Genomic DNA, 72089 nt, shown 5'->3' on the forward strand with positions numbered 1-72089 from the left:
TAAGGTTCTTATTTAGTTTTATGTTATTTGAAGAACTAAATAGACATACAAGAAGATATTGTAGTCAACATCTTATTCAATCTAATTCATGATTCTCCTATCTTAACATTATTTCCCCTAACAACTGATGATGGCTGCAATGTGAACATCTGAGCACCATTCTTTGGAGTTTTGCGTATTGTGCCTGTTTAAATTATAAATTCCATATGAGTTATAATAATTAGAATAAATAATAAATTAGAATTAAAAAGTTATAAAAATCTTAGAGGTCATCTATTTAACCCCCTACTTGATAAAGGAATACCATTTCTCACAACTTGTCAATGTAAAAAGCTACCTGAGAACAATGGAAGGAAGAGGAAAAAGAAACCCATTTCCTACTAATTGATGGGCAGCTCCCCACCTCCACCCCAATTTCCAATTCTTTGCCACCACAAAAAGAACTGCTATAAATATTTTTGTGATATAGGTCTTTTCCTTTTTCTTTGATCTCTTTGGGATACAGATGTAGTAGTGGTATTTCTGGGTCAGAAGCTACACACAATTTTAGAGCCCTTTGGGCACCATTCCAAATTGGTCTCCGGTATGGTTGAATCAGTTAACAAATCCATCAACAGTGCATTAATGTCCCAGTTTTTCTATATCCCTTCCAAGATTTGTCATTTTCTTTTTCTTTAATATTAGCTAATCTGATTGGTATAAGGCCTAATACCAGATCATCAATGCCAAGACTCATATTTATTGAATGCAGCTGTTTCACCTGGACATATATACATATGAGTTCATGGTTGATTATTTTCTATTTTCTCAGTAATCTGGACAATCAAATAATGACCACTCAGGGTTGGGAATGATTCAGTAAAATTGATAAATATGAGCATTTTATGTTATGAAAAATACTTGAGGAAGAAGTAAATGATAGAGAAATTGAGTCAAAACCAGGTTAAGTGACTTGTCCAAGGTCAGGAATTGAGACAGGATGTGATTTATAGACTTATTTCCCTGTGTTTAATTCACAGAGATTTTACTGTCTCTGTAATTTCAGACTGCTATATATAGTCAGAGGTATTTAGATGTTTGCAAAATTAACCTCTCATAATATTGCAGCTGGAAATGGCTTATTGAAATCCATTAATTGATTGAAGTCAACATGCCATTAGGGGGACATTGGTTTGCCTGCCAATAGCAATGAATCATAGAAGGTGGTTTGTGTGAAATAATCATGTAAAAAAAAAGAAAGAAGGTTAAGTTAGCAATTGTGGCTTGAGAAACTGCAGTGTCAGGTCATATGTATGGGCTATGGGATCATCCACTTCTGGTCAGGCAATGAGTTTCAATGATGTTAGCTAACCCCTGTACATCTGGACACTTAACTATACCAACCCATGTCATTAGTGAACTTTTGACCTAGTAAATCACTACATTGCTCAAGTTCATTAGAACCCACTGTATTTTTGAAACAAGTATTGGGGGGGGGGGCAGCTAGATGACACAGTGGATAGAGTACCAGTCCTGGAGCCAGGAGGACTTGAGTTCAAATCTGGCCTTAGACAGTTAATAAATTACCTGACTGTGTGATCTTGGGCAAGTTACTTAACCCTTATTGCCTTGAAAAAAAAGTTAAGAAGCCTCTTCAAAGTTTTAAATGCTGAATAGATATATTTAATGAAAAGGGGGGAAGTACTATTGGTCAACTATAAAAGGAAGAGGTAGCTAAGCCAAGAAGTTCTCATGATTCCTTATGTTTCAGTCTTATGCCATAGCTATAGTTTGGGGGGACTTAAAAACTGGTTTCATAAAATAGTCTATCCTTTAAATGTGTTAAACAGTAGACCTTCATTAGATTTGTTTTTGTTCAAAATGACTCAAAGGTTAGATAGATATAGTGGGAAAGGATCCACGAAAATAACTAGGACAATAGCTCCTGTCCAAAACTCAGACAGAGAATGGATACATCCATTTTTCTCCTTGGAACTGAAATAGAATAAACTTGAAGCATGAAGAGGGAAAGTCCTGTAGAGAGACTGTTCCTGAATTTGGTCTTGCCAGGTGTCTGTGGTTTCTCCTTCTCAAAAGATATTTTATCACCACCATACTAAGGCAGTTCAACCAAAAATGCAAAATTATTTGAATATTATGAGAATTGATATGGAAGATATAAAGAAGTTTCACTTAGGTGTATCTAATTCATTTTTTTTCATCTCTAATATAACAAAGAGAAAGATTCCATGAATTAGCAAAAAAATCCCTGCCATACAATTAGAAATGGATAGAGTAGAAGTACTAAGATAGAGGGAATGGGTATTTAGTGTCGGCAGCCTATCACAAGAGAAGCTAGTCCCTTCAAAAATAAGATTGGGGGGGGGCAGCTAGGTGGCGCAGTGGATAGAGCACTGGCCCTGGAGTCAGGAGTACCTGAGTTCAAACCCGGCCTCAGACACTTAAAAAAAAAAAAAGGATAAGGTTTGGGAGGTTCGTGTTTCTCTTCAATCATACTCAATTAATCATAAAAGATTTATTAATAAGCCTATATGCCAAGATCTTAGAGACACAAAGACAAAAAATAACAATTCCTACTTTCTTGGAACTTAATTAAATTAAGGAAGAAAACAAGTACATACAGGTTAATTTGCAGAATAAACATGAAGAGAATACAAATAAATGCATGGCAATTAAATTATACAAGGTAGTTTGGGGGGGAATAAGGTACCTCCATAATCTGAGAAGGAAGAATTAATTTATTTAGAGACCAGGACTTAACATCAGGAGATCTAGATCTGAATCTTGACTCTGATGCTTATTACGGGTGCCATATTTACCAAGTCACTCAAATGATCTGAAACTCTATTTTATTATCTATAAATTAATAATAAATAATGACCTTCACAGTATTATTGTGGGAAAAGTGCTTTTTAAATTTTAATTTCTACAATAATGGAAATTAATATTTTTATATGTAGGATAAAGTCTGAAATTTCTTTGCCAGATTTCTTTTGATGAGTCTAATCATTATTAGTGGTTATTTGACCTATATATACTCCATACCTATTCACTAATAATAAGATTTGTACTTGCAGAATGGAAAGAGCCTATCTTGGGACCTCAAAGAACTCATCAATACTCATGACTCTCATGCTGAATGACAAGCACATTTTTGTCTATATCCATGAACATAGAGAATTAACTATATATCACCTAATGCCTACATCACACAATGAATATATACATATACAAATACATACATAAATATATGCAAATATTTATTTAATCTATAACATAAATATTTTAAAAGTACATGGGCATCCCTTATACCATCCCCATATAATTACTAATTAATAAATTACTATATTACCTCATCTTTTAAGGGAGTTGGTAGAACAGGGATTTTTTTCTTCTCTGTCTGAAGTTAACACATTATACCAAATCACATTTTTGTACCTCCTTTATACAATTATCATTTCAATTTTTACAATAGACCTTTAGTTTATGTTGTATCCTTCCTAATAGAAGCTAATAATAACTCAACCATCAGTCTCTTTGGGGAAGGGACCATATTTGTGGTATTAGAGCTAAAGAGCAGCAGAGTTACATAGGGATAGTTGAAAAAAACCTTCATAACTATGCAAAAGGGGAGACCAATATATGCAAACAGGGAACAATCAAATCACCAAAGCAGAGGACCAAAAATAGAGGGATAGAGTTTTAGAGGACAATCACACTTAGGTGACAATAAAAAGAAGATGACCCAGCACAGAAAAATGTTATCATGAGGATGATAGAACAAAGAAAAGACAGTGTTATGGAACTGAAGGAAGAAAAGGTTAAATAAAGCATAGTCAGCATTGTCAAATGACCTGCTGCTTCTGTTACTGCTTGACAGAAGAAAATTCAAGGGATAGATCAAGAAAGGAGGGAGTGAAGTTAGAAGAAAGGGAATTTAGAAATCAAGAAAACAAGGTTTTTGAGGAAATGAAGCAATTTCTGGGAGAACCAAGGGGCTAGACAAGAGAGAAGAGAGAAGGAAAATAAAAATAAATATAACATCAAAGAAGAAGGAATGGAAAGCAAGAAAAAGAGATGCAAAAGCATGTCAATAATATCAAGTATATAAACAGAAAATGAATGAAGCATAAAAACCAGAAAAGGGAAGTCAAAAATGGAGAAAGACTAACAACTCAAAATTTCCTGAATGCTCTATTCTCTTTAATCAGTAAGAGTGAACATCTATCAGTTTCCATTCACACCTGAAACCCAAATGGAGCCTTTATTCCATTTACTATGTCAGTCCATGTTCACAGTATGTGTGACCTGGGCATTCCTATCAAAGACTGTGTCCATTTTTTCCCCATTTCATGCATCATTTCAGTGTTGTGTAGTCACTATGTAGGAACTGTTGATGCCAATTTAGACAAACCAGAAAAACATGTATCATGAAGAAAGTACTGAGTGCATCTGTCTTGCTAATTTACAAATCAGAGGACAGGGCTGGTTTAGGAGGTAATGAGAACAGCTAAATTTACCAACAGAGGATCCTGTGTCTGCATACAGTATCCTCTTTTTTCACTGAGAAACAACTGTGCATAATCCCTTCAGAAAATCTGACTGCTGGCTGGCAGGCTGATATAAGATGAAACACCTGCATATTGGTTATGCACAGTGCTACTATTATAAGATGCCCATGATAGACATTCCATACCACATGCCAGTCATCTGACTTAGTATTGCTGGCAGTTTGTTGGGTCACTTGGCTAGAGAAAATAACTACAGCCCTGTTGTGATCATCTTTGCTTTCCCTGCCCCCCCCACATTTGCTTGCTATGTTCTTTCATATTTTGGCTTCATGGATGCCTGTTCATACTTGGATGGAAGTCTGAGGGTTGAATCTTCCTTCCCAAGAAAAACATCTTTTAGGAAGATGTTTTCATGCATATTAAGCAAATAGGCCATGATTTCTTTAGACAGATAAGCCCAAAGGTTTTCTAAATGATGGAAGTTATATTGGTACTATCTGAAAGTCATTATTTGAAGAATAAAATATTATAGAAAAATTCAATTTCAATTCAAACTCTAGAACAGGAATTCTTAATTGAACATCCATGAGTTTGGTGTTATACATATAAAAACAGAGAGATTTAGATAGATAGATAGATGATAGAGAGATAGATGATAGGTATTGATATATATGCATATAATTTGACATTTGATTTGATATAATTTGATAATTATATTTCTATGGAATCAACTTATTTTTTTATCCTATGTATTTTATTTTATGTATCCTTAACCTTATTTTGAACTCTGGTCAATGAAAGACAAATCCAGAATTCAGAAGAGAGGAGATGAAATGAGTCATTCACCTTGTGCCAGAGAAGCAATGACCATAAAATTGAGAGAGAGATTAACATGAGAATATTTTTTACTGGACTCTGCATTGTGATGATTTTTTTTTCAATTATTTAATGGAAAAAAATTTTGCTCCAAGGAGGGGCATTAGAAGGGATAGATTTAATGATGATGGTAGTGATGATGGTAAGTATTTTTAAAATGAGAAGGGATCCTCCAGAGGGGTTCATTCCCTAAAAGGGGAATAATTCCTACTGTAATTCGTTATTTGAAGACAAGATCAAGCAGACAAAAAATTAAAAAAAGATTGTAAGTTTGACTATTAAACTACAAAACTAGATCCTTTTTTGGCAAGGCAATGGATCAAGTGACTTGCTTAAGGTCACACTATTTAGTATTAAATGTCTGAAGTTGAATTTGAACTCAGGTCCTACTTATTCCAGAGTTGGTACTCTATTCACAGCCCAACTTAGAGCTAAATGTTCTTAATAATTTTAATAATGATTTACTAAATCACTGAAGGGCAAAAAGAAACAAACTAGATCCTGTTTTTGTATTCTTTCTCTGGAACTGCTGTTGTATCTTTATCTTTATTTTATAGAAAGTAAGATCTTGGTAATGAGCTCAATGCCCTCAGACCATTGATCCTTATTTAATCACATATCTAAATGGAGCTCTGATTTACTAGATAGTACAAGCATGTTCACCCATTAAATATAAACCTAGTGAGTTTAGTACCATCAGCAATCAAACTCCACACATTAGAGATATCAGAAGTTTTCAGCAAATAAGGTCACAAGTAGTCATCAAAAGCTTTAGTTTGCACACTGCTGCAAGCAATGAAGGGATTAGCAACAAAACCTAAAGCTCTTAAGTTGTAGTTGTTGTTGAATTATTTTCAGTTGTGTCTGACTCTTTGTGAATCCTTTTGGGGTTTTCTTAGAAAAGACACTGGAATGGTTTGCCATTTCCTTCTCCAGCCCATTGTACAGATGAGAAAACTGAGGTAAACAGGGTTAAATGACTTTCCTAAAATCACACAGCTAATAATTTGTGAGACCAGATTTGAATTTAGGCTCTCCTGACTCCAGGTCTAGCTAGCCTTGTATCCATTGCACCATCTTGTTGCCCATAAGTATTTAAGTAGTGGCCTGAATGTTGCTATCTATTCCAGCTTGCATATTGATGTAGCCAAAGAGTTAAGAATATGGATTTGGGGGATGACATTTGAGTTGCTGTCTTGTGGCCCACTGTAGCAATATCCACTAGCCCAAGTTTTTGCTTGACCCCTCTTATGTATCCTTCCAATTTCCTAAATTTGTGGCATACCAATTAACTCAATGACAATATCCTTATAATAGGAACCTAGCTCTGAAAGACTGGTCCATCAAGATAAGACAACTGGCTTTGAAACTTCTTATTTGTCAACTTTTTATTGTTCAAGGCAATGGACAATAATTTGTAAATCAATCTTGACAAAGGACACTGATAACATTTCCATTCTTATCTCACCAGCTTCTTTACAACTTTAAATTCCTTCAATACACAGTAGCTAAAAGTTTTGAGGGCTATTTTTTTTTCAGGAAAACTAGTGTAGCAGTTGTAGAGTGAGCTAGAACTGGTGAGAAATAGTCTGATACATTAAGTAACCATAGCCAAAATTAAAGTCTTTGATGTACAAGGCATTCTGTAGTCTGGATAACAATTTTGTAAACCTGGCATCTGGAATACTAATCAGAATATTTGCTACACATGAAAACAGTAAGTCAGTCATGGAAATGCTTGTCCTATTAACTGTGAAAACTGAGGACTCACAGGGAAAATTTAATCTGTTTTAAATATACCCTAGCATGCAGAAGAGTAGAGTACATTTGGAAGGCCATAGCTGGCATATTCCCATATTATTTCCTAGAATGTTTTTGTCCATACATAATATGAATATAGAATTGAGATGAGACTTTTGAAAAGAATTCCAGTGCCCCACTTTTATAGTTAGGAGAGTCTGGTTACAAAAGGGGCTTCTGAATATTATGTTTGAATTATCATGCTATATAAGGCATACTTTAGTAAATAGCAGATTTTCTCCAAAATGTTATCCAAAAATTACTGTAATTACAGTTCCTTGTTATAGAAGTGTATAAAATTTTCCACCCTTGAAGCGACAGCAAATGTATTTCCAAAAAAAAGTCAACCACAAACACATGTGAAAATACTGAGGAAAATTTCTTACATGCCTCAGAAGAAGGAATGGGTACATTTGTTTACCTCTTAATCCTTGTTTGTACAAAAGTGAACAGATCTTGATCACTTTGATGCAAGGCATAGAAGAACAGAAGAAGAGAGGTAATTTGAATGTAATCCCAGCTATCCATCTCAACTCCTGATTTTGCACCTATCCTTAATTTTTCTTTGCTATTGAGGCCTAAAAACAATACTAAAGCAAACCTATTTCCATCATTTGCCTGTTGTAAATATGCTATCAATGGAAGTTATTCAACACAATCAAACCAAACTGAAATGGATATTGTTGTACATTTTTTCCAATTGCCTAGAGCTGAAAGTTGAGGAAACTATTTCATATGTGTGTCTGTGTGTGTATAGTGTTATTAAAAATTAAATTTTTGGAATCAGTGCTATCTCTTGTTTAACAGAATAGATGTATTCTAACCACACAAGTTTGATGGCTTTGAGTTCTATTTTGTTCAATTAACAATGAATTGGGGGTAGCTAGGTGGAGCAGTAGATAGATCACTGGCCCTGGAATCAGGAGTACCTGAGCTCAAATTCAGCCTCAGACACTTAATAATTACCTAGCTGTGTGGCCTTGGGCAAGTCACTGAACCTTATTGCCTTGCAAAAAAAAAAACCCTAAAATGAAAACAAAAAAAAAATTAATTTGAAAAGATACTGTAAGAAAACTGCTGTCCTAGGCATTGGGAATACAAAGTTAAAGGCAAGCTTTTCCTAGAAATATTCAAAAATGAATAAAATGTTTGTATCCTCATTTTGCAATTCTGGAAACTCAGAAACTCAGAGAGGTTGTTTTGACAAGACTGGGACTCAGACTTAGCTCTTTTGACTCATTCTATATCAAATATTTAATTATGTTAGTTTACTGGTCATTTCATAGATCAAAGAGTGATATTCCATAGTGCCAAAGATTACAATTCATCCAAGTCTATATATCACATGGAATTCCTATAAATGTCCTACCATATCTTTGCTCAAAAAGAAGCCACTGAATCTTGCCTATTAGAGACTTCTGTTCCTTTGTCTTTACATGATGAGGGTCCTAAAGAAATATTCTGGCTTTCCACCATCATCTTTTCCCTTTCCTACCCATCTTTTCCATATTCTTCTCCTGGCAGTAATTTTCTTCTTGACAACATTTACCCCTAGAGTTCTTACTAATTCCTCATCATACCCACATACACCTTGCCATAGTTGTTTTGATGTGTTAATTACTTTCATTTCCTCAGAGACATCATTCCATATTCCATGTTCTGCTGTCATGGAGAACAAATCTTGTGGCAAAGTGATCCTCTACAGCATCACTATCCAACATCAACCAGCTGTGACAGATGGCCAGCCAAGTCTAAGAGTCTAAGAAATAATGGCATATCCTTCCTACAAAATGTTAGGTTTCCACAGCCTTACTTTGGGGAAAGAACTTGTGTGGAAATGTAACATGACATCTTTTTCTACAGGTGTTGCAGCCTCCATCTCCTCAGCAACAATAGCTATTGAAAATATAAAAAGGAACATTTTCACCACCAGATTCCTTGCCATTGTTAAATGGTTTGGAGGGAATTGTTTCATCAGTAGGAATGACACTAAATAAGATGCATTGCCATCTGCTTTACTGCTGTACCCTAAGGAACCCTGGGCCTTTCCATATGACTTGCAGCTGAAACCTGCTATTCTGTCTCTCCCTATTTGAATGTGAGCCCTGGAGAGCAGGAACTGTTTTGGTTTTCTAATATAGGCCTAAAACATAGCACAGTGGTCATAATTGGGAAGCTAAGTGGTTGGTTGGACAGAGCAAGCGTGGAATCAGGAAGGCTCATCTTCCTGAGTTCAAATTTGTCCTTATCCACTTACTAGCTTGTGTTACTGGGTATGACACCTTTTCCTCAACTGCAAAATGAGTTGGAGAAGGAAACAGCAAACCATTCCAGGATCTTTGCCAAGAAATACTCAAATGGAGTCACCAAAAGTTGAACACAACAAAGTGGTTAATAAATACTTCTCATTCATCCATCCAGTTCTTCAGCTAAACTATCAGAAAGTTAGCATTAAGATGTTGCATAATTAGTTCTATGGAAATTTGTATTCATTAAAAAAGCTTTGCAAGTACTCTCTCTTCTACATTATACATAGTACCAGCGACATCATGATGATCAATTATGATTTCTTCTCAGCAAAGAGGAAATAACAGACAATGTTAGAAGACTTGTAATGGAAAATGCCATACACATGAAGAGAAAAACAACTATGTAGTCTGAATGCAGATTGAAGCATGCTATTTTCATTTAAAAAATATTTTTCTGCTTTTTATGGCTTTCCCCTTTTGTTATTATTATTCTTTAATAAAATGATTATATATATATATATATATTAACATGATTGTACATATATATAACCCTATATCAAATTCTGCTGTCTTGGGGAAAGTTAGAAAGGGAGAAAAAATTGGAACTAACATTTTTTTTTAAATTTTAAAATAATGTAGAAAGGGCAGCAAGGTGGCGCAGTGGATAGAGCACCTGCCCTGGAGTCAGGAGTACCTGAGTTCAAATCCTGCCTCAGATACTTAATAATTACCCAGCTGTATGGCCTTGGGTAAGTCACTTCACCCCATTGCCTTGTAAACACATGAAAAAAATAATGTAGAAAGTTATCTTTTCACGTAATTGGAAAAAATAAAATACTATTAAGTGAAAAAAAAGAAGAAAGCAAACTCTTTACTCCTCCTAATATCAATCTAAATCTTCATCCATCTATTTTTCTCTCTAGATAAATATATGGCATGAAAGCATAAATTTTAAGCATTTTGCAAATAAATGAATCATAATCTGTTTGAAATCTGATTTATTTTTTTTGGTCTTTTCTTGCTGCCTGTGCTACACCCTCAACCTCTGACCCCAAACTCAAGATGTGATTTGTGAACTTCTGGAATTCTGACAGGTAAGCATTCAATTTGTCTTGGGTGGCACAAAACCCAAACCCTAATCAGTTATCTCTATCTCAGGCTAAAACACACATCCCCTCCTCCTCAATTCTGGCTGTTACTTTTGATACTCCTCAAATCAGCACTATCATTCTTGGAAATGTTAAGTCAATCACTTTCCCTATGGCCCAACTCATCATTCTGACTTTCTTGTCCAAAACATTGAACATTATCTTCCTTTATGTGATCCCTTCATCTATTGGAATATAAGTCCCTTAAAGTCAGGGACTATCTACTAGATTATATTTGTACTCATAGTCCTCAGGGCAACAACTGGCACATTGCATTGACTTAATGAGTTTTTTCCTTTCCTTCTTTCTTTCCTTGCTTCCTTCCTATTACATATCTCTTCTAAGAGGCTTTACAATATTCCAGAATTTGATGCAATCACCTTGATATCTTATTCAGAAGCAGGAGAATATAAAACCTTGATAGAAAAATTTGTTTTAAATTTGACAATATGATGGATTTCCTCCAACAAAATGATAAACACTTTTGAAGAGCAATTATCTCCATTTTGTCTTCCTTAGTGTTTATGAACAGAAAATAGGGTCTATTTCTCCTTTTACATCTTGAATTATTCTGATGTATGAAAGGGAGATATCTGATTAAAAAAGAACTTATAAGGAAACATTTTGTCTATCCAGTCAAATGGGTTTTTTTTTAATAATCAGAAAACAATAAGCATGGTGGAGTCATACTTTCTGTAATTTTCACTTAATAATTAAATGATAAAGATGATTTCCAATATGTCTGCCACTTTTCAAAACCTGATTATTCCTGGTCAATAGACTCATCAAGGAAGCATTTGATCCCTTTATAAATGACTCAAATAAAGAATTTGAGTAAGAGAGAGAGAGTAGATATTCACGTTTGTAGTTAGAAGGAAAGAAAGAAATAAAATTTATTGTTTAGTGAGGTTTTTTTTGCAAGGCAATGGGGTTAAGTGGCTTGCCCAAGGCCACACAGTTAGGTAATTATTGTCTGAGCTGGATTTGAACTCAGGTACTCTTGACTCCAGGGCCAGTGCTCTATCCACTGCGCCACCTAACTGCCCCCAAGAAATAAAAATTTATTAAATACCTACTATGAGCTCGGTATTGTGCTAAATATTTTATCTCATTTGATCCTTACAATAACCATAAGAGGTGCCATTATCATTCTTATTTAGAGTTAAAGAAATCAAGATAAAATAAATGACTTATATTAACCAACCTAACCATTAAGTATCTAAGGTCAGATTTGAACTCCATTGTTCCTGACTATATATATAAGCTCTCTAACTATCTAGTTGCCTAGGTGTTTGTTATTTTACTCAGATTCTTTACTGAAAAGTTGTAAGAAAGATACGCAAGGATATAAGATCAAAAGGATCAGAGTTTTTCTGGCTTGTTTGTTTGTTTTCCTGGAACTTCAGCTTCTATTTCTCATTATGAAATCTAGTATATTTATTCAATGTCCTTCATACCATGCTACAATTGGATATTTTCCTACATTGTCATATTATTAAATATTAATTATTAAATATTAATGCATTTGGTCCAATTTTCCTTCTGGAAGTATTATGTTAGGATTCAAGTATTTTATATTCTTTGGTGGTAAAGTAAAGATAATTTGTTATAATAATATTTGTAAATTTTTCCAGGTTTCTTTCTTTTGTTTTTTTTCCTTTCATTTTGTCCTTGAATTGTCATTTGCTTAGTAGAATAAATTTGCTTAGTTCAATCTCTTGCTAAGCTTTTGTTAAACTCCTTATTCTCCACTCATTTTTTTTTTTTTGTGCTGGATAAGATGATCCTATTCATAATCATCCATCATCTCTTGTAAGACTTTAGCAAGACTTTATAGTCTAAACCAGCATTGCTTTTGTTCAACATTTCTCTTGATTTGACAAGTAAATTAAACATTTGCTGATTAAAGTGCTCTTTAATTTTTTTTGGTCTCCTTTACATGACAATAGATTTATAGTAGTAATATTTTATGTAACATATTGCTATCATTGCCAATGTCATTTATTTTTTGAAATTTTGTTTTTTCTAATTACAGGCAAAATTAAATTTAACATTCTTCTTTATGAATTTTGAATTTCAGATTCTCTCTTTCCCTTCCTCCCTTCCTTCTTCATTGAGAAGTCACATAATTTGATATAGGTTATACATGTTCAGCCATGCAAAAAGTATTTTTATTATTCATATTATAAAACAAAATATGAATCAAAAACAAAAAATATAATAAAGCTTTTTTAAAAGTATGATTCAGGGGGCAGCTAGGTGGCACAGTGGATAGAGAAGTGGCCCTGGAGTCAGGAGCACCTGAGTTCAAATCCGGCCTCATACACTTAATAATTACCTAGCTGTGTGGCCTTGGGCAAGCCACTTAACCCCATTGCCTTGCAAAAATCTAAAAAATAAATTTAATTCAATCTTCATTCAGACTTCATAAGTTTTTTTATCAGGAGATATCATTTTTCATCATCAGTTCACAGGAATTTTCTCTAAGTCAATCACAGATCATTGTATAATACTGTTGGCACATTGTTTTTCTGGTCCTGCTCATTTCACTTTGTATCAGTTCATTTAAGTCTTTCAAAATTTAATGAAATCAGAAAGTTGTTTATTATAATAATATTCCATAATATTTATATATCACAGTTTGTTTAGCAATTTCACAATTGATGAGCATACCTTCAATTTTCAAATTTTTGTTACCCCAAAAAGAGTTCCTATAAATACTTTTGTACACCAAGGTCATTCCTTCCCCTTCTGTTTTTTTCACTACTTTAGAAGAAAGACCTAGTGGTGGGATTTCTGAATCAAAGGCTACCCACGTTTTGGTTGCCTTTTTAAGCATAATTTCAATTTGCTTTTCAGAATGGCTGAACTAATCTCAATTTTCCCACATCCTCTCCAGTCAGTATCTGTCATTTTCCTTTTCTGTCTTATTGGTCAATTTTATAGGGGAGAAGAGGTTTTTCAGAGTTGTTTTAATTTATATTTCTCTAATGAATGATTTAAGCCAGTCATTTCTGATGTCTAGTTCCAATTTCTCACTTGCTAATTCATTATTTGAATACCTGAAGACTGAACTTTTATAATGCAATGCCATATATTTTTCTTATTAGCCTTTATTATTGCATTTGACTTATTTTTGCCTTTGCCCTGACAAACCAAGAGTGATGTCCCTAAAATGTAACTCTGACCACATCACGATCCTCCTAATCAGTTAATCTCAGTGGTTCCCAGTCAACTCTAGGATTAAATACAAAATTTCCTATTTAGTATCTAAAGCTCTTCATAAGTTAGTCCCAGTGATGTTGAGTGTTTCAAAATGTTTACATATTCATTGAACTAGGATTAAATTTAATTGCTAGGAATGGTTAGAATCAAGCCTGAACAGAGAAAAGGAGAAAATAAGAGGGATATTACAACTTTAGTTGAGAAATTTTCAGGTTTTTATTCCATCATTACAAGTAATACTAAGAAGGGACTCTAATAATCAAGATGGGAGCACTGTTCTTTAAATAATTTTGTTAAATAAAAAAAATAAAAACAGTATTTTAAATAAAATTATGTTTGTCCTTCATTCTTAAAGAGTGACATGACAGAAGGAAGGAAGGAAAGAAGGAAGGAAGGAAGGAAGGAAGGAAGGAAGGAAGGAAGGAAGGAAGGAAGGAAGGGAGGGAGGGAGGGAGGGAGAGAGGGAGAGAGGGAAGATGTGAAGGAGAGAGAGTGAGAGCAGCAAGGAGGGAAGGAGGAAGAAACCAAGGGGGGGGAGGATGAAAGGGAAGAAGGAAGAAAAGGAATGGCAAGAAGGAAAGCAGGAAATCTGTTACCCAACTTATTAGCAGAGTGGCAGCTCCTATTTCTCATATAGGTTGTTGTTTGACCTTTGTTCTCAAAGATAACTGTGACATCAGGAATGTGATGCCATGACATGCAAGTAACATTTTGGTCCTGCTCATTTCACTTTGTATCAGTTCATTTAAATCTTTCAAAATTTTAGTGAAATCATCCTACTAGACATTTATTATAATAGTATTCCATAATATTTATATGCCACAATTTGTTCAGCAATTTCTCAATTGATGAACATACTCTCAATAAGGCAGATAAAATACAGAAGGCATGATATTCACTTTAGATTCAAATTCATTGACTTCTCAAAAGTTATTAATTAGTCACAGAGGTTTCATGATCCAAAGGGAAAGAGTAAAGGTCAGTGATCAAACATTAAAAGCACTACTTATACAATAAAATTTCATAGAATCATGTTTTATGTCTGGAAATCTTTAGAGACCATTGAGTCCAACCACTTCATTTTATTAAGATGGTGACTGAAGCCAGAGTCACTAGGTTATTTTCCAGGGTCACGCAGTTTATAAGTTAACTGAGGCAGTTCAAATAATCCAGATCTTCAATAGTCCATGTCTAATTCCATTGCCATTCTGCCATGCTGCCTCATAACATGGAGAATTTAGGTTTTCTACCTTACCTTAACCCACTAAACTTTTTGACAGTCAGCCCTAAATAAAAGGAAGAAAAATATTTTGTCTACAAGGGACTGATGATACCACATAGCTCCTGATGGGGTTCCAAAATCCTGTGCCTAATGCAGTGAGTCCAGTCCTTCTCATTAATCCCAAAGGGAGCAGAACACTGAGTCAGCCCACCAGTCACTGTGGCAACATATTTGAAAAACTCCACCGATGTGCAGTTTGGACATGAGAGCAGGAAAATTGTAATTCTCATGGAAAATAACTTAGTCAACATTCCATCGCGTTTCACAGCAAACAAGTTCCACCCACTCACAGAAACCCTGTCTGCTGTCCTCTGGTACTCCTATCCTTTAGACCAAAAATGAAATAAAATAAAATAATAAACATGAAATATATCTATATTTAAAATTCTTCTTGTGGCATGCAACATATCTTTTCTCCAGAGGTTCAAAAAAGGACACAAACCAGCAATGTTTAGTGGAAAATCAGTTACTCCCTTTGCTGGAAAAGTCAAAAGTGCATTTTACCAGGCTCTGCTTTGAAAGCATAAGAAAATATTCCAGGTGGTTGGACTTCAGGGTCTCTGGGTTGTCTCCAGCAGTTATTTCATATAAGGAGCCAAATAAGATCTCAGACAAACATCCTATTTCATGCAATTTGTCCAGGGGCCACACAAGGTCTATGTGTTTTGAGGAATCATGGTGTTCTTTTTCTTAAGTAATAATTCTCTCACTCTAAATGTTGAATACAGTATCTTTTTCCAAAGGTTTTGTAACATTACAGTAGATACCAACCACTCCTCATGGGCAGAAACTTGAAGACATGTGCTATTGTCCCAGTTCCACAAAGGAGAATAAATCAGGCTTAGAGAGAGAGGGGTTAAGTGCTTTGCTTGAGGTCACACCATTAGTCAAGGAGACATCAAAAAGTGAAATCAGGAGCCTTGACCCGGTGCCCAAAGCCCTCCACCCCTGACCTTCTTCCACCCAGTGAATCCCCTTGTGCAGTTGAGCATAGACAGACCTAAAAATAAATAGATTGACAGACATAGACAAAGATGAAGACAGAAAAATGTACATATATGCATATATATATAAAAGTATATATATATGTATGCACATATATAGATTTCCTATATAAATTAAACATAAGCATATAAGTCCAGGGGCATCATACAGAAAGCAGAGAGAGGTCAAAACTATTATCCTGTCTTACCCTACTCAGGAATCATTATATTAGCCATAATGAGAAATTATTTATGGAAGAAAGTAAAAATATCAACTCTACATGATTAACAAATTTCCTTACTCATGTGCCACACCCCTTCAAATACAACAAAATATAAAGCATATAGCCAACCATGATGTGTCCATTTTAACTCCTGCTTCTGTGAAAACTGAGTCTAGTGTATCACCTGATTTCAAGAGTTCTTAGCTCCAATGGACTAAGCTGATTAGGCATCTCCATTAATTTGACCTTAATATGCTGAAGCAGGAATAAGAATTTATTAAACCATTGATGAACTGAGGTCAAAAAATAGAATAGATGCAAGTTTCCAAGTGGATCAGGATGAGAATGGGTTCATGTATAGCCACTGAACTTCCTTAAATGGAAATGCATATAACCAAAGAAAGATATTCAATCATTTCCTGGAAAAATTCCCTTTAAGGGGATCTGTGCTACAAACCTTAACCTACTTAATAGATAACTCCCATGGAACTGTCCAAGACACATAGTTAAATGACTAATCCAGGATCACACAGACAGAAAGTGTTCAAAAGTGGTCTTTGTGTATCCAAGGTCATTTTATAGTATCCAATATGCCACATTGTCTCTTCTGTTAGGCAGTACAATTTAAAAATAGGATATTTTTTTAAAGTTTCAGTTGTGGCTAAGTAGAGGGCTTTATTGATAGAGCCTTCCTGAATCACCATTCATGAGCTTTCACATTGCTCAGTTAATCTTGCTGGGGATGAAAAGAAATCCCCATGTACCCCTGAAGGACTGAGGCAGTATTGTGAGCCAGCCCTTGGACCTCTCAAATGTGCTCATGATGGTGAATACCTCGTTTTTCCTGCATGCAACTTTGGTAACAAACAGCACAGCCAAGTCTTTTCTAGCACTGTTAATTCTGTTTTAAAAAACACTGACATTTTCTTAAACAGACATAATTTACAATTTTAAGGAGCACAACAGTGCCTTGGTGTGTGAGGGCCAGAGAACAAACAAAACTCCTTTCAGGCCCATTCTGAAAAATGCAGTCTCGTGCTCAGTGAGATCCCTGGAACTAAAGGCTGAAGGGAGAGTGGAGGCGGGGCAGGGTACCACGGGAGGTTGATCTGGCAGCCCCCCATAGGTCATATCACATCTAGTGACTGTCGCAGAGTCTGACAGAAGAAAATGACAGGCAAGGCGGGGGGGGGGGAGTGATGAGCAGCAGCACAAATGTTGTTGAGGCCAGTGCTAACATGATCCTCTTTCTTGGCTTTATACAGAAAGTCTCCTCAGTTTAATCATCCTGAATAGCCTGGAAGAGTAACTCCACTGTATTTGAAAGCTCTTCTGATCTATTTTGTGACCACACATAAAAGGAGCTTGTCAGTTCTCGTGATTCCTGATCAATACCTACAGCAATATCCTTATTCGATTTCCAGTTGGATTAGCTCAGTCCCAGTAGATAAATGGAATTCCTTGTCCTAGGCTACATATAGGTCTTTTTTATGAGTCCTAAGAAGCTGAGATTGGGCAGAGATATCCAAACCCTCAAGTCCAGGGAAAGCTTCTTAACTTAGTCTTAGCCTTGTTGTTGCTATGCAGTCATGTCTGATTCTGTTATTTCATTTGGGATTTTCTTAGTAAAGATACTAGTGATTTGCCATTTACTTCTGCAGCTCATTTTTCAGATGAAGAAACAGGATGAAATGACTTGCTCAGGGTCATACAACTAGAATCTGAATCAAGTTCACTCTTTTTTACTCTAGATTTAGCATTTTATCTTCCTAGTTATTCCTTATCATAGCTAATTCTGACTTTAGTGAATGCAATTCATGACTAAATAAAGTTATTCAGTGTTTGTTTTTGGTGTGTGTCTGTGTGTTTGTGTGTGTGTGTGTGTGTATGTGTGTGTGTATGTGTGGTTGTATGTATCCCTGAGGAGGAAGTATGGCAGGCTGGATTTGGAATCAGAGAACCTGAATTCAAATTCTGACTATTATTTTCTCTCAGACTTTGAACTTATCCTAACCATGCCTCAATTTCCTCATCTATAGAATAAGGCAGTTTAATTAGATGTCTTCTAAGTCCAATTGAATTTTAAATATACAAACCTATATGTCTTTTGTACTGTTATAAGTAAGTATCCATGTCTTTGGGGAAATAATTCTGATTGGAAGAGCATTGCCAAGAATGAGTTTGCTTACATAAATAAAAAGTATAATCAATTCTAAAGCTAGAATTAGGCTATACAGCCTTAGTACTAGAGTCCACCATTGGCCTCTGGAGACTCCTCTTAGGTGAAATGATTTAATCTGTTAAAAAAAAAAAACATATCCCTATATAGTTTCTGGTTTTTGACAAAGTGCAGGAGACTAACATGATTTTCATTTCTGCTTTGTCAACTTCTCACTTGAAAAAGTTGAATTGTCCAGGTGAAGAGAAGGCCCCCATAATTATTTGCAATCTTCAAGAAAAGCCATGACATTTCAGGTGTCAAATTGTGGTCAGTGTTTTTGGCTTAAATAAAAATATCATAGTGGAAAGATAAACAGATCTTGGTTCCACCATTTATTATGTGTATATGTAAGTCACTTCCTCAATTTGAGACTGAATAAAAAGTGGTATGTAGGAGTAATAATAATAATATTAACATATGGAGTATTCTATACGCATTATTTTATTTGATACAATAGTCCTGTGAGATAAATGCCTTTTTTTTCCTTTTTAACCTAACCTATATCTTCATTAGATTGGGTAACTCTTCAAGGGGAAACTTCCCATACTTATTCATAGTGGCAGCTACTCTGAAATGTATATAGTTTTTTTCCTATTATGTACAACTTGATACTCTTTTAAAATACCAATACACTTATCACACAAATTTATTTCCCCCCTTTTCTTCCCTCCCCTCTCCTAAATATAACTAGATTAGACATAAATATGCTGTATACACATATGTGTATATTTACACTTATGCACATACAAATATATGTGTATGTGTCTATAAAAATAGTCTCTTTTTTTTTTTTTTTTTTTTGCAAGGCAATGGGATTAAGTGACTTGCCCAAGGTCACATAGCTAGGTAATTATTTAGCACCTGAGTTCAGATTTATACTCAGGTTCTCCTGACTCTAGGGTCAGCACTCTATCCATTGTACAACCTAGCTGTCCTCTATAAAAATTGTCTAAAATATTTATCAGTGTTAATTTAAGCACCTTCTTCAGGGTATTTTGTGACAGAGTAAGTATTTTCCTTACTTTAAGACTCTGTTCAATATGTTACAATATTTCTCACAGGTTAATAATGAATGTAAAATTTGGCATTTACATCAGATTTTTGATATTACAAAATGCTTTACATATATCTCATTTGATTCTCACAGCAGTCCTGGGAAATAGGATTTATTGTTAATCTTGTTTTACAGATGAGGAAACTAAGGGTGAGATGAGTTTAGTGACTTGACTAAGGTCACAGATTTGAAAATGTCTTCCAGTACAGTATTCATTGTTCCCACTTCTAGATGTCTAATCCTTAACTATTATTATCATCCCCAATTGATGGAGTAGGTAACTGGAAGTCCTAGAAGTTACATTACTTATTCAGGGGTACAAAACTAATGTTGGAATTGGGGTTCAAATTCAAGCTGAATTTGAGTCAAAACTTTTTTTTCCTCTATTCAAGAGTACCTTTGAGAAGAACAATAAAGTTTGCTCCATCTCTAAGTTCATTGAGGTTTAGGGATTGTGAGATAAAATGATTCCCATGGGCATTCTGGGATTATCTATGCAGAGATTTCAAGCAATATACAACAAAATCCCTAAGTGTGTGTTCACAGTCTCAACCATATGACCTATGTATAGACCAAATAATAACAGAACAGGAACTTCTGCAAGATGAACCTGTTATTTTGAGATTTCCAGCTAATTTTGGTAGATTTGGGATGCCTTATACAGGCTTTAATAAACATGTAACAGGTTTATCCCAACCTTGCCTCTGCTCAGAAACTCTGAACTAGTCTGCATAATGTATTTTGATATTTTCTTCTTGGATTTATATTCTTTTCCAGCTGCCTACTATCTCTGCTGCCTTCTGGATGGGCTACATTTGATCTGAAGGATGTATTGGTACATGAGAGGCATCTCACTTTCCCTTTCTTGCTCTCTGTCTCTCTAGCCTGTTAAGATTATGGGGAATTTGAATTTAAATGAGAATTAGAAAAGTGGCTGAAGCAGGTCAGAGCTGGAGGTTTTCATAGGACGTCAGTGCTGAATAAGTTTCCCGGATCAAAGCCACAGTCTGTGCTCCATAGAAGCTTTTGAAGACTATTTAGAATAAAACAAGTGGAAGAAAAATCTTCCTTGTGCCAGGCTTCAGCCAGGCTGCAGTTCACTTCTTAAGCTCTCTCTCTCTCTCTCTCTCTCTCTCTCTCTCTCACACACACACACACACATACAGAGTCACAGTCACACACACAGTCACAGATCAAGGCAAAGCTATTAACCTGCCAGCTAGCTTAGATACCTTGCCAAGAGCCACAGTCTTTATTTTTTTTCCCTTTTCTCCCCCAAAGAAATGAACTCTCCATCCAGAAGTTACACCTTATCCTCTGTAAACTACCTTTGAAGAACTGTGGCAAGAATGTTGATGTGGACCCTGCCTGTTTGTTTGGTTATACTGGCTACTGGGTAGTATTTCCTATGTCTGCTGGTACTGTCTAGCAGGGTCATAATTTAGGGCAAATTCAGTTGTGTCTGAGGGGAGAGAAAGAACTGTCTGAAGAGTGACCACTCCTTTATGTGGTTGAGGTAACCTGGAGACAGAGGTCATGGGAATTAAGAAGATTAAGCTAAGCAAAGAAGCCAAGTTGTTCAAACGGGACAAGAGTAGAGATAAATAAGAAGACTGTGAGCCACATATGACCTTTTTGGGGAGAAGAGAAACTTATCTTCAGGGTCAAGTAAATAAATGATAAATGAAAAAGAGCTGTTTCCTGAGAGGCAGTGACTGACTGAGAATACAAAAGTGAAGGAATATATAATAAATATATATTCATATATATTCATATGCATATATAATTTTAAATTTAGAAAAATATAGCATAAGAGAATGAAAAAAGAATGTGAAAGGAAGAGAATTAGGATGAAGTGGAATTTATTCACAATAAAAGATTTCATAGAGTTTAAAAAAAAGGCCAGAGTAAGAAAGAGACTAGAGTTTAATAGTGTTAAGTTTAATAATAGGGGTGAGAATGCAGCTGTAGCTATAGTGAATTGTCCCAGCTGAATATCTAGAACCATACTGGTTCTGTTTCATGACTGAATAATGCTTCTAAAGCACTCTACCCCATAGGAAGAGAATTCTGGGAGTTGAATATGATAACTGAATTGATGATTTATGAAATGATAGGCACACCTAGTTCTTTGAGTATTTACCAGGAAAGTGACTCCAAAAAGTGGGAGACAGGGCTATAATCACAGTTTAATAACCACAGAGGGTGTGGGGGTCCAAAGCAAGGCACAGGAGGTTCAAAGAAAATGAGGTACAGAGTCAGATGATAAAAGGAAAGCAAATGGAATGGTGAAGAGAGAGGGATGGGGCAGAATTTCCTTAATGTAACTATGGATTGAATTTGGGAACACTCAATAGCATGGATCATATAGATATAGATAAGGGGGGGACCACATTTTGAGGTTTCATTTCACAGATTTGTGGGTAAAAACAGACTCTTATTTGGACTTCCTTTGGTTTAGTTCATTAACTTATCGGGGGGGGGGGGGGCCTGTGAAAGCAAATATACATTAAACCCCACCTCGCACTCCAAAAATAACATGTGGGTAGAGAAAGTCTCAATTTGCTGATTCCATATATGATGGTACTACCACCAACCTTCCATTTACATGGGCAGACCAAAAGTATAATTCTTTTCCCAGGTGGCAGATTATAGGTAGTCTGCTAAATACTTCAAGAATTCAGGAAGTATATGGAAACAATGTCTGACTCTTCAAGGTCTCCTAGATGAAAAGGGGGATAAATTCATTGTTTTCATCATATCTCTTCACATAACATTTTTGAGATAAACATTTAATAAGCCCCTGCTGTGTATCCCTGAAAGTACAAAGGATTCTAAGACATATAGATAGGTCTGTCCTCAAGAAGTTTAATAACTGGTTTAAAAAAAAACACAAAAACAAAAACAAGTTGAATGCAAAAATAAGGAGGTATTAAATAAATAATATTGTCAGTAAAAGTCAGTGTTTGGAGATCAGAGTGGGGAGATTGTTACCAAAGGGGAATGGTCAAGGAAGACAGGAACTTGCTGTGAACTGTGAGGGCAAAATTGGCCTTAAAAAAGGAGAGAGAGGACTGGAAGGAATAGTAGGCAGCAGAGATTAAATAAAGTCACCTCACTAGTCATTTTTAAAAATAATATTTCTACAAATTCAGTTCAATTCAATTCATTTCAATACAGCAGGTGATTTTTAAGCTTGTATTTCATGTAGAATACTGTGCTAAGAACAGTAAAAGATGTAAATTTAGAAAAGGCACCATCCCTGCTGTTGCAGAGACTACAGTCTTATCCTGGGAAATAATACATTCACTAATAGTTCTAACAAACATTTTTGAAAAAAAAATGTGACTGGCTAACTCTAGGCCAGGAGAGGAGGGGAATTAACAAGGGTTGATTACAACAAAAACAAACAAATAACACTTTGTTTAGTCTTTAAAATCATCAAAAGTTCTTTAAAATGTAAATGGAAAGAGGCAAAAATACTACCAATATATAAGTGCTTATATATATAATATATATTATATATATATATATATATATATATAATATATGAAACAGGAATGCCCAATATCATAGAGATTAACTACAATATTGGGGGGGGGGTAGGATGAAACATTCAAAAATACACCAGAGAGAAAAAAACAAAGCTGTCAACAATAACTTTGACCAAACCTACCTATTTGAAAATACACTAAATTGTATATGAAAATAAGATAATATAAGGTGACTTTCCTAAAAGAAGAAAGAAAGAAACTGAATTCTGAGCAATTATACTGACCTATAAATTCTTCATGAAAAGTAAATAAATCAGTCATAGTTACACTGTTAATAAGTATCAGGAATGAGACTTAATTCCAGGACTTTCTGATTCCAAATTCATAATTACTTCTAATTTAACAATAATGCCTCAAAAAAGAAATTCCAAAGATTCAAGGAGAAATAATTCCAATGGGAAGGGTGGGAGAGAGATTGTCTATATTATTGAATCTATCATTACAGGTGATTCATCAGATTTTTAAAATAATAATAAATACAGAAGATGAAAGTAGGACAAGAAATGGAGGATGAATATCAAAGCACACAACAGTTTATAAAAATAGTAAAATCAAATTTTAATCTGTCACAGTGATCTAAGGAAAAAATGGTTACATCTATCCATAATGAGGAATGAAAGTAGAAAAGAGAAAAGGTGGGTAGGGATGATGATAAAGAATGACAGAAGGTAGGCAGAACTTTTTAACTTTCATTTTTCTTTGGCTTCTCTTGCAAGGAGAAAGGACATAACAAAAAAATGGACAATAGTATTGATATCCAAGATAACCTGGGAGATAGTAAGAAAGCATCTAGATGTTCTTGATGAGTTCAAGACACCAGGTCCAAAGGAATGACCTCACAAAGTACTGAATGAACTGTCAGACATAATTACTGAGCTACTGTCATTGTTTTTTTTTTTGAAAGGCTGTAGGGAAAAGGAGAGTTACATAGGACTGAAAAATGACAAAATGACAAAAGTACTGATTTTCCAGAAAGAAAGAAGGTGGTACATTTTGCAATTGTAGACTTTTGAGTTTAACTTCTCTTCTTGACAAAATTCTTCAATTTGATATTAAAAGTTTGATGAATGAATATACAGAAATGGAAGAAATGATAATAAGAACCAATATGAATTCCTTAGGAATAGTTGTTGTCAGAGTAACTGCATTTACATTTCTTGTGGAGAGCAATCTTTAAAACTAAGATAGGTATTTTTATTTAACAAAATTACTTTTGTAGAAAGTATGAAATGGAAGAAGGTGCTTCAGTTTTTTCTTTGCCAACTAGCTCTGAAAGTGGGCTTATAAGAGCATTACCTTCTGTAAAAATTATTTCCAGATAATGGTCTATTAGAGGCATAATAAGGACAGGGTATGGGAGAATGATCAAATTTGAAACCTTAAGGAACATCTAGTCAAACTTCTCACTAAGTGCAAGTTTCTTATCTATAAAATCTCAGTAAGAAGGGGAACTAGATTCATCTGCCTTAATGCTTCTTCCTACTGTTGAATTTAGTTATGCTTTATGTGGCACTGAAAAAGTTTGCTCCTTCAATAGTTCTGGAATACCAGGAGTATGTTCTTTCACTACAAGTTTTTTCTTTTCTAAATATCTTTAGTCCTTGGAAAGTTACCATCTGACAGTTTCTAGATGGGGGTTAGGCTATTGAAGGTGTCAAACTCCATGGACTACAAAATAACTATGGAACTGAAATCAGATTAAAATTTTTGTTTTAAATTATTAAATTATTTAAATTATTTATCAAAATAAATAAAAATACAAAACAATATCCAATATGTTGTTCAGTCCTTTTTCAGCCATGTCCAACTCTCTCTGACACCACAGAGATATTGTGGCAAAGAAACTGATGTGGTTTGTCATTTCCTTATCTATCTCATTTTATAGATAAGGAAACTGAGGCTACCAAGATGAAATGACTTGCCCAGGGTCATACATCAATTAAATGACTGAGACCAAATCTGATTCAGGAAGAGGAGTCTTCTAGACTCTGAGACAATAACTGTATTGACTGCACCACCAGCAAATATGAAATACCTAAAAGATAGTTTAAAGAGAGTGCCATGATAGGATTTGAGGTTTTGGGGTTGTTGCTGCCATTAGAAGGATGGAAATCAGGAAGGAAGGAATGTAGAGCTAAATCTTATAGGAAGTAAAGATTTCTAAGCAGAGTTGAGGAGGAAGGGCATTACAGGATGCAATAAAGATTAAATCAAATTATTTATATTTCCATTTAGATGCTAGGCACCCTTCATGATTTAAATTAAGTTGATTTCTTGATGTTTTGTGAACTTGAAGATATCGGGATAGAAGTAGTCTTGAAGAGCAAAGTATTTCTATTAATTCATGTGTTTGGACCAAAAAGAGGAAGAAGTTGGGGGAGAGGGGTGAAGGAAAAGGCAGTAAGAGGAAGATGGAACAACAAAATATTGTAGTATGCAGAAAACAGTAGAATCCCATAATAATACTGGTAAGATACACTGGATCTCATACATTTCAGGTGTATCTCTCCGGATTAGTATGAAGAAAGTAGTCTATAAAATATAAAGCTATATATAAATGTGCCATGGTCATTGTTAAGGTTATAAAAACAACCTTATCAACCAGCAAACATTTTTAATCACTTAATAGGAAGCAGATATTGGGTAAGTACTGGGAATACAAAGAAAAAGGAAAACAAAATGTTCTCTGTCCTTAAAGAGCTTGAATTCTAATGGATGCAACAATACATTAATAAATAGTAAGGTATAAGGTTCCTAAAGAAGAACTATGAAGTGACTATAGGAAAAAGGAAGAAGGAAATGGATATTTAGAGTGGTCAATGCTTTAACTGTTCCTTTAACAATAATAATATTGGTATGCTAGTGTGTTTTACCCTTGTCTTCTTAACATCTTATCTGTATGTAAAGTGAAAATAAGAAGAGGAAGATTCATTTGTACAATCCAGGCTATATTTGTCCCAAATATTTTGGTATAAGTACAACTTTGAAATTAGGACTACAGAGCTTAGAGGGTAACGTTCCCTTTAAATGACCACCAAAAAAATGTGTATAGTTAGGATAAGAATAAAGCGCAGCTTTTTAGGCAGGCAACTTTAAAATCAAATATATATATATATATATATATATATATATATATATATATATATATATATATATACTCAACTTTTAAACAGTTATTTTTGGAGAAAGTTTCCAAATATAAAAATTAACCAGGATACATAGGCATTTTAGAAATGGAATTGTCTATGTTGACATAAGCTTATGCTAAATACTCCAATCTTCACATTTCCTGAGTATACAGAGAACACCCAGGCAAGGTTCCCACAAATTTTCATTGTGGCTGGCTGCTGAACCCTCCAACTTACTCCTTGTGGGTTAGCACTTACTGGTAAGAGGAACAGTAAGTGGGCATGACACTTTTTAAGTTTCTAGGAAGTACATTGTTTGTTTTCCTTGGGGCTAAACACTTAATTTCTTATTTAGTTTTTGTTTCTAACTTCATGGATCTAAGACCTGGGGTTGGAAAGAGGAAATGTGATTGCATTCACTGAAATGGACAAATACACTAGAAAAAGAAATTCAGTTAAAATGTGGGATGCATTCCCTAGGGCAAGCATACTATAATTATCATAATATACTACCTCCCTCATATTGCTTAGAAGTGTAAAATGCAGCAACTTACCTATTTTTAATTAGCTGTATTTAGTATTTTTTATGGACACTGAACATGGTGCTCAAATTAGCATATATTAGCATATCATTTGCATGTGTACCTCAAGGTAGTTGGTTTTATTGCTATTACCTTTTTGTGGCCCTATTTCAGTAATGATGCTAATGGAATACAAAAGAGATTTCTCACTCAGCTTACTTTACAATCTTTTTTATGAATTTCACAATTATAAAAACATGTTTAAATATGAAAATATCTGGTAAGTTCTCTTTCTTCTATATATGACTGGTCTCATTCTCTCTACTCACTCCAAAGTGCCTAGTTTGATAGGTAGCTGTCCTTTCTATTTTGAGGAGAATAGGGACACAGGCTAAAGTCAGGGTTCAGGTATAAATTGAGCCAGTGTTTGCTTAAGAGAGAGTTGTACACAAAAATTAATGAATCTTACCACTCTATCAGCACCTAAAGGCACTAAGAAAGAAAAATAACAGCTGCAGCTAGAGAATTCTGAAAAGGGTCAGAGGTCAGTGCCTGCATCTGCATTCACTAGGAGACAGAGAGGAAAAATAAAGGGTCTCTCTTTGTTGCAAGTCAGCACTATTTTAGAGAGCGTAGATACTAACTTAATTACCACCATTCCCTCTTGCACTGGGGTGTTGCAGCGGGCTATAAATCAATACTTAAGGTCACATTGCTAAAAGCAGGAGAAAAACAGTCTTTTCTCACAATGGGGAATGTTGTTTTCTGCTTCTGTATCAGCTTTAGAGGTGTTCAATATCAGATGAGAAACAAAGGACCAGAGTGACGATTACAAAGGAAATCAGAATTACGAAAACTGATGTGGAAAGCAGGTGAGTTGAACTCCAGGCAGCTGGTTGACCATCGAATCTTAGGATCTTATTTTGTTCTTCTTTTCTCCTTGCCCAGGGACACCATCAGCTGGTAACCTAACAACTTAAAGTCTTAAAGTAAATTTGACTGGGGTCTCCATGCTATTTTGCAGGTAGATCCTGCTGCTGTTTTCTTGTTTTGTTTAATTTTTGCATATACTAATAATTCTCCTGGATTTATATTTTGACTGTTGAAATGGTCTATTCTTTTTATTGACAGTAATACATTAAAAGGTCCAGGCTCTAATGGCTGTTAAAATATAGCAAGAATTATCCCACTTACCAAGAAACAGGTATATTCCTTTGATTTCTCATGGAATTTGTTGACCTAGAAAATATATGACCACTAAAACACTACAACATTGCCCTGGGAATGAGTAAAATAAAAAAAAATAACCATTTTCAGGTAGGCAAGTTAATGCTGGCCCATTCCAAGTTGCTTCTTGCCTGACTTTTTTAGAAGAGCATTAATATATCTAAAACATTAATTGAAGAATTATTAGATAATTAATTACTTTTCATCCTGGGTAATGTCTAACTAATGGTAGAGATGACGCATCTGGCCATTGAACCCAGATGGTCTTGGAGGAGAATGTGAGACTAGTTATTTAGCACAACACCCCATCACTCAAATTCAATTCATGTACTTTTCTTGGCATCACCTCCCTGATATCATGGTCTTCTTTGAGAACAAAGAATAAACATCATCATTATCATCATCATCATCAGATGTGATGACATCAGTATTTCAATGCTATTCAAATAGTCAAGTTTCCTAGGTGGAACTATTCACCAAGAAACCAAGAAAATGCCCTAAAACTGAAGTATCAAACTTAAATAGAAATGAGTTCACTAAAGGGTACATAAGTATCACTCTAGGTCACATGTTGACTTTAAAAACCATATATTAACATTCTCTACTTTCTGTTGTATTTTTTAATAAACATTTCCCAATTACATTTTAATCTGTTATGACTTCAACTCAGGAGAGTTAGTTACAGGTTAAGGTTGATCAAGTGTTTGACACCTCTACCCAAATGTATACTCAGATCTTTCAAGTAATGGGAATTTCTAACCAAATTTACAAATAATTTCAGCATCATATATAAGTAACATTCAGAATTTTCTAAAAATGAAATAGATTACCATGGATTCCATAGTGACTTCCTCTTCCTTGAAAGTTTTCATGAAGAGAGGATAATATAGTTAGATATGGATTAATTAGATGGTCTCTGGAGGTTCTTTCTGACTCAAAACTCCTTAATCCAAAACTCAATGTCCTTGCCTCACACTTCTATACATTTCTAGATATTTTATCTGAGTCTACAGTTGAATTCTTCCATTAAGTCATCACTGATTCCTTAGTCTAAGATGATTTTTTTCTAATCTTAAGGAAAACTTTGTAATTCTCTTATGCTCTCATTATTTTATGTTGCATATTTATCTATTTATAGGCCCCCCTCACTATAAACTCCATGAGAACAGAAGTTACATCCTAATTGGTTCAGCCATCTCATTTTCAATTAGCATAGCACTTTGTCCATAGAAGGTGCTTTTTAAATATTCACTGAATGAATGAACTAGTAATGGATACCTCACTTCTCTCTGTACTGTATTTTTCTGTCCCTCAGGAAAAATACACTGTGCAAAAGAAATGTATCATTTGGGTACTCCTTCATAGCTGCAGAATCTTTAAGGGACTTTAAGAGCTTTAAGGGATTTTGGAGATCATCTAATCTCATTATTTCATTTAAAAGATGAATATACTAGTGTAGAAGATTCTTTTTTGCTGAATATATTTGCAGCTAAGTAATCAATAGAAAATGACAACCCCGACCCTTTTCAAAAGTTTAGAAGTAATTTCTTCATGATCTGACAATACCAAATTCTTGAAAGTTTGACTATCTGTCCAAGTGAGCTCTCAGACCAATAGAAGTTCTTTTCTTCATAGGAGATGATTTAATGATATGTTGCCTGCAGTTCACTTTTATTATGGAAGGAGAAAAATATGAAAACCCTGGATTAAAGAAGTACAGCTTTGAGGATAGCTTTATTGCTTCCAAGAAAATAAAAAATAGATCATAGATCTGGTAAAAGCAATGAGATCTTCAGAATGTATGTGCATATTATTTTTAATGTTCAGACTTTGAAACAAAAGTGTTGTCTCCCCTGAATGCTTAGGGCAATCTGCTCTGGCATCCAGGAATCAATCCTACCTTAGGGATCCATTGAACATATGCACATTCCATCAACAGAACTCTGCTAGTATAAAACTTCTCTCTAGGGCTTCAATATAACCCTATTTGAATGCTGAGAAGATGCTCCTAATTGCATATTATAACATTAGACAAAGAGATTTCAAGTCCCATTTGGACCTAATGAGTTTGTTGGGTCTCTGCCTTATGTAGGACCAAACCCCTTCAAACGGAGTCCTTGGCTAGAATGCTTTAATGGAGGTAAACTTGAATCCTTAAGCAGTATAGTATAAGGCAATACCTTGTGCAATGAAACATCTGTCTGACACCTTATTTTATCTCATAGAATAGAGATAAAATAATCATAATTATGATTAAAATAATAATAATGAGGAAGACGAGGTCAGTCATAATGATGATGATGCCTCTATTGTTATACTGCCCAAATTCTGTGCAAATCAGATAACATACATTTTTACAGTAACCCCAGAAGATAAATGATCTTGTTAGATAGAGGAGAAGATTGAATGGTCCAAGCAAATATAGAGATTTCATAAAGTTACATAGAAAACTAGTAACAGAACTATTTAAGGCAATAGATAGATGCAGAAGGGACTGTCAAGATCACCTAGTCCAAACTTTTCATTCTACAGATGGGGAAATGGAAGGACAGGAATTATGTTAAGTGACTCAAGTAATAAATAGCAAAGGCAGATTCAGAAATCAGATCTTCTGAGTCTAAATAAATTGATCACGCTTTTTGACAAATTCCCTCTTTACCACCTCTTATTGGAAAGAAGAATATATTATCATCCCATGGCAAATGCATTTAAAATTAAGTTGGGGGATTGAGGAACATCTATTTGAGGCTACTAGGTGGACTCCTGACCTGTTCCAATGTGACCTGTGCTTTAAAAAATTCCCATTTGCTTATGGTTACAGGATAATAGCCTAAGTCCTAGAAGCTCTATTTGATCACAAATGAGAGACCTGTTAGCACAGTCATATGGAGTGGCCACAAACAAAGGGGGTAAAAGAAAGTAACAGGATTGTATTTGATTTCTAAGTGGAAAAAATTAGGGTCCATTTAGGTGCTTACAATTTCATCCATTTGTGCTGTAAAAAGCACAAGTGATTTTCATTGACTGGCAGCAGTACCCAGATGGCTGAACAAGGGGAACAAAAATGAATGGGGTTCTAATGGAAATCACACTGAGACCCCAGGGCTTTCCATTTATGGCTTAAACTGAATTTGGTCAAAACTTGGAAACACAAAACATAGGTGTTGTAGGAAGAGGACTAAAAATACAGAAGTATATAAACTTTCTAACAGTATACAAGGAAGTAAAGTTCAAATTGTAGAATGGAATTTTTTTTTGTTTTACTCTTAACTCGTAAAAATGACGTATGTCTATGTTGACCAAGGTTGAGAATTAATTCAACTATTGTAAAATATAATAAGGCTAACCTCAACTCACCAAATAAGCACCTGATTTTTAGAAGTCAAAGTTTTGTCAACTGACTTCACCCATTATTATTGTTTAGTTAATACAGACTTAAATCTTGTGTAGGAATAGAGAGTTTATTTAATAACACTTTATAAGCATTATCACAATCACAAGTTCAAGAAAAATACTTTAGTTCTCACTTATTATGGTAGTATTAAATAATATTTCTATAGTATTTGAAGGTTCATAAAGCATTTATTCACAACTGGCCCAGAAGTTCTTCCATTAAAGTCCTAATCAGATGTCTTCCTGGAACAGAGATATCATAGAATTTTCAAAGATTATGATATTGAAAGGCAAGCTCTTGCAAGTTTTATCGGGCAGAGAATACAGAGTGGTGATGGATAGAGGTGGCTTTCCAAGAATTGGACAAGCTAGACCAGACAAGCTAGAAGGTTATTGCTGGTCAGATGGCCCTTTGAAGAGGTAATCCCATTGCAAGCCATGATACAAAGAAAAAGTATCAGATAGTCATCAGTCAAATCTGTACATTCCCCTTACATTCCTGAAGTGAATGTAGCAGAGTTGTAAGAAAAAAAAGGAGAGAAGATCCAGAACCTGCACCCTCTACCCTGCCAACTCTCTCTGTCTCTCTCTCTCTCTGTCTCCCTCTGCCTTTTACTGACCCTCTTTCTCTCTGTCCTTATAATTTTGTGTCTCTCTGATTATAACTCTCTCTCTCTCTCTCTCTCTCTCTCTCTCTCTCTCTCTCTCTCTCTCTCTCTCTCCCTCCTTCCCTCTGTGTCTGTCTCTGTATCACACACACACACACATACAAAACCATATAGAGTGAACAAGAAATGTAAATCATTCCCATATACTTAAAATTTATGTAAGAATAATCTACAGAAGCATTGAGGTCATCCAATACAAAGCTACTTAAAAAGAACAGATAAACTTTTTTAAAGCAATATTATATAGCAGAGCACATATGTACCATTATACAAATGGTTAAAAGATATAGAGAAAGTAAGATCCTACTACTGTTTGTTAACTATAAGAAAACTTTTGATCCAGTAGAACAAAATGTCAGCTTCAAGGCTCTCTTCCAACAAGTTCTACCTCACCTACATATCACCATTATTTGAAATTCTTCAAAAAAATATAAATAGTGATTATATCTTTTTATGTACCTTGGATCATTAAAATTAGGTAATGTTACTGCTTTACCTGGAGAACTGTGCTTGCTAAAGGTCACAGCCCTGTCACATGATAGATCAATCAGTCAATTAACAATTTTTTTTAAAATCAATATTTTAAAATAGTGACTAAGTGCCACATACTGACTAAATGATGGGGCAAAAGCAAAATAATTTCTGTCTTCAGAGAATTTATAAGAGGGGAGAGACAGCATTATCCGTGTACATACAGTTGCACATAAACGAATTCTGAAAGTATTAGGCTTTGGGAGACACAAGGAATAGACTGCCAGATCTAGAGTCAAGAAACTCATCTTCTAACTATGGGACTCCAAGCAAGTCATTCAATCTGGCTTGCTTCTCATATGTAAAATTAAAGGAAGAGGGAAATGACAAACCATTCCATTATCTCTGCCAAGAAGACCCAAATGGGGTCAAGAAGACTTGCACATAATTGAAACAATTCAACAAAACAACAAATCAAATTTTATAAAAGATATTGGTAAGCTGGAGCATGTTCATAAAACAGAAAGTAGAATATTAATAAGCCCAATTCTGTAATACAAAAGATTACATTTAAAAAAAACTGGGAGTGTATCTTGAAGATAGTAAAACTATCTTGTAGGCTACGTTTTCACGTAGAAAAGGTAGAAAAATTTTGTCATTTTTTTTTTGTTTAATCCTGTACTCAATAACTACTTCATTGGTTTAAGTTAAAAGGAGGAAAATTTAAATTTGTCACAAATAAAAACTTCCTGCCAATTAAAGATGTCCAACAATAAAAGGTGTTACTTAAGAGATAGTGAGGTTCTAGTTACTCAAAGTGCTGAACTGAGGATTGGGTACTTATTTATTGTGTACATTGTATGTAGAACAAATGATTTATATAAGGATGAGACTCAAGTGCTTTTAAGGACTCTTTAAATTCTCTAGAAAGTATATATAGATTATATTTGAGATGAACCTTGGAAAATGAGCAAAATGTTAACAAGTAGAAATTGAGAAGGAAGAGAAAAAAAAGAAATAGATTCCATGCAAAAAGAAGAGGAGGAGAGGAAGTTCAGAAATAATTAGTAATTCATTTATCAAACCTGAACCACTTCAGTAACTTATAACTTGTTTTCCTGCCTCTAATCTCTCAATCTTCCATTCTATACTGGGCTCTATTGGCAAATTAATCTTCAATCAGACCACAGCCCCATTCATGTTGTTGCTGTTATTTTTTAATGCTCCCTTACAGGTTACTACATTAAGTTCAAAGTCTTTAATCTGTAATCAAAGGGTGTCCAAAAATCTACTCCCAGATTATTTTTCAATATTGTTTCCTCACCCCCCCCATGGATACTCTATGCTCCTGATTGTTTTTATTTTTCAGTCATTTCAATTCTGTTTGCCTCTTTGTGACCCTATTTCAGGTTTCTTGAGGAAGATACAAGAGTGGTTTGTCATCTCCTTCTCTAGTTCATTTCATGAGAAAACTAAGAAAAATAGCTTTAATTGATTTGTCCATAGTAACAATATTAAGTGTCTGAGAACAGATCTGAACTCAGGAAGATGTACTCCAGGTGTGGCAATATAATCACTTATAAAATTAAGGTGTTCAATTACAGCATGAGTTATCTTCTATTTCTGTGTCTGATGTTCTGAATAACATTCTGAATACTGACAACACATTTCTGTTCCTTCTGTACATCCCAAATCTGTATTTTTCTCATGATAAGATCTTTGGCTATTGAATCGGTCCCTCTTTTCATAACCCATCACTCCCATGGTCTGTTTTTTTCTGTAATCTATCTCAATTCAATGTTTAATCATATCAATTATTCATTATCATGAACAGACATTCATCATCTATTTAACTTTCCTGGTCCCCATTCTTTAAGTTTCAGTCTTTAACTCTTGGTAATCGTTGCTACACACTTTTTTTTTATTCTGAATCCTAACAATCAAATTCTTGGGAGGAAGTCATGTATTTGTGATAGTTGTATTAACTACAGATTTATGATTTTAATATCAACTCTGTACTGATTACAGTGTCAATTCTTGTTAATGTTATCATATTGTGCATGGGTATTCCAAACCTTCAGTTCTCTTTTCAAGTCTCCAATTGCATAGTTTTTACCTCTCAAACTCAAGCGTATGATTTTGTTTCCTACTTTACTGAAAAAGTTAAGTCTGTCCAACATAGATTCTTCTATCCTATTTTCCTTTCTATGCCCTCATTCCCACATCCTTTCCTTTTTTTCTTCTGAGTTAGAATATCAGATACTCATCTTCTTTCCTAGCACCCACCTCTTCAATTGTGTATAACCCTAGACAATTTTCTTCATCATTTTCCTCACTGTCTCTATCTCGCACTCTTCTTTTTCTCTGTCATGGTCTCTTTCTTGCTTATGTTTCCATTCACTCTATGAACATAAACACGTCTAACTTCCTTAAAGTAAGTTTCCTCTGATCCTTTTGTTTCCTATCAAATTCTTGGTTTTAATCTGACAATAACCTAGGAATCATAGCCTATACTAGTTATCTCTATTTGTCTTTCATCTTGTCCATTTTGCTCTTATGGTTTATCTTTCCCTCTAATGAAACATTTTCCCCTAGTCACTAATTATTTTATTATCAAGGGCAAATGGCTTTTGCCATTCTCCTATTTAGCCTCTATACTGTCTGATATTATTGATATTAAATAAATTCTTTATTTAGATTGTCCTCTGCATTAAATTCTTTTGATGTGGTTTTCTTTCTACATTTTGATCTCTCCTATTTCCCTCATCAAATAGAATACAATCCATCAAGAGTTTTTAAGTGGGTACCATGTTCTAGACATTGTAGATAGACCCTGAGAATCAAAAACAAAATTTAAAAAAAGTATTCTGAGCAACAGGACTGTATTATTGAACCTTTTTTTCTGTCTTTATATTATTCTTGGTGATCTTATGTCCCATAGCTTCACTTAAAATCTCAATTCAGTTGGTTCCCAAATCTTTATCCATAGTCCCATTTTCTATGAGATTTCCTACTGTCTGATGGTTGTCAACTACCTTGATGTAATACAGAATTGTCTCCAATTCAACATTCATAATACTAATATCATTATTTTAACCCTCACCCAAAGTCTTTACCTTAAAACATATCACTTTATTAATGATACTTCTCTTTTCTCAGGACCCTAAAATAAAAAAAATTCTCATAGCTATCTTTAACCTCTTTCCCCTCCCACACATCTAGTCAATTGTTGAATTCTGTTATGTCTTCCTCTTCAAAACCTATCATATCTGCCTACATTTATCCATCTTCATTCAGTCATTCTACTTCAGGAACTCTTCAGTTTTGACTAGGTTCACAATAAAAGCCTCTTAACTGCTCTTCTTATCTCTAGTTTCCCATTTCTTAGGTTATCATTCACACTGAAGAACATCCAAGTGTGTGTCTCTGGTCATCTTACAAATTTTTCTATAATCTAATTCTAGCTTACTGTATTAATCTTATCTCATGCTATCACTTAAAAATACTCTCCCCTCTAATAAAACTGTTCTCTTTTCCACCTCTTCATTTTGTTGTACCTTTTTTTCCTCTCTGCTTAAATTTTTGTACTACACAATATCATCTCCTATCAAGTTTTATTTGTTGAAATTCTATACTTGTTAAAAAAAAACTCAGTTCATAATCTCCCTCAACCTAAACTAGAGATAAATCTCCTTTCTGATTTTTCAAAATACTTTTGTTTTAAATTCACTTTTGAATTTCTCACATTCAGTTGGGTATATTACATACTTGTATTCACTACCTGTCTAATAATCAATACTATTATAATATCCTTAAAAGTAAAGCCTTTATGCTATCTATAGTCATATGAAAATATGCTCTAAGTCACTGATAGAGAAATGCAAATTGAAACAACTCAGAGGTACTACCTCATACCTATCAAATTTACCAATATGATAAAGTAGGAAAATGATCACTGTTGGAGAGGATGTGGGAAAAATGGGTCATTAATGCTTTGTTGGTGGAGTTGTGAACTGATCCAAACTTTCTGGAGAGCAATTTGGAATTATGCCCATAGGGTAATACCCACTGACCCAACAATGCCACCACTAGGACTGTATCCCAAAGAGTGCATAAAAAGTATAAAAATTCCACACTTACAAAAAATATTTCTAATAGCTCTTTTAGTTGTGGGAAAGAGCTATAAATTGAGGGGATATTCATCAATTGGGGAATGACTGAATAAATTGTGGTATATATGAATGTGATGGAATACTCATTCTATAAGAAACCATGAGGGATGGGACTTCAGACTAGCCTGGAAAGACTTGCATGAACTCATGCAGAGTAAAGTGAGTAGAACCAGAAGAACATTATTTATACTAACAGCAACATTGGGTGATGAGCAAATATGATGAACTCATGCATTTCAACAATATAATATGATGTAAAATACCATCCATGTCCAGAGAAGAAACTGTTCAGTTTAAATGTAGACCAAAGCATACTATCTTGAATTTTTAAAAGTTGTCATGTATTTATTTCTTTTTTCTTTCTAATGTTTAATTTCACCATTTGGATTTGATTCTTCTTTCACAACATGATTAATATAGATCTATGTTTAGCATGGTTATACATGTATGGCTCATATAAGATTTCTTTCTGAGGGGGAGGGAAGAAAATATTGGAAGGAGAAAAATGTAAAACTCAAAACCTTGCAAAAAAAGATTGTTGAAAACTACCAATACATATAGTTGGAAAAATAATTATGTAAATGTATTTATATTTTCATAAATGTTAAAAAAGATAAATTTTATTTAGCCTTCTTATTTCTAATAACTAGCACATTGCCACACATTTATTAGATACTTATGAATATTTGTTTTATTGAATCAAATAAAAACAGTGTTAGGCCATATAATTCAGTCACTAAGCATTTATTAAATATCTACTATGTGCCAAGGTAAGCCCTGAGAAAAGAAATATGAAAAATAATTATGAACCCTAACCTCAAAGAACTTATAATCTAATAGAAGACAATATTAAAAAAGGAAACTAAATGAAGGGAATGGAATGGGACAAAAGGGACCCTTCAAAGGGAGATGGTGTAGTGCCATCCAAAGAAGGACAGTCAGGTGAGAAATGAATATTCTAAAATATCTCTATAAATAGAGACTATGGAAAGAGCCCTTTGTTTCCTGCTATAACCAGCCAATCAGAACAGCAGAGGATATTGAGAGTAAAGATGAGATGGAAGTCCAAATCTCATACTATCTCATGAGATGAATTTCCTGAAGATGTTCCTGTGAGGTACAATAGAATTCATTCCAAAGAAGTGCAGTCAAGAGGGAAAGGAAAAGATGCCTGACCCAGAAGTCCTTTTAAAAATGGAGTCTTTGGGAGGTGAAAGGCCAAATATTATAAAATTTTAAAATATACTAAGTAGCTTGTTTTACTGTCTCATACATTTTCCTTCCCCTCCACTCTAAAGTTAATCAAATTCAAAACACTGCTTTTTGTAGTTGATTCTCCTATGATGTAAAGCATATAAATTTCATTCTATGGATCTTGTGGCAAAAGATTGCAAAGGTGTCCAAAAACCTGGTTGACTTCAGTTGCTATTTCTGCCTGTCACACTTACAGTTCATATTATATCCTTTAAATTGGTGTTCATTAGGCTGTATTCTCATCACATAACTGATTGGAGTGCCACCAAAAACTTAACTAAATCAAGTTTATCCTTGTAGAAGCACCGTTGGGTTCACTGGTTTGGAGGAGAATAACTACTCCTTGTTCTTGGGACAGAAACCCCTCTGCTCTTGACCCAGGCAGTCAGACCAAATTCAGTCCTAGTGGATCCTGGCTTCCTTCCCACTAGGAGGAATTAAATTCCCTTTTTCCATACATTTTACCTTGTTGAAATCTAACTCTAGTGATTTGGGAACAAATTTATTTTTGGTTTAAATTATGGTTCATACCTAGGGATTCCTTAAAACATAGAAGAGCAGAAAGGTATTCAATGTATAACACAAAGAAATACTAAGTGAAAAAGATTCACTGAACATAATGGCAGATATCTTAAAACAGCCTGCCAACAATCATCAATAAAAAAATGATTATATATGCATTTATTTAATATGCTTGTGTGCATGTATATATATATATATAATTATTTGTCTATAAAAGCTTCAGTTACTCTTCATTTTATATTTGGATGTATATCAAAGAGTTTTCAAGACAGTTGTTTTTCATTTTATTTCTGCCCTAGAGACATACCTTAAACAATTTCTACTAGCAAAATGACAAGACTTGGGAAAATCTTCTTGTCCTTTTCAAGAGTTCTAGAGTTGTAGCTACAGACTCTTCTACTACAATTCAGTTCAGTCTATAGGTGGTTTCTCAAACTCATAAGTTTGGACAAAACCATAACATAAACAAGTCTCTTACTTTTCACTGGCTGTGCCCCAGACCTGGGGTGTTCTCCCATATCACCTCTGTCTCCTGAGTTTCTTAGTTTATCTTGGGCCCCAGGTCCATCTCTCTTCTGTCAGAGCCTTCACGGTGTCAATAAGACTAAGAGAGGCTTGGAATCCATTGGATGATTTTTGTTACACAAGCTTGAAATTCACCTGACAAGTGAGCTCATAGTCTAAGATGACACAGGAGAGATAATCTTGACGACACAGACTCATTTAAATATTTATTTCTCTTTAGGTAACAGAACAACACTATGATAGAAAATGCTAATGCCCGAATTTTGAGTTGAATTCGGAAGCCTTGTGTTTGAATTTCAGCTCTGTCATTTACCACCTAAGGTTGCCATTTCACCTGACTAGGCTTCAATTTCCTCAAGGATAAAATGAAGGACTTGGCACAAATGACTCCTAAGGTCCTTTCAATCTCTAAATCTAAGATCTTAATGTATTTTTGTTAATATATTCATAATTCTTTTTGTATAATTCATGAATTCTTTTTGGGGAAACCTGAAAGAGCATGTAAACAAGAAAACAAAGGAGAAGTAAAAAGTAATGAGGACTGCTCTCTTTTGCCCTAGTTAGACTAAAGGTCAGTCACTTCTGCCATTTTCCAGGGATTTTATATTCTTCTATTGGCAAAATAATGCTATAGAAGTAGCTAAGTAATGTTATAGCCTTTCACTCTCAGGTGAAAGGTGAAGCTGAATATGTTTGTATGGGGCTGCAACAAGGAATGGAGAAATAAAGAGACAATAAGACAGACAAAAGCAGAGACAGAGAGAGATAGTGAAATAAAGATATAGAAAGAAAGACAGAGAGACACAAAGTCAAAAAAATCAGAAACCAAAAGAGAGAGAGAGAGAGAGAGAGAGAGAGAGAAGAGGCAGAGAATAGAAAGAACACAGAGAGAAAAGAGATAGAAGAAGGAAAACCATGTTGCCCAACACCCCACTATAATCACCCTCTCTTCTACTGGCTCACCTGCTGGTAAAGCAATTGTTCTGATAGGCTTATGGGTCCCAGGCTGGTGTTTAGAGCAAAGAAACCAGGATCTGGGGAACAGTAGAGAGGAATGGCCCTACAACGCAATAGTGATTAGGGCTATCTAAAAATAGTTGGGATAGGAAACAAATCTTATCTCAGACCAGAAAGAGATAAAAAAAAAGTTCTCTTTAACATCTTAGCAAAGAGACTTGCACTGTCAGGGCAAAATAAGGCTGTGCTTGACATGACCTAAGAAACCATTGATCTTAAAGGTTATAAACAATACCCAGTTGGCCCATTGGTCTGTATCCTAGGATTAAAAGATTCCCCCAAATTTATATTCCCCTTTGCAGTATATTGCTGCCAATAAAGAAATCCACTTTTTCCTTCTATATTGAGCTAGGTTATATGTGATCATTAATCACAGACTCTCCCCAAGACTACCATCATAAATACTGCATCTGCATAAAATTCCCTGCTGAAATTGCTTTGCCATCTTTTCAACAGCTATGAAAAAGCAGGGACAACATGAAGAAAGATGGGCTAGACAAGGAGAAAAGAAACAAAAGAGGGATGCTGGAAGCTTTAGACATGCATCTCAAGGGACTGGTTGGGCATCAAACAACTCCAGCTCATTTCTCCTAGTGTTTTTGCTATAGTCTGGTCACTCACCATAACTGAACACTTCATATTTGTTGCTAGGGTTGTAAAGTACAAAATATTTATTTTTCAGTCATGTTTTCAAAATATCATCCAAATATTTTACAAGTTATACATGTATGTTTTTAATGTGCATTGCAAGTCCTTTCCATGTACTGACAAGTAAATCCAGACTATTCTTATGTAGTTGAGGATTCAGTGAGGAAGTTCCATTGTCTCTTCCTCCTTTCCTTTTTTGGACACTTTATTATTATTTAGTACATTTATCAGAAGGAAAACAGAAAAAGAAAATTTCAGATAAGTCAATTTACCTCCTTATTCACTTCTTTGGTAAGCGGTCTATTGGGTAAAGTGATTGAAACTATTAACTAAAATGTAGTCCAGAGATTGATTATTTGTGAATTTGTTTACCTCTATGGTGTTATGACCTTGAATATAATCAGAACAGCTAGCTTCCTTTGTGATGTGATGTCAAGAGACAAGGATAGATTTTGGGCAGAGGTGTAGTAGAAGGACAGGATACAAATCAGAATATCTGGGATAGAAATCCAATTTTCCTAATTACTACCTATGTGACCTTAGGCAAGTAAAATGATTGTAAAATAAAAAGACAATTAGATGAGCTATGATTCTATGAACTTAACTCAATCTCCTGGACTTCACTTTTTCTGTAAAATAAGGAATTGGATTAGATGACCTCAAAGGTTTCTTCCAACTCTAAATCTATGATGCTATGATTCCTATTGTCCCCAAATATTTCATTTATCTTGATGTTACTTCTTCCTAATGCTCATAATTTGTTCATGCCATTCCCTTGTTCAAAAGAGTATCACATACTGTTTGGTGGAGGTAATGCTTGGTCCTGTGAGTTAGTTTGTAGTCCTCTATGTGTCACCTTAAATAAGACAGTTAAGCTGTCTATTAAACATATCTTCTTTATATTGAAAAGGAATTAATCTGATTTGGAAAATCCCTAGAATTCCCTCTGGCTGTAAAAGAACATGTGCCTATGGAAAAAGTCAAACTCTTCAGCCTGGAATGCAAGACCTTACAGAATTTGATTCTAGTTTACCTTTCCAATTTTTTTTCTTATGCTACACCTAATGATGGGCACTTATTTCCCATTACATTCACCATCCCCAAAAGATAAAAGAAAAAAATTAGTGGAAAGAGACCTAGAAGTAGAGAGAAAGGAAATATATTTGAAGTTACAGCTCTGCATCTTTCTGCCTAAATCACCTTTAAAAAAGCTCCTGTTATTCTTTGAGTCTTATGTTTCTTATCTAGAAAACAAGGGAATTGGACTAGGAATGATCTCCAAGTTTCCTTCCAATTATATAATCCTTTGTTCTATGTTCTCCACTCCTACTCTTTTAATCACTATATTCTTTATATCTGGTGTTAATTCAGTCACCCTTCTCACTATATTTCTATGATCCTGACCATTAAATACTCATATCAAACTTTAGTTTCTCTAGGCATACTTCACTGATTTCCCCATATTTTCTTACCTCTAGTGTGGTATGATATTTTGCCAGGGTGTTACAGCGCCTAAGCAGTGAGCATCATGCCATTGTAACAAGTCAGAATTAGAATGAAAGGGGCTATGCATTAAAGGCAGAAGATAATCTGGACATAGCCCAATGAAATACTGCTTTGAATGGGAATGAGACTGAAATGAATGTTTGTTTTTAAAAAGTATTTTAATGAAACCAAAAGACTGATTGAGTTCATTTTGTTACTTCAATTTTGTTCATACCATCCTGTAGGTTGAATATCAGTCATATTTTCTTCAAGGTCATGACCTAGCTTATGATGATTCTGCATGTGTGGAAATGACAGAGATTCAGTGGCATCTCATTTAATGAATCATGTGGAGACAAATTTCCTCAGAAAGTTCATGAAACGTTGTGTTTTGCTCACACAAAGCTCCTCAGTAAACTCCTGGAGAAAACTAATTACATTAGGCAAGAAGTAAAAGTTTGAATGTGGGAAGATAAATTGGAAAAATTGCATCCTGTTTATTCTGCCTCTACTTGTCCTTCCCTTAACTCTGATAGAATAGCGATAAAATTCTCAGGTATGTTTTGAATGGAAAAGATTCAATTAAGTACATGCACCTGATAACAAGAAAGGAAGAGTCAAAATTAGGAGAACTGACCCATGACAACCACAAAGGTAAACAGCACAATGATATTCTTCTTGCTCAACCCATTCTTTTTCAGAGGAGACCTTCTCCAGATCACTTTGAGATGATGCTACATTGCATCACTGCAAAACTGTTTAATCCCAATGCTTTCTGAAAGAAAACTTTTGCCTGCTGGCTTCTTTTTTATTTGTTTGGTTTTTTTTTTGTTTTAGGTTTTTGCAAGGCAATAGGGTTAAGTGGCTTGCCCAAGGCCACACAGCTAGATAATTATTAAGTGTCTGAAGCCACATTTGAACTCAGGTACTCCTGACTCCAGGGCTGGTGCTCTATTCATTGTGCCACCTAGCCACCCTCAAGGTGCTGGCTTCTTGATGAAAATGACAGCTAACTAAATTTCTAGATTTTTCTTATCCTGTCTGTCACTTTGGTGGAAAGAGCTAAAAATGGAGGGAGGTTTACAGGAAACTGGAAGGATCATGAACTAAGGATGTGCCTGCCAGATGCATTAATATTAGCCTGTTATGCATTTTTTCCTTATTATTTTGATAAAAGCATTTGTAGGGTAGGTCCTTATAGGTGATCTAAATGGAATTCATATATATATGAGTGGCCCATGTGATGATACATGTCAGATTTGATTTTAGAATGTAGACACACCTCAAAGGTCTATGTAAGATCTCCACTCATAAAGGTTAAAAATAATGAGTGAATGTTCTCAGAACATGAAAGAGGAACAAGTAGCTTTTTCTTTTATGTTGAATGGAATGTATTGAAAGGAAAATAATTTAAATTATTAATAAAATTGACCAAATAGATGCAGATTAATGAATTACTTCTTATGTGCACATTCTAATTTATTCTGCCCAAGTAAAATTGTCTAGTACAACTAGTCAGTATTGGTAAGAAGTCCTCCACATATCTCTTTTGTATTTCTATTTTGAGTCTCTACTCTACCCCCACTGCTTAGTTACCACATGTACTATATCTCAGGTATCAACATTTTTTTTCTAGGTATGAATGTCTTAAAAATGTATTGACCTTGTTGTTCAAGCTGTCTGCTTCTCATAGGTGTATTCTTCATTGTGCTAATTATGTGCCTGTGCAGACTAGAAGCCAAGCTAAAAGGAAGTCTTGCTACAAAACTGGCCTTTCTTGATCTAAAATGCTTCATTACAGGTAAGAGAGATGGGGCAAGAAATAACCAGAATAGGGGATGAGATGGATGAGATGTAGAAATTAGGATTGTGAAAGAGGCCTATTTATAGACTGAGCATGCTGACCCATTGTTTGACCACTCATGGTTGACCTGACCAGAGAAGCACTGTCACTATGTACAACATGGTTTAAAAAAATCAACAAAAACATTGTATTTTTGTTGCATCTGGGAAGCAACATTTTAAAAGATTCTGGAGCTGATTCATAGATTTTGGAGCTCAAAGACATTATTCATTTCAATTTAATTATTTTAGAAAAGATGAAACTGAGGCAGATAGAAGTGAAGTGACATTCCCATAGTAATATACCTAGTAGGTGTGTGAGATAGGTTTAATTGCAAATGCTTCTTATTAGCTGCCCATTGATTTCTGTCAACTTACTATCATCCTGTATAGAGATTTTTTTTATATATGATCTTTTTTATGTTAAGCTAAATGTAGCTTAAACATGTTTTGTTTTTGAATCTCATCTTCCCATTAGTTCCATTAAAATATGTATTAAGAAAAAGAATATCATATTTTCATGGATCTTCAAGGCTGACTTGGTTTGAAGTACATCTTGCTGTATCTGTCTCAATATTTACTACTATACAATTATTTAATCTTTTTATTCCATCCTTGGTTGTAAGTGGTGAGAAATTAATAAGAGGTCTAGAAAGAGATTGATGGAAGGAGGATATATCTGGGAGGCATGAACTCCATGCTTCATCTGGAAACTATATCACCCCAGGAGTGTGTGGAGCCTGTATATGGCCTCAGGAGTGAAAACATTGACCTAGCACAAATTATGGTTGGATTGACATATTTTAGGTATACATGATTTGGGTACCAAATGGAAATCTCACAGGAAAAAGAGATGTGAGACAGAAAAGCAAAGCTCCTGAGTTAGGAAAAAAAAGAAGAGAAAGAGAGCTAACTGTAATCTAGAGCTACCCAGTAGAAATTATAGCAGGAAATATTCTTGGTTCTTTCAAAGGCAATAAAATTTTCTATAATGCTCTATAATTCATGTTTTGCTTTACCAGTAATAAATTTTTTACATTTATCAGAGTGATGAATTTATAACCATTTTTCTACCTCTAGCCTATAATGCCATTTTGAGTAACCCAGAGTGGAGATAACAGAAGGAAATCCAGTAGAACTGTTCAAGAAGATGAACCTTTATAATAAACTAGTGAACATAAATGAAACTGCCCATGTCCCTCTCCTAATGTGTAAAAGAAACAGAGGAAATAGATGTAGAGTGAGGTAATCACTTTTAGTATTTGAAGGTAAGGAAGTCTTGAGAGGTAGGTAGTTTTGGGGAAAGAATGGTGAAAATAGTTACTGTTAGATTTAATTTTTATTATTGACCTTGAATCTAAGTAATTTTTTTGGTTATTTATTATGATGTCATGTCATGTAAGTGTCATGGACTTAGGAGTAGCCAAGAGAAAATGACTTAAAGTAGTGGTGAATATAGGACAAACATTCAGAAACCCACAGCAACAAAATCTAGTGTTGAGGAGCTAAACATAATAAAATTTCCCTGGCACTTTTTATAGTGCCAAAACTGATACCAAGTTGGGTTCGCAGTTATAAAGTTCCTTAGAAGTTACCTAGTTCCAATGCCCTTTCTCTTCCCAAAATTCCCTTTATCATATCCCTAAAAGATGACAATTAATCTTCTTCTTAGCATGATAACCCATTTTATTTTTGACATCCTGAATCATTAGGATAGGCAACTAGATGACATAATGAATTGAATATTAGACTCAGAAATGATAAAACTCAGCTTACTGATTTCACATCCAGCCTAAGATATTTATTAATTGTGTATCCCGGGGCAAGTGACATAACCATCTTTACATCAGTTCCTCATCAATAAAAATAAACTGGAGGACATGTTAGAAAATATTAATAGCAGTTCTTTTTTAAAGTGGCAAAGAATTGGAGATTGGGAGGGTACCTATCAATTGGTGGAATGGCTAAACAAGTTATGGTACATAAATACTTTGGAATATTATTGTTCTATAAGAAACTATAAATGGTCGAACCCTAGAGAAGCATGGAATGACTTATGGGATCTTATGCTGAGTTGAAGGGAGCAGAACCAAGAGAACAATGTACACATTAACAACAACATTGTGAGATAGTCAACCCTGATGGAAGTAGCTCCTCTCAGCAGTTCAGAGAGCTAGGACAACTGATTTATACTGGCTGTGGACAATGTTATCCCAATCCAGAGAAAGAAAAACAAAACAAAAGAAAACAACCCTTCAGAATCTGATGAACACTTTATAAAAAAGTATCTCTTTTGCATCTCTTTCCTTTAATCCTAATTACTCATACCAAATATGACTAATCTGAAAACTTGTTTATCAAAAATATGTATGTATAATGCCAACCTGACCATTCACCACTGAAGGAAAGGGGTGAGAAGGGAGGGTGAAAGGAAATTTTAAAAGTTAAAAAAAACATATATATATATATATATATATATATATATATATATATATACATATGAATGAAAAATAAATAAATAAAAATAATTTTTAAAATGATATAAAGGGGGAAACTAGGTGGCACAGTGTATAGATCGCTGAACCTTTAAGTCAAGAGGAACTGAATTTGAATTCAGCCTCAGACACAATAATTAACTAGCTGTGTGACCCATTGTCTTGCAAAAAACAAAATTAAAATAAGCTAGAGAAGAAAATAGAAAACATTCCATTATCTTTGCAAATGAAACAATTGAACAACATTATTAGGAATTTTTGTTCTTGTAATGTGTCAAAATTCTTCTTGCTATACCTTTTGCCTTTGGTTCATATATCTGAACACTAAAACTATTATCTAAACAAAATATCTCACATATGATCAGAACAGGCTAGTAAAAAAATTGATACTTATATATAGTATATCTACCTCTGATTTTTTTGTACTTTGTAACTTTATTTATAGGTATGATAGTGTGTTTCTTTTAATTTTTCATTGAAATCTTATTTAGTGGCAGCTAGGTTGCACAGTGGATACAGCATTGGCCCTGGAGTCAGGAGTACCTGAGTTCAAATCTGACCTCAGACACTTCATAATTACCTAGCTATGTGGCCTTGAGGCAAGCCACTTAACCTCATTGCCTTGCAAAAACCTAAAAAAAAATCTTATTTAGTGATGGACAAAAAGAAAAGGTAGTTTAATAATAGAAGGGGAAAATGATTAAAGTTTTAGGGCAAAAGAAAAGGTTTTAATGGTAGAATATTATTTGACATAGGTTCAAATATTTTCAGATGATTCAGTAAATACACAAATGAAGTTGAGATTTCAGAGAGGAAGCTTCAGTAATTTATGACAAGATGAGAAAATACTCATCATGTTGAGGATTGTGGATGAAAATGAGTGTGTCTTGTTCAGAATGATAATATATGAGTTTGGGTTAGTAGACTAAAAGAATGGGAGTTTGTCTGGGGAAATATGTGTGGGATCTATGGAAAGCAAAATGATGGTTGTAACAATTAGGTTGTCAGAGCAAGCACAAGTAAATCTGAGCAACAATATATATATGTGAATGAATTCCTAAGTGAAGAGTAGACCATGAAGGAAGTAGTGTAAAGGGGAAAAAGATAAATTTAGAGCACAGTCTGAGATAGGTTAGCCCATTTTTGACACGGTCTGCTTTTGCCTCATTATTATAAATACCTCATTATTTTCAATGCTCATTTGCTAGGTTGGCTACCAAATAAATGAAGCAATTTTCTCTTTATTCATTCTTGATAGGTTGACATTTCTGTGATGGGCTTACTTGATGTGATGATAGTTAACTGACAGCTTTTCCTTCCCCACATCCTTCAAGCAAGATTGTACTGAAGCATCTCAGTCTCTCATGGACAATCCTGGAAAGAGATGATCTCCTTTCACCCATTTAATTCTATCATGGGGCTCTATCTTATGCTTCAGCTGTAACCCTCTGTACAACTATTTCCTCTTGTGTAATCACTAGTAGAGATGGAGTAGCATCTATTTTTCATCCTCTACATAAAATTCTTCCATGTGCCTGGGAAGTGTAAGTGTCTATTGAAGTAGCTTTTAAAGTGGGAATTCAGTAACTTGGACCACACTAGCAAATGGAAAATAGAATAAGAATTAACTGCATAAAAGAGGTATATGGCTTCTAAAAACATAGGAGAAGAACTCTCTTTTCAATTAATTAAAATTTTAACTTGAGCTAAGCAAGATCTCCACAAGAAGCCTCAATTTAATGAGGTTTGGAGGACTTCTTGCCCAAGGGGACATTGTACTTTGATAGCAGAGATCCGCTTGCTTGCTAACAATTCTGGAGCTTTAGTGAATTGGCTTCAGGAAATCTATGATGATATGTAATCAAGTCCAAAGCACAGTCATTATATCCTGCAAGAAATAAGATAATCCACTCATAAGGTATCTATGGCACATCCAAAAGTGAACTTAATGGGGAAAATATTTAGTGACAGGCACTTTCAGTATGAGCCCATTTTGCCTTAAAACTGAAGTGTTGAAGAAAATGTATTCTAGTGTGAGGGATTTAAAAGAGCATTTCTTTTGGGATCTATTATTTTATTGTATCTTATGAGTAAATATCTCTTAGTATAAGTTACCTGCTGTAAATTTCTTCTGAATAATGTCAAGATAATATAAACTGGTGTCAATCATATTTTTTTAACAAGCAAAATAGGTTTCCTGGAATGTCTTTAGTCACAGTTGAAAGTAGCAGTATTGAAAACATTAGTTTCGCCATAAATAATGGAAACCATTTCCAAAATCTAATTTTTTTACATGAGAAAAAATTATACACTTTGTGATCATTAATTGAATGGTTACCAATCCTTTTTACACAATGTTTCATCTCTTACCTCCCATCCTATCCCTGAACTTGATGCAATAAATCCCTCCCTCTCTAATTTACAGTAGGAAGTTATGTTAAATTATAAATATCATCATCAACATTTAACTCTATATACAAATAATGTATTGGCAAGTATCTAGTTTCAAATTAGACTTCTATAACAATGCAAAGTAGATGTTTCTTTTAAAAATAAATTAATGACAGCATATTTTGGTAAAGGAGAGGATGCTAATCGGCAATTTGTCAATGCTCCAATTTGAACAGCACATTTACCTCTTCTTGAGAAAAAAACATTTTTCAAAGTCATGCACATTTATCTTTAAATTATGCAGCAATCTTCTTTTTTTGAAATTGTCCCAGAAATGTTTTATTAGAGCTCTCTGGTCACAGAATCAAGTCCGATAGAATGATAATCACCAGCAAAAGGATAACAGCAACCAGAGCCATGATGGCCTTCATTTTGCATCCACGCCACCACATTTGTCTTCGAAGCCGTTTCGATCTGTTGCTAAAAGCTGTTGCGTTATCTGATAAGCTTTCTGATTTGTCTTGTAGCTCATCCAGTCTCTCTCTTCTTTCAATCACTTTTGTAATATTCTCTTTCATGACATCAATTACTTCATCCACCTGATTCTGTACATGTCTAATTTTGTCATTCCGGGGTCCAAATTTTGGTCCAGATGGTCCCCTTAGGAAAAAATCCTCTTCTTCATCTGAATCTTCCTCCAAAAGATTTCTCCTTTCACTTTTCACAGAATCAGTGACATCATCATCATTTAGATGGCGCTTGAATTTAGGCGGCATTTTTATTACTCAAAAAGTTGTTTTTCTTTTCCCAACTTTAAGAGGTAGATATATACCACCTGGCGTCCTCCGGAGGCTCCGGGGCGCCCCTCGGAGCCGGGCCTGGCCGGGCCAGGCCGGGCTGAGCTGGCTGGGGGGAGGGGAGGGGAGGGGAGGAAGGGGAGGAGGGGAAGGGGGGCGTCAACCGCTCGGTGCCTCGGCCGCCCGCCCGGGGGAACCCGGGTATCAATCATATTGAGGAGATTTTAGTTGGAATAGGCCAACTGATATTGAAGGGAATATACTGGAATATATATATACTCAAATTGATAGCATTAGAAGAAACTATACTCCCTTGGAATAGCACTAGAATTTTGAATAGAGATAAATCAGAAGTCCTTCTTTGGGAACCTGATTTATCAGTGGAATTGGGAATAAGAGAGAATGGACCCATAACATCATTACACCATATTTTTGCATCATGCATTAGCATTGATTATGACAAAGGACTGCATTCAAAGGTCACATAAGGAATTTTCTAACTTACTTTCCAAGGAGAGGAAGATATTACACATGGCTTTCAACTATTCTCTAGAATTCAGTACTGAATATGATATTGAAGATCATTAGATACATTTCCATATAATTTTAGACTGATAGAAGTACAGCTTAAAAGCAGAGATTCATTGAACTACTCAAAAATGCTGGCAGCTAAAATGCCATAGATATTTACAATGGGGATTTTGGATGCGATAGATAACACTGATGTAAACAAAAATGCCATTGGGTAGACTTGTGTGAGTATATATAAATATATGTATATATATTATGTTATATTATTATTATTATTATTTATTTGTTTATTTATTTGTTTGTTTGTTTGTTTGTTTATTATTTTAAGCAACGTTGTGGCATTTGCTATACCTTTTCTCCATATACAAGTTTCTGAAGATCCAGCCTTTTGACACTCCTTAACAATATCATACAATTCCCCCTTCTGCTTTCAGATTTATTTGGCTAGTGAGGAAAGAAACAAGCTTTCTTTTATTTCTTATGGCTGTGTCTGAAACAGAAATACAATTCTTCTTTTGGGATTTCTAAGAGTTTTGCTTCTTAGATTGTACTAAAATAAACAAAGGAGAAAATTTACAAGATTATAAACTTTAGTAGTTACTGTTAGTCCCACAAATACTGAAATGGTCAATTGGTTTGGTCTTCATCATTTTTAATTCTTCCCTATAAATTACCCTGTTTCTGTATTAACAACCCCCTCTATGATAACTTGTCTCCAAATTCAATTTTCTAATTTCTCTTGGAAACAGTGCAATATTGAACTCTTAAACTTCGAGGTTTATAAAATACAGAGATGGAGAACCTCTGGCCTGTGGCCATATTGGTTTGGCATTGCCAAGGCAACAACAGGGAGGACTTGAAATGCAATAACTCCTATAACATTTTAGGAGTGAATTAATTAAATCTTTGACCAAATATAGTTCACAAATGATGCTATAAATATCCAAATGGTCCTTGGCAGAAAAAAGGTTTCCCACCCTGACTTACTATGACAATATTACTAAGTCTTTGAGAGTTTTTACAATCTTTTTTCCCCCTGACTTGAGAAGCAGGAATGATGGTTCCAGGTTGGCAACATACAGTTTCCTTCTCTAACAGATCCTCTGTGTCCCACACCCTGCTTCACATATATTACCTTCCCTGTTTTCCTAATACATCTTTCCCTGGGTTTTTGTCTTACAAGGACATTGGAGAAAACTGTATAATTATCTCTAGACCAAAAGTCATTCCATTCTCAACCCTGCATACATGACTTAAATCTCGGAATATGTATAGTACTTGAATTAAAATGGAGAAATAACTAGCTTTAGTATGAAACACAACTCCTTTGCACATGATCCCCATTTATCAAGTTAACCACAAAAGATTATTTCCTCAGTTTTAACAGGAGCCCTGATGTGTATGTATTAAGGTCAACTCATAGTCTTCAAATACCTGGGGCACTTCCATTGGTGGACATCTAGAGATTGCTAACATCTCTCCATGAATGCTTAAAGAGAACCTATGTTAATCCAATGTAATCATGGCTGATAACCATAGAACAACAATATCTAAAGAATGAAAAATATCAGTGACCGAAAGGATAATGGAACAAGGTATACTGGGCTTAAGGAGGTTAAAATATATTTAAAATAATTACTTCTACTCAAGAAAAATATTATATCACAGAAAATATGTGATCAGAAAAGAAGATGAGCCAATTATATATTTACAAAGGGAGAAAAATTTACAGTCAAATGAAACATTAATATTGACAAGTTAAAAATATTTGGAGGGGGGCGGCTAGATGGCGTAGTGGATAAAACATCAGCCTTGGAGTCAGGAGTACCTGGGTTCAAATCTGGTCTCAGACAATTAATAATTACCTAGCTGTGTGGCCTTGGGCAAGCCACTTAACCCCATTTGCCTTGCAAACACCTAAAAAATATATATATTTGGAGGTTTTCATTGCAATGCAGTTTATGAGAGGAATGGAAAAGAATTGCTATATAAGAAGTCATGTGTGGATTATGATCTATTCTGATGGAAAGACTCTCCAAATATTTATTAGATCATGATTCCACTGAAATACAGAATTAGAGTTGCTTAAATATTATAAGCATTTTGTTGCTATTCCTAGTAATTTGAGACTTGAAAGCATGATAAACTTCTTTTAAGATAAAACCTTCTGTAGTCATTATTAACATCCATACTAATATCAAGAGAACAAAAAGAAACTTGGGGGGTGGTTAATGCCAGTAATGCAGCAGCTCCTATTCAGACTTTCATTCCTTGTATCCTATTATTATTTTTGCATACAGGTCTTGTTTCCCACAGGGAACTTTACAATGCATTAAAAGATCCTTAGATTTTCTTTTTGTTTTTGTTTTTTTTCTTTACTTTTTTAGATTCAAAGTTTTAATAAATAAAATAGCAATACTTCATTTCTAACTTATCCTAGTCAGACTATATTTGAAACAGTGCATCCCGTGCCAGTTTAAAAATAACATCAATAAACTGGAGAGTATACATTGTAGAAATTCAGAAATGGTGAAGGATCTCAAGTGCCTGTGTGAACTAGTTGAATAGTCTGGTCATGTTTAGTCTGGAGAAGAAATAACTGTAGAAAATAGGTATAGAGATGGTGGTATATGATGACTGTCTTCAATTCTTTGAATGGTTGTTATGTTAAAGAAGGACCAGACATGTTCTATTTGTTCCCAGAGGCAAAAACTAGAAGACCAAGGGAAAAAGTGGAATGGGAACAAGTTTAGAATTGGTAAATGGATTTTCTAACAATTGTGTAAAAGGGGAGTTTTCTTGGTAATGCAGATTTCCTCTCATTTTATGTCTTCAAAAAATGCTAGATAAACACTTCATAGTGTTTAGTGTAGATTCCTTATTCAGAAATGAATCAGAATATATAAACTAGATTTCCACTGAAGTCCCTTGCAATTCTGGAATTCTTTGTTTCTCTCAAAATATTGTAGAAAATGTAGAAATAAAACCACTAATACATGGAGACTTTCAAGTTCACTAAAAAGGACAAAGTTTTTCTTGTGACCGACATGAAATCATGGTGAGCAGGAAAACCATGTCATCATACTTTTACTTTAATTAGACTATCCATCTATCTATCTAATCTATCTCTGTCTATTGAGCTATCATCTCTCTATCTTTCTATCTAAATTTCTTGTTTCTTATCAGATTGTCCTTTCAAGGTTAACATTCCTAGATTCAGCTAAAAACATTTCTCTAGTAGCTCCTTTTCTTAAAAAGTCATGTTTAGGGAGCAGCTAGGTGGTGGAGTGGATAGAGCACTGGCCCTGGAGTCAGGAGTACCTGAATTCAGACCCAGCCTCAGACACTTAGTAATTACCTAACTGTGTGGCCTTGGGCAGGCCACTTAACCCCATTAGCTTACAAAAAACCTAAAAAAAAGTCATGTTTACTTATCAATTACATACTTATAAAAAACCACAAATTCCTATAAATTTTTCCATATCATAAATATGTATATTGATTTTGTAATAGTAAAATAGTCTTTCAAAATTTTGTTAGCAGAATTCAAATATACACATCTTCATAAGAAATATTCCAAATATAGATCAATAATTTTTATATCTGTACCAATTATTCCCCTTGAAGTATTTAAAATTTAATAAAATATCCTCATTTGATTTAGACATTAAGCATTCTTTAAAATTATCTACACTGTATAAAGGGGAGAACATCAAGATGTGGATATGTATTTACTTAATTGTGGTAGGATGGCATCTAATGTACCACAAGTGAAAAAAATAGAATTTTCAAAACCATTTATCCCTTTTTTAACGTCTAAGTTTTCATTCATTGAAGTATATAGTTCCTAAAACAAAAGAAATTATTGTAACCTGGTCAAACTGCATCAGGAATGACATGTTCATTTCTATACATCAAAGTTTAGGAGGATAAAGCTTATCCAGAAAAATGCTTTCAAAGGATTTGAAATAAAGTCAAGTGAGGACTGTTTGAAATAAATGGGGGTACTTAGCCTTCAGAATAGTTAGACAGGACTATGATGGCTGTCTTCAGATATTTGATGAAATATCATGTGACAGACCAAAATTGTTTTGCCTGACACCATTCAGCAAAGCTAGGATCATGGAGTGGGAGTTGTAGAAAGGCAGATTTCAATTGTACAGAAGAGAAGATGTCTCAATAATTATAATTCTCCAAAACTGGAGTGGATTGTCTTCAGATGGTAAACTCTTCAGCAATGAATGTTTTTGATGAGAAGGGAAATAATCACTGAAAGACATTATAGAAGCAGTTCCTGCTTTAATAGCTATTGCTTTACATCAAATAGTCTTCGTGGACTGCTTTAGCAGTCTAGTGAAACCTATGGATCCCTTCCCAGAATAGTATCTTTAAATGAATCTAATAAAAGGAAAACAATTATATTGAAATATAGTTATTAAAACATTAAAAAAGACAAGTTCATAGATCCTGGATTAAGACTCTAGAAGGAAATGATCTCTGCAATCTCTTCACCAGTGTGAGGCTGATTATTGAAAGAATGATGTAGCAGATAAACACATACACATACACACACAAACACATACATATCTTGGTGCCAGTAAATAATGGATAAAGACTCTTGATCTAGTTTTCTTCTCTACAGTTCAGATTTGTTCAGGTTGATAACCCTTGACTCACATGACTCCTCCAGGTTAGTGATTCACTAGTATCTTTCCTAGTATCAAAGTGCAACAGAATTTTCTGCTGAACCTATAGCAAATAGTAATGCTACCCCCTCCCTCCCACCAATAATGAGGAAGTCTTGGTAAAATACAGTGGAGAAAAGTTTGGGAGCTTCAAGAATGGAGGTGATTTACAGTCATGTGCCATCTCACCCAATAACAAGGGTTTAAAATTAATTTTGAGGAGGTTCAAGTAGGCAAATTTTAAAAATTTCTGTTTGGGGAATGAAATAGAGAAGAAAACCCACTCTGTAGCCATGATGATTGATTCAAAGGTGTCTCCCTCTTACAGATATTAAATAAGTAAGGTAATTCCTGCATCGTTTGAGCTAGGTTTTGCATGTAAAGGCCTACACAAAGAACAATGGTCACTCTAGATTTCAAGAGACTTCAACAATGTATTAATTTGCCACAAATGTCCTCTTCTCAGGTCAATAACTTTTGGGGTTTTTTTGGGAGGAGGGGTAGGTTGTGCAACCCCATTCAAAAATAAACCCTTTAATAACAGGGTATTTCCCTTTAATCTCTTCACTGGGACAAATGTTGAAAAAAATATCTATCTCTAAGAGAATCAGCCTTACCTAGACTAGTTTAGCAAGAGTTTCTGGAATCAGGTAAAGAGGTTTACGGAAGCAAATTAAAATAATAAGTGCTTTCAGATTTGTCAGCTGTCAAAAACTGAAAAAAGACAAAAAAAACTAAAAAGAACTATGAAAGATGGTACAGATCAATGTTTTCTATCTTCATAGGGACTTATTTTGAACAACAGCAAAATCCATGTTAATGTCTCTCATGGTGATAACAACATTATGATTAAGAAAATATATGATAGGGGGCAGGTAGGTGGCACAGTGGATAGAGCATCGGCCCTGGAGTCAGGAGTACCTGAGTTCAAGTCTGGCCTCAGACACTTAATAATTACCTAGCTATGTGGCCTTGGGCAAGCCAGTTAACCCCATTGCCTTGCAAAAAAAAAAAAAACACCTTAAAAAAAAAGAAAATATATGATGTTAGGAAGTTTCAAATTCAGCAACACCAAAAAATTTACATTTTTATCATGATAGTATTTATACACAATTGAAAAAGTTAATGCAATATGAGACATTTGTTCAGTCTCTGGAAGGAATGTTACTTTATTACACTGTCATGTGTTATTTTGTTACTTCTAAAAAATAAAATTTATGTTTTTCATGTATTTATTATATAATCCTTAGCAATGATACTCTCCCCTTCCCCAAACTAATCATGAAACTACAGGCCACTTGTATTAATGACCTCCTAAAATTTGTTCTTGTGTCTCTCTCTGTGTTTCAATTTCTCTCTTAATATTCTGTTTCCCAGTCTCTGTCTTTCTCTGGCTCTTTCTCTTTCTCTGTTTCCTTTAACACATATATCAGAAGAGGGGAAAGTAAGGCTCACAAAGGACATGTGATTTAAGGTCTCATGGATGATTAGAAGCAGAATTCATATAATTATCTGAGCCTCTGACTCCACATCTAATGATATTTGCCCCATATTGTCCTGTTTTTTTCCCTTAGTTTCCACATGTTACAATTATCCCTCTCAATTAGTTTTTCATTGTCTGTAAAATAAAAAAGTATTTTACATTCATGTTGGAATTCAGAGATTTGGAATCCCCAAATGCATTTAAAAGCCAACTGTAGAAGAGTAAACAAGCTAATTAGATTAGTCAAAAATGAAAAGTATTTTGGGAAAGATCATACCAAGTTGAAGATTACACAAACACACATAAACGCACATGGTATAGTTGTCCAGTCATTCTAACTCTTTGTGAAGTCATGTGGGGTTTTCTTGGCAAAGATATTGGAATAGTTTCCCATTTCTTTTTGCAATTCATTTTATGGATGAACTGAGGCAAACAGCATTAAGTATATTGCCTAGTGTAAAGCTGTCAGTTTCTGAGAGTAGATTCGAATTCAGGCCTGGCATTTTATCCATTGTACCAAGCACATCAAATATCAAGGTGATGAAGAATTTTAAGAAACCAAACCTTTTAAACTTGGATAAGAAAAGTCCTCATTTGGAAGAGGGTAATGGTCTCCTAGTATTTGAAAGCTATTATTTATTAACTATATGGATTTATTCTCTACTAGAAAGTATGAGTTATATGAAGGCAGATTTCAGCACAATGTAAAGAACAAATTTTTCTTAATAATTGCAGCTATCCAAAGATAGAATGAGTATAGCCTAAGAACCCTTTCATTTGAGATTTCCAAATGGAGGTTAAATGATGGCTAAAGTACAATTCTTTTTTAGGTTTTTTTTTTCCAAGACAAATAGGGTAAAGTAGCTTACCCAAGGCCACACAGCTAGGTAATTATTAAGTGTCTGACGCCAGATTTGAACCCAGGTACTCCTGACTCCAAGGCCGGTGCTTTATCTACTATGCCACCTAGCCGCCCCTTAAAGTACAATTTTTAAATGCAATACTTTTCAGCTATGGGTTGAATTCAGTGTCCTCCAAATCCTCTTCTAGTTCTGGAATTCTATAACTTATGATCTGAACTCTACAAATTTTTACACTACAGTCTTTATTTTTGAGGTCTACGTGTTCCTCTTGATATCATGAACTTTTCCCATAATTTCTTTGCCATCAGAACACATCTTGATAGATTCCAATATAAAATAGTTTTCCCTAAAGTAAAGAATTTTGCTGTTTAAAGTTTGTATTTTTAACCTTTTTTTCAGTTCAGAAAGGCTCCATGTGAGAGGATGAATTGAATATTTTTAGATATTTACCTCATAGGCATTAATTAATCCTATAATTCAACATAGAAATTAGATAGCACTGGCTATTATTGACCTATTCAACAAAGAGGAAACTTCTAGGGATAAAGCACCTTAGTACTGCTCTTCCAAAATTCTAAGCCAAGAGCTGAATTTCAGTTCCACTCTCCTGGCCAACACCAACTCAATGGCTCATTGCTTCACATTCATTGTTTCCAAACATATTGTGTAGATAAATGAATGGTGGGTGGAATTCAAAAAGTTTATGTAAGGATTGGGTTTAGATAAGGATCCAAATGTCTGATTATTCACCCATGGCTTATCCGCTTTCTTTGGATTCAGGTAGAAAACCTTCCAAGTAGTCTCTTTCTCGCATTATTGCCAGTGTTTCCTGGTTTGTCAGGTCAAACATACCATTCAAACAGTCTTCTGTGAAAGATTTAGATTGTTTATGAATTTGAATCATGGCCAGGAACTGCAGGAGTATGTGATTTTGTAAAACAAAATGAAAAAAAAAAGTGAATTGGATTTGAAATTAAGAGAACTTGGAGTTGTGAGAAAAGATAGATTTCTTTTAAATTTGGTCTAAACAGGTTTTGTCCCCATAAAGAACAGCAGGATGAAAAAAGAACAGGATTACAGGAGACAAGAATTCAGATTCCAAGTCTTGTTTCTGACAGTGTTGCTGTATAAATTTGTATAAGTTCTTTGACCTCTTCTTTGTTTGTTTGCTTTTTAAGTCTCTAAAATTAATGTACGTGACCTATCTATAAAGTTGTATGAGGAAGGAGAATTATACAAATGATAATCTTCTACACTTAAGTTTTGTTTTTTTGGACTTTTTTTTTGTCCAGGACTGTGATTCCACGTGATTCCATCAGTGGAACATTATTGTGGAACACTTCCTTTCCTGATATAAGTTAGCTACTGGTTTCTTACTTATGGTCTTAGAGAGTTAAGTGCCTGGGATAATGCTAGGTAAAATAATTTACCCAGAGTTACTAATTTATATGATCTTGAACACAGTTTCCTACCTCTAAGGTTGGCCCTCACTACAATTTAGCTCACTGAGTTCCCTTTAATATGAAATACATGTTCAGAGTAAGAGAAAAATAGTATCAGAGGGTCAACGGCATTCTCTGGCCATACATAAAGTATTTGGAGTAGCAACCAAAGAAATGTAGGGATAGTGAATAATAGAGCAGAAAGAGAACTGATCTCAAGAGTATTTGTTTCTGGTCTTCCCTCTGATTTCTAGTGGCTATTTAATACTGGCCATTTAACTCAATGGCCCAGTCAACTTTCTAAAATTATTGGTTACAGAAAATGGTTTGAAATGCTATTCCTAGTAGGTGTCTCTTTTGGGGAGTTCTTTCAGTGATGGAATCATGGACCTATTGAAACAAACTAACAAAACAAAACAAAACTAGAAAAGAAATAAACAAAAAAATCAAACAAAAACACCTGAATAATAAGGGGCAGTTACTACTTGTTAATATATTGGAAGAAATGAAAGATCACTCTGAATGAGGTAAAGTTCCTCCTATTTGTCTGATTTATTGATTATGAATGAATACTGAAGGAGTAATGGGAAATTAAGCTTATTATGTGCTTCTTTTAAGTTCTTAAAGATTGTGAAACGTATTTATCATTTTTTTTCTCTTAATATGGAATTTTCTCACTATTTTCATTTTCATTTTTTTCTTTCTTCCATTGATTTTTCAACATTTTTCTTTTCTTATCCATATTTTTGATATTGACTTATAAAGGCATATACATTTTTATCCTTTTCACTAATTTTTTTTTTAATTAGCTTACCATTCTCTCTTACCTTTTAATTCTTTCTCCTGTTTGTTTTGGTGAAACTTGATTTTTTTTTTCTGATTTGAGCTAAGACCTCCACACTCATTCAGCACAAGAAGACCTAAGTTTATTTTGAAACAGAAAATAAACAGTGCATAATTGCTCATGAATTTCCATTTTAAATACTTTAATGGAAATAGCTTTAAAATCTCTCCTTAAGCTTATGGTCCTTAGATAATGCTTATTCCCTATATGTTATGTAAAAAAAAAAGAACAAGAGAAAAGTGAGGACTAGTTTTGAAACAATCTTTAATATAAGGATCCCTTTGCCAATTTGTTTATTTAATATTTTGTTAAGCACATAATATGCTATTGTATACAGAGGACTGGCCTGGGGCACAAAAATAATTGGATACAAGTCCTGCTTCTGACATATATGGGTAGATCCCTTAGTTTTTCAGTGCCTACAAAATATTGTTTGCAATGATCAGTTACAGAAGAAGCACTGATCTATATCAGTGAAAGGAGTTTTCAGGGGTGGGAGTTCCTATACTTTGTCATCCCCCAAATCCTAATCAATCCCCACCCCACCCCCAGGCAATTGGGGTTAAATGACTTATCTACAGTTACACAACTTGTAAAATGTTAAGGTATCAGAGTTTAGATTTGAACTCAGGTCTGCCTTATTCTCCGGCCAATTCTGTATCCATTGCTCCATCTAACTGTCCCCTAGTCTGTCTTCTTGAAATTTGAGTTGGTTCCTGAAATTCATGGACCCCTTTGGAAATTTGGAAACCCTTTTCAGAGGACTGTTTTTAAGCATAAAATAAAACAAATAGTATTAAATTACTGATATTGAAATATAGTTATTTACAAATAAACAGATGTAGATATTATAATTAATATGTTGTTGAGTTGTTTCAGTTGTCTCTGACTCTTTTTGGCCCTATTTGGGGCTTTCTTGGAAAAGATCCTGATCTTCCATTTCCTCCTCTACTCATTTTATACATGAGGAAACTGAGGCAAAAAGTAGTGATACATAAACATATAGATAGATAGATAGATAGATAGATAGATAGATAGATAGATAGATAGATATAGGTATATGCATGTGCAATATGTATATTCCTGAATATGTGTCAGTATATATGTCTGTATATGTGTGAATGTATATGAACAGTTCAGGATTATAGGTTTTAAGAACCGCTGTCTCATAAGGGAATTTAAATTTTCAGATGATAAAAGACTTCACCCAGTCTTCTCATCTCAAAACTCAAGTTGTGACATAACTTTTTCAATATTGCCCAGTCTTATTTAATGATAATCTGAAGCTAAAAAGATTCACTTTTTAATATGATAGTTTTTAGTATGAGATTCTTTCACAGAATACTTGTTGAGTATACCCTTGGAGTCAAAAGTCGATTCTGTTCTAAATATGTATAGCAATACCTAGCAATTACAATTTAACCCTTCTTTTTTCATTCTTTGCAACTCACCAAGTCAATCTACTTTCCTTTTTCTGTCAGACAACCTTCAGTCCCCTCTTTCAATGCTTTAAATAAATGTCTGCACTAATTACATATAACCACAAATGGGAGACCAAGCATTGCAGAACTGGTACAAACAAGAAAAGGAATAATCAAGCTATGATAGATTAAACATTGCAGAGTGGTGTTTTTCCTTCCCTGTCAGAGCATGTAATAGAGTCCCACAGTATTTTTCTGTTCCTTTCCTTGTATTGCATCCCAGATACCTATAATTTATGACAAAGCCTTTGCTTCAACAGGTGTACTTCCTTTTAAACTGATGCCGAACTCCTTAGTGAGGAAAATGTGACAAGTTGATGGTGGTTTCTTATCTTCAGGTTAAATATTGTCAGAATAATTCACAGCAAGGCAACTGTTGGAATGATAATGTTTTTATAATTGGGGATGAAGTGAACCACTTGTTAGGGATTCACTTCATGCTCTTTCAAACAGATCTCCTATTTAAGAGTTTCATGGCAAACATCACCCAGGAGTTGCCACAGGTGAGAGATCCATGAAGTAGATCAGTATGTCACTGGTGTATTGGCCCAGGAGTTGTGGAACCATCCAACCTTCTTTAAGGGAAGGAGGCTACTTAGGCATGTCCTCCTGCTCACTCAAAAGAGACCTGAGAAGTTGATTAGGAAAGATGGAAACATTGCAAGAGAATCTGTTATTTTAGAGGAGTAAAAACTTAGCTTGGGATTATATTCCAGACATAATATGACATGTTTTCGATGGTGTAAGTGTAATGATGTAAAAATGAAATATCTAATGCAATAAAATTTAGCAGACATTAATGAAATGTCTTCTACTATATGAAAAGTGTTGAGCTCAGATCCAGGAAGAACTGGGGACAAGTATCACTTTTAACAATATTAATTATGACTGTGGGCAAAGTATCTAATGTTTCAATAGTGTAGGCAAGTCAATAAGTTGCCCAGGGAGGTTGTGAGTTGAATTGAAGGATAAAGGAAAGTTTATTTACCCAGGAGTTTCCTATATCAATGCAAACATAGCTATATCCAGTCTATCCTTAGTCTCTTCAAAGACCAATGCTAGCCACTAGTGACTAAAAAATCAAAATATAAAACAGTAACTGCCCTCAAGAAACATTTATTCTGAGTAATATAATGCAGGCAAAGAAAAGTACACATGTGGTGCATGTGTGATTATGTAAGGAAACTAGGGGAACCAAAAAAGGTCTTGAGGTGATTCAGGAATTAAAAAATGGAAAACCAATTCAAATTTATATATAAATATATATACATATAAAAATGTACTAACATATGTGCATATATTTGTTTACTAAAATATATAATTATTATGTATTGCATACTATTTAAATATATTATAGCTCATATAATTATATTTACACTAATATATTATGTAAGGTATTAAATAATTTTAAATATTTCATTTGAGTAATTTAAATTTCATTTTCAATTTAAAATATTTTGCTTAGATAAATTAAAAATAATTTTAAATTTTAAGTACTATTTAACAATTGTATTTACATATTATATAATTATATAGATAGGTTTAGTCGTTGCCCTTCATTCTTAAAGAGGACCAAAATGACATCACTATGTTAGTCAAGTTGCAGTGTGTCATACTATGACTGATCAGACCAATACGAACTCAGAACGCTTTACCACAGTTTGAGCACAAATAGTTCATATGACCATTTAGGGCAGATTCTCTAAACTTGCACATCTCACATTTCTTTTGAACTATTTCAACTGTTTTGGTCATAGGACATAGCACCGTCTTTGATACCTTCTTTGATGAGGGCACATAATACTGGGTTGTCTTGTGCCAGTGTCTCACATGGCATGTAATCAATTCCAAAGATAAAGATATGTAGCTAGAGATAGAGATATATAATATAGAAAGAAATGGATACTATTTAGATATATCAATATTGTATAGCGTTTTATAGCAGCTGCTAGATATATACAGATATATGTATATTGTGATGAATGAAAAGTCTGAGAGTTTCTGGGTTATTGATAATCAATTTATTAATTATGGCTAACAAATAATCAACTCATTAAGGTCAATTTACCTCTCAGAAACCAAAGACACTTCCTAGAGAATATTGAATACTTAAATGAATGCTTCAGGACAGAGGTTATATCTGATGGAAATCAACTCTGATAGGTTTAACAATAAATGAGGAGATAGACACATTAATGAGAATGTAGGGAAAAAAATCTACAATTCCTCCTGCTGTGAACTAGATCTGATCTTAAGACTCAGCTGCCTCTAGCAGTATGAACAAAAGAATACACTTCTATTGGTTGGTTTTCCTCATTCAAGAGCTGAGTTAACATTAAATTCTAATAGAAGGTTTCAAGGAAACAGTTTATTTCCCAAGGGCAAGATCTCTTCTCTAAATTAGATTCTGTTTTTAAGGTCTTCTAGTTGGGTGCACACCCAACTAGACACACTCAATTTCAAGAAATATATATTCAGATGATTTGAGGAATCTTACCTATCAGTAATGTCCTTCAGAGACTGACTGAATAATCTTTGGGGACTGGTTTCTGAATGAGGAAATAAGAAGGGAAAAACCTTAATCCAAATTTAATAATTAGTTATTAATATGACAAAAATAATCATTCATCTCAATATTATAAATAATATATTTTCCCTGAAACATATGTATTCATATATATTTTATATCATACTGTAACATCCTTATATCTTAAATATATATATTATAGACTATAAAAATAAGATTATATCTTTATACAATACTTATATATCATATAAGTAATTTTAAATATTGTTTCATTAAATTTGATTAATAAATTTATGATTTAAAATATTCTTTAAAATTATATTTATATATTATTTGGTTATTTTTATATTATAATAGTTTATATTATATGTGTTGTACATATTAGATATATTTTTATATATTCAAAAGAAAGACCTACCATTAAAATAAGACAATTGAGAAATGAGTTTCTGAAGTCCTAATGCTTATTCCACTGATTTTTCCTACTGATCTTGATCTTTCTTCCTAATCCAACTCACTGGAATTTTATTTTAATTTTATAATTGACACACATTTATAGTCCCAACCCATTCTAAAAGATAAATAATGCAAAATTTATAGCAAATATTCAAAGCAAAGAACAGTGTATTCTTTTTTTTTTTTTTAGGTTTCTGCAAGGCAAACAGGGTTAAGTGGCTTGCCCCAAGGCCACACAGTTAGGTAATTATTAAGTGTCTAAGACTGGATTTGAACCCAGGTACTCCTGACTCCAAGGCTGGTGCTTTATTCACTACGCTACCTAGCCGCCCCTGAACAGTATATTCTTAAACCTAAGATATTTACTCCCCAAAGAAGATTAGTCATTTTTCAAATATCAAAGGCAGAGGTCCTCCTCCCAAAGTTCCTATTCTATGTTTGAATCTTTGACTTTGGTGCATCTTTACAGTTTTTGTTGCTGTTGTTGTTTTTCCTTGAAAATAACTTCAGGCAATAATCACCTCTGGACTTTAACTACATGGACAAATGCCATAAACAGTTTAAAAGCATTCTGAATAACTTGGAATAGTTCCAAGATAAAGGTCATTTTTTCAAGCTCCAAACAAAGGGTATTCTGGGCAGTCTGAAACAGCCCCAGACAGGAAATACTGGAACAAAATATAGGAAGTTTGGCCTATTTTTACACTGAACAAAAATCCCTGCATGGAGTAAGTGTTTTGATGCATCTCTAATCTGATTTTTAATTACTGAGAGGTGCAAATGTCACAAACATCAGGATTTTTTCACAGAACTTCTATTCACAGGAGTCTAAAGTATTTGAGAAATCAAACAGAGAATAGACTTAGAAAGAGTATTTGAAGTGCTTTCTGACTTCCCTTGGATCTCCCTTGGGCTTACAAACTCCCCAGCCTATTGTGAGCTTTACTCAAATCTTTTTCTCTCCTTGAAAGAGAAGCATTTCAGAGAGATGATTTTGACATCATTGACTATGAAAGAGCCAAAACTTGCTGTTATTAATAGTGACCCTCTGGATCTATCAGCATTAGCCAAATTTTTATTTACTTGGTGTTTCTTTCTCCAAACACATGAGAATTTTTAGGAAACTAACTTATCCAGATCTTAAGAATAGCAATACCTGACTGCAAGTCTGGGAGACAAGAAGCACAGGGTCTGGTTCAGCTGGCTTATGGCAAAAACAACAGCACAAACTTGTCCTGTATCTTTCTAAGCAATGCCTGGAAAAGGGAACTGATTTGTCGTAGCATCCAAATGAGACACATTCCAATAGGGAGAAAATGTTATTATGGATTTTTTTTTTGTCTCTTCACTTCTTTGGCATTCAGGGGGGAAATATTTAAATAAACAAATAAGGATTATTTTTTATAATGAATGCAATCTTCTTAAACTAATAGTCAGAGAAGAGCTATGATTGTTATATGTCTAAAAATCCCAAATGGCAAAATATAATTAAAGTTAGAACTGTTGAACAAATAAACCTGTTAAATACACAATATTACCAGGCAAAATGGCTATGCATTTATCACTTTGCCACTGTAATTACGATGACTGCAACTCTTCATGCATATATTAATATCTTGCTAACATTATAGAAGCTGAGACATAAATTGCAAAGCTCTGAAGAAAACTTCAACCAGAAAAAGCATAGTGGAGAGAGAAAAAAAAAAAAGCTTATGACTAAAAACAAACAAATATACACACTCATAACTACCACAGCATTAAAAGTTCCTACTTAATGTTTTTCACAGAATTAAAAGGAATCTTTGAATCTGAAGTAGCCTGATTCCCATAGAATAATCATCAGGTATCTGCACCTAGATATCTAGCTTGAAAAGCCAAACAAAGATCTTTTTCTCACCTCTCCACATCTGAGATTCTGTATTGGCTCAGTTCATCCTGAGAAGGGAAAGGACAGGAAATGAAACTAGTATAACATTTCTATTTAAATAAAGTAAAACTATGTTTAAGAAATCTTGACTAATTTCAGAAGATTATATAAACCTTAATTGTATGGATGTGGGTTAGAGTGGGTGTGTTAGTTATTAAGAGGCAGGAGAGGTTGGAACATTCATCCCCATGGGCTGAAATGCTGAATCCAGAAATAAGAAGAGACTTTGAAATGACTTCTGACCACTTGAGAAAATCAATGCCAAGAATTCTATGTAATGGGTTACAGAAAATTCAAGTGTCTAAGGGTCTACAGGACATAATGAACATTTAGTGCCTGGTTTTATAAAATGGTGTTCCTCTTTCTGAAGAGTAACTGAAAGTGTGATTGAAAATTTAATGAAAATTATGGCAGTGAAATCACAATGTCCTCCTTTCTCTTAAAAAAATAAAAAATCCAAAAAAACACTTGTTGTTCACTGGCTTCCCTCCTCTAAGAAGTACATTAAAGAAGCTTTTTTTTTTCTTTATAGTTTGGACACATTAAGTAAATGATGCACTTTCTGTTAAGTCTTTGTCAATTTTATCATTTTTGCCTTTTTAAAAAACATCAGATTTTCTATTATGGGGAAAATAATCAATTTGAATATCCTTTGGAGAAGGAGCTATTTTTTTTAACAGTAGTCCTGGTTTTAGAGCCTTTGAGAGAACTAAATGCAGCATAATGTTGATAATGTTAGAAGTATTATGTCTCTGGTTATTCCTGAGGTCAAAAATTTAATTTTCTTTTGTTCTAATCTCTAAATATCAAACCTTGCAAATGAGAATTACTTCGGTCATCATATCCATTCTCTCTACCAAAAATGTTATAATCAGTCCAATTCATGATCTATTGTTATTGTGGTTTTAAAAATGGAATTCTGCCTCATAGGATTTGTACTTATAATCATGTCATCTCACATATAACTAGGTAACTAAATATCCTTCCATAGTCAGTGACTCAAATCACTCCCAGTTTAGGCTGGATTAAGGTTCTTGACTTCTTTTAAGAAAACTTTCCCACTCAAAGTAGGGTGTCTGTCTGAATTGGCAAGTGGGAAATGAAAGTTTTGAGGAAAGTTTTTCTCAATGCTTTACACTATATGTACACATATATTAGTAGGTAAGACAAGTAGGGATAACAAATTTAAATTGACTATAGATCTTAAAATTATGACATACTTTCCTCACAAAAAGCCAGTTCTTCTAATAATAAGTTCAGTGTTTTTCTTCTTTGCCACACTGGATATTATTCCCTATTGATAGATTAAAAGCATTTACTAAGTATCCTCTGTGTTCCAAGCACTCTTTGAGGCATTGAGTAAATGAATGCAAATAGAATGAGACAATAAATGCAAAACTCAGAACACAAGTTCTGATAAACACAAGTAAGTTATGAAGGATGTAATTTCAGTTGTAAGAATTAGGAAAGATGTTGCAGTAATATGTGATGAGGATGATGTAGAAGGTGACATTTGAGATGAGTTTTGAAATAAACCAAGAATTTTTGAGGGACAGGTAGGTGGTACATGATCTGAGTACTAGGTCTTAAAGTACAAAGACCTAAGTTCAAATCCAGCCTCAGACACTAGCTGTGTGACCCTGTTCAAGTCAATCAGCCTCTGTTTGCTTCAGTTTTGTCATCTATAAAATGAGTTGGTGAAGGAAATGACAAACCACTGCAGTATCTTTGTGAAGAAAATCCCAAATGGGTCAGAAAGAATCAGACATAGAAGAAAATGACTGAAAAAATGCTTTTTTGACTCAAAGATGAAAAGGAAAGAAAATTCATACAATGAAAGTTTACAAAGTCATAGAGGATGGAATATTTTTTGGAGTGAGAAACAAAAGATAGCCAACTTAGCTTTGCTGTGAGAGGCACACAAATTAGAGTAATAATAATAATAATAATAATAATAATAATAATAAATCTGTAAAAGGTAAATTAAATTGGTCATGAAGAAAGTTATGTCTCAAATAAAGGAGTTTGAATTCAATCCTATAGGTATTAGCAAGTCACTAGGTTTTATTCTACAGAGGGTGACATGGTAGTACTGGTATTTTAGAAACATAAATTAGGTTGCTGTGTATAGAATCAAACAGAGAAGAGAGGAGTTTGAGGTGAGAAGCCATCAACTAGAATGAAGGCTATGTAAAAGGAAAGAAATAAGTAAATAAAAGAAAAATTATGACATTAAACATATAAAAGACTTTGTTAAGGTTATCCATAGCAAAAATGGGACTGGACGTGAGATTTTCCTCTTCCTTTTTGTCATTGTCTCAATTTTCATTGTGTCTGATATTTTATGTCCCCTTTGGGAGTTTTCTCAGCAAAGATACTAGAGTGGTTTACCATTTCATTTTCCAACTCATTTTTCAGATGAAAAAACTGAGGCAAGCAGAATTAAACAACTTACCCAGGGTTACACAGCTAGGCAGTGTCTGAGGCACATTTATATTTAAGATAAGTCTTTCTTACTCCAGGTCCAGCACTGTCCACCAAACCACCTAACTGTCCCTTCTCCTTCCTATTTCAAGGTTACTTCCTCTATACCATACTTATTCTATGCTTATTAAAGGATACAAGAGAAAAAAAAAGATGCCAAAAGTAAGTGCAGTCTTTAAGCAATTTTCCAGGGAATGTCTACCAGCTATTCCATTTTCTGTTCCCCACTAGAAGGGATTTAAGAACCAAAACAGTTTTCACCGAATCAAGAGCAAAAGGGGATTAGTTTGAATCTCAACTCTACTACTTAACTATTTGTGTGAATTTTGATAAATAATTTAACCTCTCTGATCATTGATTAGTGCAAGAACATTAAAGCTTACACAGGAGCTATTTATTCAGTTACTGGGAATACTGTATTTATCTAGTTTCCCACCTTTTTCTCATTCCTCAATTCAGGAAGACTATGCCTCTTGTGATATTATAGATTTTAATTCCCCTGTTCATGTAAGAAGAATGATCCCCTAGGAGTAATTTTTGGACCCTCCAAACTAAAGGTGATAAGACTCAAATAATAAAGAAGTCGAAGAAACCTTTGAAATCAGCATTGAATTTCCTTCATTTTGCAGTGAAAGAAACATTGGTCAAGAGAAGTAAGAAATTTAATCAAGATTCCATGGGTAATTAGTCATATTGGGTTATAAAATCAGACAGAGCTGTAACTTGAACATTGTGATACCTTGTCCCTAGAGCACTGTGGATAGCCTATCATTTAGAGGTCGTTCTTCACCATTGCATCAATTCTGTACTAATGTTGGCCATATACCACTTAGACTCTTACCACTTTACCTATCCTTTGCTTATGGTAGTGCCCTATATTCACAAAAAAATAGTTGCACTTTTTTCAGACTAAACAACGTTTCTTCTCTCACCTAGTTTATTCTATTTCTCTAATACTAGTTGATGGAAAGACCAAGCCCTTCTCTGGAATGGCTTGTGCTGAACCCTTTTAATTCAATTGGATCAAAAGTTTAACTCTCCTTTCCCCTTCATTAAATGTTCTCCTAGTGCCAGAATTACTAATTTTGGATCTAAACTCGGATCTTTTGAACATGGAAATCTGTCAACTAAGTGATTGTGCCTAAGGTCTTGGATACTGGAATATATTGGTTTCTATACATGACTTTACCTACACCTATAATATGTTGATTGCTAGCAATATCAGCTGAGGCTGGACATTTCTGTAATGCAATACTCTGTATTTTGTTAGAGGAATTTGAAATTGTCACCTTTTGTTTGGAGGTGCAAAAATTACCCCTGTGGGCTCATTCTTCTTATATGAACAGGGGAACTAAAGTCTATAGAATAACAAGAGGCATAGTCTTCCTGAACTGGGGAATGGGAAAAGGATGGGAAATTGGATGGAACACAGTTTTCTTAGTAACTGAACAAATAGTGCCTGTGTAAGCTTCTGTTCTTTAAAAAAACCCAAATGCACAATTATAGTAATTTTAGCAATATGTTCTACTGCTCCTCTTAAATTCTACTGTGTGTGTTGTGTGTGTGTGTGTGTGTGTATGCATGTATGTGTTTATATACAAAGACAGGTACCGGGGTCAGGAATGGAAAATATTTAAGAAAATAGAAGAGGATGCATAAAGTACTCACCAACTGACTGAAATAATTAAAAGTCAAGACTAGAAGATGGGAACCATAACAGATATCTAAGGATGAATAAAAAAAGAGAGGCCACTAAGAATCCATAGGTCAGGATATGTTTAGTTTAGGTGAGATGATTTAGAAGGACATGATAGCTGTCTCAAAGCAACTGAAAGATTCTTGTATGATACAGGGATTAAACTAGTTCTACTTAGCCCCAGAGAGTTGAAGTAGGAAAAATCAATAGACAGTATAGAGAGGCAGATTCAGGCTCAGTGTAAGGGGAAAAATCTGATCATTAGAACCAAAAGCAGAATGAGTTGTCTTCAGAAATAGTGGAATGCTTCCACTGAAAACCTTTAAAAAGAGACTGAAAAACTACTTGTAGGGGATGTTTCTCAGAGCACATTATTATTCAGTTGCAGGTTTCGAAGATTGTCTCTGAAGTTCCTTGCAGTTCTGAGAATCTATTCTTTGTTTTATTTGTCATATTTTTGTTTCTTTTTTCTTTCCTTCTGTATATATTTTGATGACTTCTACTTCTTACACCAACTAACATTCACAGACAATACCAAATCTATATCTTGTTTCCACTAGCATAATGTTAAGCATTATAGGCTTGGAATTCTCTGAACATTTCTTTTGGCTTTTTGGAAGAAAGGTATTGTATAAATCTAAGAAAAGAATGAATAAATAACAAGTGCATGCTCTGAGTCCATTTTATACCTGATCTACATAGCACAAGTGTGAAATGCGGAATTGACAGCTATTAAGTACAAGTATATCTAAACCGTCAAACCATATGATTTATATACAAGGATAGTCTCAATTTTTGTTTCTGGGCCATTTTTTATTCTTGTTTGTAATTTTGTGATTTTCTGACTAGTTCTGACATTTCCCAGTTTCTGCATCTGCCCATCCTTTTTCAGTACCAAATATTAAGACCCTATTGACACTTAAAGTTTCCTGAATACCTGAAAAATACCCAGCTGTAGTGCACTCTCTCTGAGTAGAGCCTTTCCTGAGGGATAGTCAGCTTTTTAGCTATTCCTGTGATAGCTTGTGAGCACAATGGGGAGCATTAAACGGAATTCTTTATATTTCATATAGGGTGATATATCAATGATTTGAACGACTGGAAGCATTTCTGAAGCTTCAAGAAAAGAGCTATTGATAATTTTGTATCTCGGCTCTTCTATTTTCTTCCTTAATGTGGCCCTATGAGAAATGGAGCATCTTTGTTTATCTTTACAATGGACAATTTTCCAGCTGTTTCAAAATACTCTGTTTCTTAAGAGACTCCTGGAAATCAGTTGTCATATTTATAACCTCCTTTGTACTTGCGGTCTTTTTATTCAATATAGCTTTGGAACTAGAATGTGTGAGACCATTTGTCCACTTATTCCTAAGTAAAATGTAAATACTGTTCAACTTGGTCAGTGATCCAATTTCTGATTTTTGGTAGACAAGTAGCAAGTCAAGTTTACAGTCATGTGGCAATGTTTTGAATGCAGAATAACAAATGAGTACAATTTGAAACTTTTCTTTATGCCCATTAGAATTTCATTCCCATTCACTCTACACTCACTGAAAATTTGTTTTGTAGCAATTAAGATTACTACTACTATTAAATGACCACATGTTCAGTCATTGTTAAAAAAATTATCTTAAGAGCATTATTATAGTATAACTGAAAGAAACTCAAAAAATTGTATATAACCCAGAGGTAGAGAAAGTAGAAGAATTAGAAGGAAGGAAATATGTTAAGTTCTAGAAAGTGTACAGAAAGTTAGTGGATTTAAAGATCCTTTCAAAATATTTTATGGTTAAAATAGAAACAAAAACGTGGACAATTTTATTTTGCAGAAAACCTAAGAATTACATATTCAGGCATAGTGATAGGAACATTACAGGTAAATAATGTCCATGAAAAATAAATATTGCCTTTCATTCATATCTCTCTTTAACATACATAATTATTTCTGCAGGTGAAGTGGGTGGAGCAGTAATGGAAGTAATGGTTG

General features: G+C 34.3%; 1 pseudogene; it reads right to left on the reverse strand.

Moving 5' to 3' along the window:
• Window positions 1-49242: 49242 nt before the first annotated feature.
• Window positions 49243-49757, reverse strand: LOC141499317 (vesicle-associated membrane protein 4 pseudogene; annotated as a pseudogene).
• Between the last annotated feature and the right edge of the window lie 22332 nt (window positions 49758-72089).

This window comes from Macrotis lagotis, chromosome X (assembly GCF_037893015.1).
Source record: "Macrotis lagotis isolate mMagLag1 chromosome X, bilby.v1.9.chrom.fasta, whole genome shotgun sequence".
Classification (NCBI taxonomy): domain Eukaryota; kingdom Metazoa; phylum Chordata; class Mammalia; order Peramelemorphia; family Peramelidae; genus Macrotis; species Macrotis lagotis.